We start from the raw sequence: 72,089 nt of genomic DNA on the forward strand, positions 1-72,089 counted from the left end.
TGGTAGCATTCTTGAAAATCCGGAAAGTCTAAACCTTGTCTATGGTATTTCGAGTAGGATTCTGGGATTGAATGACTGTGACGAGCTTCAAACTCCTGAAGGCTGGGCGTGATGACAAACGCAAAAGAATCAAGGGATTCTATTCCAACTTGATTGAGAACCGACAGATGATTAGCCATGCCGTGACAGAGCATTTGGACCTTTTTCACTGAGAGGATGGGATGTAGCCATTGACAACGGTGATGCCCTACAAACAGCTTGCCATGGAAAGGAGTAAGAAGAATTGGATGAAAGCAGCAGGAAAGCAGAGATTCAAGAGGAGCACAGCATCTTCATACGCCTATCTGAAATTCCCACCATTGAATTACATAAGTATTTCTATCCTATTTTATTTATCTTTTAATTATTTAATCTCCCATAACCACATGGATAAGCCTGACTGAGATTTACAAGATGACCATAGCTTGCTTCATACCAACAATCTCCGTGGGATCGACCCTTACTCACGTAAGGTATTACTTGGACGACCCAGTGCACTTGCTGGTTAGTTGTGCGAAGTTGTGAACCATGGCATTGACACCAAGTTTTTGGAGCCATTACCTGGGATTGTTGAAGTGAAAAGAATGAATCACAATTTCGTCCACCACCCCTTAACACTTTTCCCAAAGATACAGAGTTGAATCCAAGAGAAGAGTGTCTAGCCCTCATTAGTACTAATGAGGCTGAGCCTAAGATGGTACACACTGTTGAGGAACTAAATGAAGAAGAGACTCAAGAAGAGGTTGGAAGCATATTGTTGCACGCTGCTCTTAGGGAAGAAAGCCTGAAGTACCACACCCTCAGAAGACCCAAAAGAAGACCAAAGGACAAGCACTACTCACAGTCCTTGGAAGGCTCTAAGAAGCTGTGAATTAATATTCCTTTTGCTGAGGTTTTGGAGCAATGGTCTCTATCTACTGGAAGAAACCTCTCTGATGCTGAGAGAGGCAAATTGGTGATGAGGTTACAGAAGGATTACATGATTATCAAGGTCCTTAAACCTCCACTACCCCCTGACAAATGAGGTACTTCTACGCATAGTACAATACTGAAGCCTCCTCCCTTGGTGAAAAATCATATAGTTTTCCTAGACATCAAACTTAAGTTTGGTGTTAGGCAGTTACCACCTACCAAGGAGGAAGGTCCCAAGAGGAAGATGCATAGGGGATGGAGAAACAATACAACCCCTACCCTAACAAGCAAGGAGAATCAAGCTGATCACACTAAAAAAAAGCTTGTTAAGAGGAATTCAAATCTGAGGGACTCATCTCCTCCTCTTCTCCAATGGAGTCAATTTTGTGCACCAAGTTTTTGGCATTAAACGCCCAAGAAGAGCAGCATTGCTGGCGTTGATCGCCAGCCAGGGAGCAGAGGCTGGGCGTTCAATGTCCAAAAGGAGGCAGTAACCTGGTGTTGAACGCCAGAGAAGAGGACTTCATGGGCGTTCAACATCCTGAATGGGGTAAGAAGCTGGCGTTGAACGCCCACAAGTTGACAAGAAATTCAAATTTCCTAGCTTAGTGGGTCCCATAAAATCTCTACATACCCCATCTACCTCACCCTCTATCTCTCTGGTGGACGAAATTGTGATCCATGTTCTAATTATTTTGAGATGAAGGCTTCTAAGGGGCACCAGTTGAATTCACAACTCCGTTCAACTAACCAGCAAGTGTACTGGGTCGTCCAAGTAATACCTTACGTGAGTAAGGGTCGAATCCACAGAGATTGTTGGTATGAAGCAAGCTATGGTCACCTTGTAAATCTCAGTTAGGCAGATTAAAAAGTTATGGGTTTCGAAAATTAATAATAAAAGAAAATAATAAAAGGGATAGAATACTTATGTAGATTCATTGGTAGGAATTTCAGATAAGTGAATGGAGATGCTGTATGACTCAAGGACGCCTGCTTTCCTACTGCTTCTATTCAATCCTTCTTACTCCTTTCCATGGCAAGCTGTATGTAGGGCATCACCGTTGTCAGTGGCTACATCCCATCCTCTCAGTGAAAATGTTCCTCTGCGGCTGTCACTCGCATGGCTAATCATCTGTCGGTTCTCAATCAGGTTGGAATAGAATCCATTGATTCTTTTGCGCTTGTCATCACGCCCAGCCTTCAGGAGTTTGAAGCTCGTCACAGTCATTCAATCCCAGAATCCTACTCGGAATACCATAGACAAGGTTTAGACTTTCCGGATTCTCATGAATGCCGCCATCTATCTAACTTATACCACGAAGATTCTGTTGGGGAATCTAAGAGATACACATTCAAGCTCTGTTGCATGTAGAACGTAAGTGGTTGTCAATCACGCACGTTCATAAGTGAGAATGATAATGAGGGTTATCTAACTCATCACATTCATCATGTTCTTGGGTACGAATGAATATCTTGGAATAAGAATAAAAGAGGAATTGAATAAAAGAAAATAGAACTTCATTAATACTTGAGGTACAGCAGAGCTCCACACCCTTAATCTATGGTGTGCAGAAACTCCACCGTTGAAAATACATAAGTAAAAGAGGTTCAGGCATGGCCGAATGGCCAGCCCTCTCCATGATCAAGTGACCGAATGAATAATGACTTAAAGTGGTCAAAAGATGTCTAATACAATAGATAAATGTCCTATATATACTAGACTAGCTACTAGGGTTTACATGAGTAAGTAATTGATGCATAAATCCACTTCCGGGGCCCACTTGGTGTATGTTTGGGCTGAGCTTGATCAATCCACGAGCTGAGGCTTCTCTTGGAGTTGAACTTCGAGTTATGACGTGTTTTGGGCGTTCAACTCCGGATCATGACGTTTTTCTGGCGTTTAACTCCAGACAGCAGCATGTACTTGGCGTTCAACGCCAAGTTACGTCGTCATTCTTCGAATAAAGTATGGATTATTATATTTTGCTGGAAAGCCCTGGATGTCTACTTTCCAACGCCGTTGAGAGCGCGCCAATTGGAGTTCTGTAGCTCCAGAAAATCCATTTCGAGTGCAGGGAGGTCAGATTCCAACAGCATCAGCAGTCCTTTTGTCAGCCTTCTTCAGAGTTTTGCTCAAATCCCTCAATTTCAGTCAAAATTTACCTGAAATCACAGAAAAACACATAAACTCATAGCAAAGTCCAGAAATGTGAATTTAACATAAAAACTAGTGAAAACATTCCTAAAAGTAGCTTGAACTTACTAAAAACTATCTAAAAACAATGCCAAAAAGCGTATAAATTATCCGCTCATCACAACACCAAACTTAAATTGTTGCTTGTCCCCAAGCAACTGAAAATTAAATAGGATAAAAAGAAGAGAATATACTATAAATTCAGAAATATCAATGAATATTAATTATAATTAAATGAGCGGGACTTGTAGCTTTTTGCTTCTGAACAGTTTTGGCATCTCACTTTTTCCTTTGAAGTTTAGAGGGATTGGCGTCTCTAGGAACTTAGAATTTCGGATAGTGTTATTGACTTTCCTAGTTAAGCATGTTGATTCTTGAACACAGCTACTTATGAGTCTTGGCCGTGGCCCTAAGCACTTTGTTTTCCAGTATTACCACCGGATACATAAATGCCACAGACACATAACTGGGTGAACCTTTTCAGATTGTGACTCAGCTTTGCTAGAGTCCCCAGTTAGTGGTGTCCAGAGCTCTTAAGCACACTCTTTTGCCTTGGATCACGACTTTAACCACTCAGTCTCAAGCTTTTCACTTGGACCTTCATGACACAAGCACATGGTTAGGGACAGCTTGATTTAGCCGCTTAGGCCTGGATTTTATTTCCTTGGGCCCTCCTATCCATTGATGCTCAAAGCCTTGGATCCTTTTTTCCCTTGCCTTTTGGTTTTAAGGGCTATTGACTTTTTCTACTGCTCCTTTTTTTTTTCACTGCTTTTTCTTGCTTCAAGAATCAATTTCATGATTTTTCAGATCATCAATAACATTTCTCTTTGTTCATCATTCTTTCAAGAGCCAACAATTTTAACACTCATAAACAACAATATCAAAAGACATATGCACTGTTCAAGCATTCATTCAGAAAACAAAAAGTATTGTCACCACATCAATATAATTAAATTAAATTCAAGGATAAATTCGAAATTCATGTACTTCTTGTTCTTTTGAATTAAAACATTTTTCTTTTAAGAGAGGTGAAGGATTAATGGATTTTATTCATAGCTTTAAGGCATGGTTACATACTAATGATCATGAAATAAAGACACAAAACATAGATAAACACAATAATTAAAAACCGAAAACAGAAAGAAATAAAGAACAAGGAATGAATCCACCTTTAGTGGCGTCTTCTTCTTGAAGGACCAATGATGTTCTTAAGCTCTTCTATGTCCCTTCCTTGCCTTTGTTGCTCCTCCCTCATTGCTCTTTGATCTTCTCTTATTTCTTGGAGAATGATGGAGTGTTCATGATGTTCCACCCTTAGTTGTTGGTGCGCGAAATTGTGATCACTACAACTTCGCACAACTAACCAGCAAGTGCACTGGGTCGTCCAAGTAATACCTTACGTGAGTAAGGGTCGATCCCACGGAGATTGTTGGTATGAAGCAAGCTATGGTCACCTTGTAAATCTCAGTCAGGCAGACTCAAATGTATAATGGTGATGAACGAAAATAACATAAAGATAAAGATAGTGATACTTATGTATATCATTGGTGTAAGAGCTTCAGACAAGCGTATGAAGATGCCTTCCCTTCCGTCTCTCTGCTTTCCTACTGCCTTCATCCAATCCTTCTTACTCCTTTCCATGGCAAGCTCGTGTAGGGTTTCACTGTTGTCAGCAGCTACCTCCCATCCTCTCATTGGAAACGATTGCATATGCTCTGGTCACAGCATAGCGGAATCCATCTGTCGGTTCTCAATCAGATCGGAATAGAATCCATTGATTCTTTTGGCGTCTGTCACTAACGCCCCACCCTCAGGAGTTTGAAGCACGTCACAGTCATTCAGTCATTGAATCCTACTCAGAATACCACAGACAAGGTTTAGACCTTCCGGATTCTCTTGAATGCTGCCATCAGGTCCTGCCTATACCACGAGGATTCCGATTAAAGAATCCAAGAGATATTCACTAAGCCTCAGATGCTTGTAGAACAAGAATGGTTGTCAGTCACCTTGTTCATGAGTGAGAATGGTGATGGGCGTCAATCATCACCTTCATCATGTTGAAGAACAAGTGATATCTTGGATAAAGAACAAGCGGAATTGAATGGAAGAACAATAGTAATTGCATTAATACTCGAGGTACAGCAGAGCTCCACACCTTAATCTATGGTGTGTAGAAACTCCACCGTTGAAAATACATAAGCACAAGGTCTAGGCATGGCCGAATGGCCAGCCCCCAAAATGATCTAAGAACTAGATGTCCAAAGATGATCAAAGGATCAAAAACAATCCAAAGATGATAAATACAATAGTAAAAGGTCCTACTTATAGAAAACTAGTAACCTAGGGTGTACAGAGGTGAGTAAATGACATAAAAATCCACTTCCGGGCCCACTTGGTGTGTGCTTGGGCTGAGCAATGAAGCATTTTTCGTGTAGAGACTCTTCTTGGCGTTTAACTCCAGCTTTTATGCCAGTTTGGGCGTTTAACTCCCATTTAGGTGCCAGTTCCGGCGTTTAACGCTGGGAATTCTGAGGGTGACTTTGAACGCCGGTTTGGGCCATCAAATCTTGGGCAAAGTATGGACTATCATATATTGCTGGAAAGCCCAGGATGTCTACTTTCCAACGCCGTTGAGAGCGCGCCAATTGGGCTTCTGTAGCTCCAGAAAATCCACTTCGAGTGCAGGGAGGTCAGAATCCAACAGCATCTGCAGTCCTTTTCAGTCTCTAAATCAGATTTTTGCTCAGAACCTTCAATTTCAGCCAGAAAATACCTGAAATCACAGAAAAACACACAAACTCATAGTAAAGTCCAGAAAAGTGAATTTTAATTAAAAACTAATAAAAATATACTAAGAACTCAACTAAAACTACCAAAAACATACTAAAAACAATGCCAAAAAGCATACAAATTATCCGCTCATCACAACACCAAACTTAAATTGTTGCTTGTCCCCAAGCAACTAAAAATCAAATAAGATAAAAAGAAGAGAATATACTATAGACTCCAAATTATCAATGAAACTAAGCTCCAAATTAGATGAGCGGGACTAGTAGCTTTTTGCCTCCAAACAGTTTTGGCATCTCACTTTATCCTCTGAGGTTCAGAATGATTGGCTTCTTTAGGAACTTAGAATCCAGATAGTGTTATTGATTCTCCTAGTTAAGTATGATGATTCTTGAACACAGCTACTTATTGAGTCTTGGCTGTGGCCCAAAGCACTCTGTCTTCCAGTATTACACCGGATACATACATGCCACAGACACATAATTGGGTGAACCTTTTCAGATTGTGACTCAGCTTTGCTAAAGTCCCCAATTAGAGGTGTCCAGGGTTCTTAAGCACACTCTTTTTGCCTTGGATCACAACTTTATTTCTTTCTTTTTCTTTTCTTTTTCTTTCTCCCCTTTTTTTTCGTTTTTCTGCTTCTCTTTTTTTTTTTTGTATTCACTGCTTTTTCTTGCTTCAAGAATCATTTTTATGATTTTTCAGATCCTCAGTAACATGTCTCCTTTTTCATCATTCTTTCAAGAGCCAACAATTTTAACATTCATGAACCACAAATTCAAAAGACATATGCACTGTTTAAGCATACATTCAGAAAACAAAAAGTATATATTGTCACCACATCAAACTAATTAAGCTAGTTTTAAAGATGAATTTGAAATCCTGTACTTCTTGTTCTTTTGTGATAAAAACAGTTTTCATTTAAGAAAGGTGATGGATTCATATTCATAGCTTTAAGGCATAGACACTAAGACACTAATGATCATAAGACACAAACATGGATAAACATAAGCATGAAAATTCGAAAAACAGAAAAATAAAGAACAAGGAGATTAAAGAACGGGTCCACCTTAGTGATGGCGGCTCTTTCTTCTTCTTGAAGATCCTATGGAGTGCTTGAGCTCCTCAATGTCTCTTCCTTGTCTTTGTTGCTCCTCTCTCATGATTCTTTGATCTTCTTTAATTTCATGGAGGATGATGGAGTGTTCTTGGTGCTCCACCCTTAGTTGTCCCATGTTGGAACTTAGTTCTCCTAGGGAGGTGTTAATTTGCTCCCAGTAGTCTTGTGGATGAAAGTGCATCCCTTGAGGTATCTCAGGGATCTCTTGATGAGAGGGGTCTCTTGTTTGCTCCATCTTCTTCTTAGTGATGGGCTTGAGGTCATGCCTTCTCAGTTGAACCGGCTTTGGATGCCATAATTGGTTATGGAAAAACAAAGAGCAATGCTTTTACCACACCAAACTTAAAAGGTTTGCTCGTCCTCGAGCAAAAGAAGAAAGAAGAGAGTAGAAGAAGAAGAGATGGAGGAGATGGAGGTGGTGAAGAGGTATTGAGGTGAATGGTGAATGGGTGAAGAAGAAGAAAGAGTGGTGGGGTTGGTGGGGATCCTGTGGGGTCCACAGATCCTTAGGTGTCAAGGAAAAGTCATCCTTGCACCAAATGGCATCAAAATCCACGTTTTGAGCCATTTCTGGCGTTAAACGCCGGGCTGGTGCCCATTCCTGGCGTTTAACGCCAGGTTCTAGCCCTTTTCTGGCGTTTAACGCCAGTCTGGTGCCCCTTTCTGGCGTTAAACGCCCAGAATGGTGCCAGACTGGGCGTTAAACGCCCATCTGCTAGGCTTACTGGCGTTTAAACGCCAGCAGCATCTTCCTCCAGGGTGTGCTGTTTTTCTTCCTGTTTTTCATTCTGTTTTTGCTTTTTCAATGGATTTTGTGACTTCTTATGATCATCAACCTACAAAAGAGATAAAATAACAAAAGGAAATATATAAAATATAATCATTGGGTTGCCTCCCAACAAGCGCTTCTTTAATGTCAGTAGCTTGACAGATGGCTCTCATGGAGCCTCACAAATGATCAGAGCAATGTTGGAACCTCCCAACACCAAACTTAGAGTTTGAATGTGGGGGTTCAACACCAAACTTAGAGTTTGGTTGTGGCCTCCCAACACCAAACTTAGAGTTTGACTGTGGGGGCTCTATTTGTCTCTGATTTGAGAGAAGCTCTTCATGCTTCTTCTCCATGGTGACAGAGGGATATCCTTGAGCCTTAAACACCAAGGATTCTTCATTCACTTGAATGATCAGTTCACCTCCATCAACATCAATCACAGCCTTTGCTGTGGCTAGGAAGGGTCTGCCAAGGATGATGTTTTCATCCATGCACTTCCCAGTCTCTAGGACTATGAAATCAGTAGGGATGTAATGGCCTTCAACTTTTACCAGAACATTCTCTACAAGTCCATGAGCTTGTTTTCTTGAGTTGTCTGCCATCTCTAGTGAGATTCTTGCAGCTTGTACCTCAAAGATCCCTAGCTTCTCCATTACAGAGAGAGGCATGAGGTTCACACTTGACCCTAAGTCACACAGAGCCTTCTTGAAAGTCATGGTGCCTATGGTACAAGGTAGGAAAAAACTTCCCAGGATCTTGTCTCTTTTGAGGTAATTTCTGCCTAGACAAGTCATCCAGTTCTTTGGTGAGCAAGGGAGATTCATCTTCCCAAGTCTCATTTCCAAATAACTTGTCATTTAGCTTCATGATTGCTCCAAGATATTTAGCAACTTGATCTTCAGTGACATACTCATCCTCTTCAGAGGAAGAATACTCATCAGAGCTCATGAAAGGCAGAAGTAAGTCCAATGGAATCTCTATGGTCTCATTTTGAGCCTCAGATTCCCATGGTTCCTCATTTGGGAACTCATTGGAGGTCAGTAACTTTCTTACTCAGCTGACCCACTTGTCCTTCCAAATTCCTAATGGAGGACCTTGTTTCATTCATGAAACTTTGAGTGGTCTTTATTAGATCAGAGACCATTGTTGCTAAGTCAGAAGTACTCTGCTTAGAACTCTCTGTCTGTTGCTGAGAAGATGATGGAAAAAGGCTTGCTATTGCTAAACCTGTTTCTTCCACCATTATTATTGTTGAAACCTTGTTGAGGTTTCTCTTGATTCTTCCATGAGAAATTTGGGTGATTTTTCCATGAAGAATTGTAGGTGTTTCCATAGGGCTCTCCTAGGTAATTCACCTCTTCCATTGAAGGGTTCTCAGGATCATAAGCTTCTTCCTCAGATGAAGCTCCCTTAGTACTGCCAGGTGCATTTTGCATTCCAGACAGACTTTGAGAAATCAAATTGACTTGTTGAGTCAATATTTTATTCTGAGCCAGTATGGCATTCAGAGTGTCAATCTCAAGAACTCCTTTCTTCTGACTAGTCCCATTGTTCACAGGATTCCTTTCAGAAGTGTACATGAATTGGTTATTTGCAACCATTTCAATTAGCTCTTGAGCCTCTGTAGGTGTCTTCTTCAGATGAAGAGATCCTCCAGCAGAGCTATCCAAAGACATCTTGGACAGTTCAGAGAGACCATCATAGAAAATACCTATGATGCTCCCTTCAGAAAGCATGTCAGAAGGACACTTTCTGATTAATTGTTTGTATCTTTCCCAAGCTTCATAGAGGGATTCTCCATCCTTCTGTCTGAAGGTTTGGACTTCCACTCTAAGCTTACTCCATCTTTGTGGTGGAAAAAACTTTGCCAAGAAGGCATTGACTAGCTTTTCCCAAGAGTCCAGGCTTTCTTTAGGTTGAGAGTCCAACCATATTCTAGCTCTGTCTCTTACAGCAAAAGGGAATAGCATCAGTCTATAGACCTCAGGGTCTACCCCATTAGTCTTGACAGTGTCACAGATTTGCAAGAATTCAGCTAAAAACTGATGAGGATCTTCCATTGGAAGTCCATGGAACTTGCAATTCTGTTGCATTAGAGAAACTAATTGAGGCTTAAGCTCAAAGTTGTTTGCTCTAATGGCAGGGATAGTGATGCTTCTCCCATAGAAGTTGGGAGTAGGTGCAGTAAAGTCACCCAGCACCTTCCTTGCATTGTTGGCATTGTTGTTGTTTTCGGCTGCCATGGGTTCTTCTTCCTTGAAGAATTCGGTCAGGTCCTCAACAGAGAGTTGAGTCTTAGCTTCTCTTAGCTTTCGCTTCAAGGTCCTTTAGGTTCAGGGTCAGCTTCAACAAGAATGCCTTTGTCTTTGTTCCTGCTCATATGAAAGAGAAGAGAACAAGAAAATATGGAATCCTCTATGTCACAGTATAGAGATTCCTTGAGGTGTCAGAGGAAAAGAAAAATGGAAGACAGAGGTAGAAAATTCGAACTTATCAAAGAAGATGGAGTTCAAATTTTGCATTAAAGAATAATGTTAGTCCATGAATAGAAGGATGTGAGAAGAAGGGAAGTAATTTTCGAAAATTTAAGTAAAAGATTTTGAAAACATTTTGAAAAACACTTAATTGATTTTCGAAAATAAGAGTGAAAAAGAAATCAAGTGATTTTTGAAAAAGATTTTGAAATTAGAAATAAAAAAGATTTGATTGAAAACTATTTTGAAAAAGATGTGATTAAAAAGATTTGATTGAAAAGTTATGGTTCTAAAAAAATGTGATTGAGAAGATATGATTTGAAAACAATTTTAAAAAGATATGATTTGAAGATAATTTTAAAAGATATGATTTGAAAACAATTTTAAAAGATATGATTTTAAAAATTAATGACTTGCCTAACAAGAAAAGATATGATTCAAACATAAAACCTTTCTCAACAGAAAAGGCAAAAAATGTTCAATCAAATCATTAATTGTTAGTAAGTATCTTTGAAAAAGGAAAGAAATTGATTTTGAAAACATTTGATTGAAAATATATGATTTGAAAAAGATTTGATTTTGAAAAACTTTGAAAACTTAAAAAAATTTGATTCTGAAAACAAAATCTTCCCCCCTTGCCATCCTGGCGTTAAACGCCCAGGATGGTGCACATTCTGGCGTTTAACGCCCAAACCTATACCTTTTTGGGCGTTAAACGCCCAACCAGGCACCCTGGCTGGCGTTTAAACGCCAGTCTGTCTTCTTCACTGGGCATTTGTTGAATGCCCAGCTTTTTCTGTGTGGTTCCTCTGCAGTATGTTCTGAATCTTCAATTCTCTGTATCATTGACTTGAAAAGACACAAATTAAAAATATTTTTGGATTTTTAATAATCAAAATGCAACAAGAATCAAATAACAATGCATGCAAGACACCAAACTTAGCAGTTTGTATACTACTAACACTATATGAGACACATGAACACTCAAGTCAATAGAATTCAAAGATCAAAACAAAGAAGTACATGCATGGATTCGAAAATATAACAAAAACATGCATTTGACACCAAACTTAAGATGAGACACTAGACTTAAACAAGAAATATTTTTGGATTTTATGATTTTATAATTTTTTTGGATTTTTCGAAAATTAAGTGAAAAGGAAAATAAAGGTATCAAAATTCTTAATGAGAATTCCAGGAATCATGCAATGTTAGTCTAAAGCTTTAGTCTAAAGGAATTAGACATGGCCGGCTAAGCTTCAGCAGGACATTGCATTCAAGAGCTAAATTGATGATGATCAATCAGCCTTGGTGATGATAAGAACATCACCTTGAAACACTAGAATTCATTCTTAAGAATTCTGAAAAAATTAATACCTAATCTAAGCAACAAGATGAACCGTCAGTTGTCCATACACAAACAATCCCCGGCAACGGCGCCAAAAACTTGGTGCGCGAAATTGTGATCACTACAACTTCGCACAACTAACCAGCAAGTGCACTGGGTCGTCCAAGTAATACCTTACGTGAGTAAGGGTCGATCCCACGGAGATTGTTGGTATGAAGCAAGCTATGGTCACCTTGTAAATCTCAGTCAGGCAGACTCAAATGTATAATGGTGATGAACGAAAATAACATAAAGATAAAGATAGTGATACTTATGTATATCATTGGTGTAAGAGCTTCAGACAAGCGTATGAAGATGCCTTCCCTTCCGTCTCTCTGCTTTCCTACTGCCTTCATCCAATCCTTCTTACTCCTTTCCATGGCAAGCTCGTGTAGGGTTTCACTGTTGTCAGCAGCTACCTCCCATCCTCTCATTGGAAACGATTGCATATGCTCTGGTCACAGCATAGCGGAATCCATCTGTCGGTTCTCAATCAGATCGGAATAGAATCCATTGATTCTTTTGGCGTCTGTCACTAACGCCCCACCCTCAGGAGTTTGAAGCACGTCACAGTCATTCAGTCATTGAATCCTACTCAGAATACCACAGACAAGGTTTAGACCTTCCGGATTCTCTTGAATGCTGCCATCAGGTCCTGCCTATACCACGAGGATTCCGATTAAAGAATCCAAGAGATATTCACTAAGCCTCAGATGCTTGTAGAACAAGAATGGTTGTCAGTCACCTTGTTCATGAGTGAGAATGGTGATGGGCGTCAATCATCACCTTCATCATGTTGAAGAACAAGTGATATCTTGGATAAAGAACAAGCGGAATTGAATGGAAGAACAATAGTAATTGCATTAATACTCGAGGTACAGCAGAGCTCCACACCTTAATCTATGGTGTGTAGAAACTCCACCTTTGAAAATACATAAGCACAAGGTCTAGGCATGGCCGAATGGCCAGCCCCCAAAATGATCTAAGAACTAGATGTCCAAAGATGATCAAAGGATCAAAAACAATCCAAAGATGATAAATACAATAGTAAAAGGTCCTACTTATAGAAAACTAGTAACCTAGGGTGTACAGAGGTGAGTAAATGACATAAAAATCCACTTCCGGGCCCACTTGGTGTGTGCTTGGGCTGAGCAATGAAGTATTTTTCGTGTAGAGACTCTTCTTGGCGTTTAACTCCAGCTTTTATGCCAGTTTGGGCGTTTAACTCCCATTTAGGTGCCAGTTCCGGCGTTTAACGCTGGGAATTCTGAGGGTGACTTTGAACGCCGGTTTGGGCCATCAAATCTTGGGCAAAGTATGGACTATCATATATTGCTGGAAAGCCCAGGATGTCTACTTTCCAACGCCGTTGAGAGCGCGTCAATTGGGCTTCTGTAGCTCCAGAAAATCCACTTCGAGTGCAGGGAGGTCAGAATCCAACAGCATCTGCAGTCCTTTTCAGTCTCTAAATCAGATTTTTGCTCAGAACCTTCAATTTCAGCCAGAAAATACCTGAAATCACAGAAAAACACACAAACTCATAGTAAAGTCCAGAAAAGTGAATTTTAATTAAAAACTAATAAAAATATACTAAGAACTCAACTAAAACTACCAAAAACATACTAAAAACAATGCCAAAAAGCATACAAATTATCCGCTCATCAGTTGTTCAACATTATGGCTCAAATCTTCTAAGGAGGTGTTGAGTTGCTCCCAATAGTTGTTGGGAGGAAAGTGCATTCCTTGAGGCATTTGTTGATGATGAACTTCCTCATGTTCTTCTTGAGGGCCGTGAGGAACTTCTCTTGTTTGCTCCATCCTTTTCTTGGTGATGGGCTTGTCTTCTTCAATGGAGACATCTCCATCTATGATGACTCCAGCTGAGTAACATAGATGGCATATGAGGTGGGGGAAGGCTAGCCGTGCCATGTGTGAAGGCTTGTCAGCTATTTTGTAGAGTTCATTGGAGATGACTTCATGAACTTCTACTTCCTCTCCAATCATGATGCTATGAATCATGATGGCCCGATCCACAGTAACTTCAGATCGGTTGCTTGTAGGGATGATGGATCTTTGGATGAACTCCAACCATCCTCTAGCTACAGGCTTGAGGTCCAGTCTTCTTAGTTGGACTGGCTTGCCTTTGGAGTCTATTCTCCATTGGGCGCCTTCCACACAAATGTCCATTAGGACTTGGTCCAACCTTTGATTAAAGTTGACCCTTCTTGTGTAGGGGCGTTCATCACCTTGCATCATGGGTAAGTGAAACGCCAATCTCACATTTTCCGGACTGAAATCTAAGTATTTCCCTCGAACCATTGTGAGATAGTTCTTTGGATTCGGGTTCATACTTTGATCATGGTTCCTAGTGATCCATGCATTAGCATAGAACTCTTAAACCATTAATATTCCAACTTGTTGCATGGGGTTGGTTAAGACTTCCCAACCTCTTCTTTGAACTTCATGTCGGATTTCCAGATACTCATTCTTTTTGAGCTTGAAAGGGACCTCAGGGATCACCTTCTTCTTTGCCACAACATCATAGAAGTGGTCTTGATGGCTCTTGGAGATGAATCTCTCCATCTCCCATGACTCGGAGGTGGAAGCTTTTGCTTTCCCTTTCCCTTTTCTTGAGGAAACTCCGGCCTTAGGTGCCATTGGTAATGGAAAAACAGAAAAAAGCTTATGCTTTTACCACACCAAACTTAAAATTTGCTCGTCCTCGAGCAAGAAAGAAAAGAATAGTAGAAGAAGAAGAAGAGAATATGGTAGAGAGGGAGAGAGTAGGTTCGGCTATATGGGAGAAGAAGGGGTTTGTGTTGTGTGAAAATGAAGAAGAATGGGAGGTTATTTAAAGGGAGAGGGAGGGTGGGAGTTCGGCCATTTTGGGTGGGAAGGGGTGGGAAATTGAATTTGAATTTTATGAGGGTAGGTGGGGTTTATGGGGAAGGGGAGGTTGATGTGAATGGTGAAGGTTTTTGGGAAGTGTGATATGGGGAAGAGTGAAATGAGATTTGGATTAGAAGAGTGTGATTAGGATTAAAAGGTGGGGTGGGAATATGGTAGGTGGGGATCCTGTGGGGTCCACAGATCCTGAGGTGAGGATCCTGTGGGGTCCACAGATCCTGAGGTGAAAACAAATACCATTCCTTCACCATATAGGCATGTAAAATGCCTTCATGCATCATTCTGGCGTTCAAACGCCCATTGATACATGTTCTGGGCGTTCAACGCCCATGTAATGCATGTTTCTGGCGTTGAACGCCAGTTTCATGCTTGTTCCTGGCGTTCAGCGCCAGTTTGTCCTCTCTGTGCACCATCCTGGCGTTTAACGCCAGGTTGTTGCTTGTTTTGGGCGTTCAGCGCCAGAATGGTGCTCTGTTCTGGCGTTGAACGCCGGCCAGATGCACCTTACTGGCGTTGAACGCCAGTCTGCGCTACCTCCAGGGTGAAAAATTTTTTTCTTCTGTTTTTGACTCTGTTTTTAATTTTTTTGATTTTTTCCGTGACTCCTCATGATCATGTACCTAATAAGACACAAAAATAAACAAGAAACAAAATAAAATAAAATTAGATAAATAAAATTGGGTTGCCTCCCAACAAGCGCTTCTTTAATGTCAATAGCTTGACAGTGGCTCTCATAGAGCCACATGATGATCAGGTCAATTTAGTGTGTAGTCCCAACACCAAACTTAGAGTTTGGATATGGGGTTTGAACACCAAACTTAGAGTTTGGTTGTGGCCTCACAACACCAAACTTAGAGTTTGACTGTGTGGGCTCTTCTTGACTCTGAACTGAGAGAAGCTCTTCATGCTTACTCTCTTTTGTCACAGAGGGATGGCCATGTGCCTGAAACACAAGGTAGTCCCCATTCAATTGAAGGACTAACTCACCTCTGTTGACATCTATCACAGCTCCTGCTGTGGCTAGGAAATGTCTTCCTAGGATGATGCATTCATCATCTTCCTTCCTAGTGTCTAGGATTACGAAATCAGTAGGAATGTAAAGGCCTTCAATCCTTACTAGCACGTCCTCCACTATTCCATAAGCCTGTCTTATGGACTTATCTGCCAATTGTAATGAGAATAAGGCAGGTTGTACCTCAATGATTCCTAGCTTCTCCATTACAGAGAGTGGCATAAGATTTATCCCTGACCCCAGATCACATAGAGCTTTTTCAAAGCTCATGGTGCCTATGGTGCAAGGTATTGAGAACTTGCCAGGATCTTGCTTCTTTTGAGGTAGAGTTCTCTGAATCCAAGTATCCAGTTCACTAATGAGCAAGGGAGGTTCACTTTCCCAAGTCTCATTACCAAACAGCTTGGCATTCAGTTTCATGATAGCTCCTAAGTATTGAGCAACTTGCTCTCCAGTCACATCTTCATTCTCTTCAGAGGATGAATATTCTTCAGAGCTCATGAATGGCAGAAGGAGATTTAAAGGAATCTCTATGGTCTCTAGATGAGCCTCAGATTCCTCAGAATCCTTAATAGGAAACTCCTTCTTGCTTGAGGAACGTCCCAGGAGGTCTTCCTCACTAGGATTTTCATCCTCCTCCTCCTTTGTGCATTCGGCCATATTGACTATGTCAATGGCCTTGCACTCTCCTTTTGGATTTTCTTCTGTATTGCTTGGGAGAATACTGGGAGGAGTTTCAATAACTTTCTTACTCAGCTGGCCCACTTGTGCCTCCAGATTTCTAATGGAGGATCTTGTTTCATTCATGAAACTGAAAGTGGCCTTTGACAGATCAGAGACTATATTGGCTAAATTAGAAGTGTTTTGTTCAGAATTCTCTGTCTGTTGCTGAGAAGATGATGGATATGGCTTGCTATTGCTCAGCCTATTGCGTCCACCATTGTTAAAACCTTGTTGAGGTTTTTGTTGATCCTTCCATGAGAAATTTGGATGATTTCTCCATGATGAGTTATAGGTGTTTCCATAAGGTTCACCCATGTAATTAACCTCTGCCATGGCAGGGTTCTCAGGATCATAAGCTTCTTCAGAAGCTGCCTCTCTAGTACTGTTGGATGCATGTTGCAATCCATTCAGATTTTGAGAGATTATGTTGACCTGTTGAGTCAACATTTTGTTCTGAGCCAATATGGCATTCAGAGCATCAATTTCAAGAACTCCTTTCTTCTGAGGTACCCCATTGTTCACAGAATTCCTCTCAGAAGTGTACATGAACTGGTTATTTGCAACCATGTCAATGAGTTCTTGAGCCTCTTCAGGCGTTTTCTTCAGGTGAATAGATCCACCTGCAGAATGGTCCAATGACATTTTCGAAAATTCAGAGAGACCATAATAGAATATGTCTAATATGGTCCATTCTGAAAACATGTCAGATGGACATCTCTTGGTCAGCTGCTTGTATCTTTCCCAAGTTTCATAGAAGGATTCACCATCTTTTTGTTTGAAGGTTTGAACATCCACTCTCAGCTTGCTCAACTTTTGAGGAGGAAAGAATTTATCTAAGAAGGCAGTGACCAGCTTATCCCAGGAGTCCAGGCTATCCTTAGGTTGTGAATCCAACCATACTCTAGCTCTGTCTCTCACAGCAAAAGGGAAAAGCATGAGTCTGTAGACTTCAGGATCAACTCCATTCGTCTTTACAGTCTCACAGATCTGCAAGAACTCAGTTAAAAACTGGTAAGGATCTTCAGATGGAAGTCCATAAAACTTACAGTTTTGTTGCATTAAAGCAACTAGTTGAGGCTTAAGCTCAAAGTTATTGGCTCCAATGGCAGGAATGGAGATGCTTCTTCCATCAAATTTGGACGTTGGTTTAGTGAAGTCACCAAGCATTCTCCTTGCATTATTATTATTATTTTCAGCCGCCATCTCTTTCTCTTGTTCGAAAATTTCTAGAAGGTTTCTTCTTGATTGTTGTAATTTAGCTTCTCTTAATTTTCTCTTCAGAGTCCTTTCAGGTTCTGGATCTATTTCAACAAGAGTGCCCTTTTCCTTGTTCCTGCTCATATGAAAGAGAAGAAAACAAGAAAAGAAAGAGGAATCCTCTATGTCACAGTATAGAGATTCCTTTATGTTAGTAGAAAAAGAAGGGAGTAGAGGAATGAAGAAGAGGGTTCGGATTTTAGATGAAGAGAGGTGGAGAGAAGTGTTAGTAATTAATTAATTAAATAGAAGAAAAAAAGAGGAGGGAGAATTCGAAAATAATTTTGAAAAAGAGTTAGTGATTTTCGAAAATTAGAGATAAATGTAATTGAAATTAAAATTTGAAACAATTAGTTAATTAAAAAGAATTTTTGAAAAAGAGAGAGATATTTTCGAAAATAGATGAGAGAGAGGTAGTTAGGTGGTTTTGAAAAAGATAAGAAACAACAAAAAGTTAGTTAGTTGATTGAAAAAGATTTGAAATCAAAATTTAAAAAGATAAGAAGTTAGATAAGATATTTTGAAATCAAATTTTGAAAAAGATAAAGTTTTTGAAAAAGATAAGATAAAAAGATAAAAAGATTTTTAAGAAAAAGATATTTTGAAAAAGATTTAATTTTTAAAATTACTTAACTAACAAGAAACTACAAGATAAGATTCTAGAACTTAAAGATTGAACTTTTCTTAACAAGAAAGTAACAAACTTCAAATTTTTGAACCAATCACATTAATTGTTAGCTAATTTTCGAAAATTAGATGTAAAGATAAGAAAAAGATTTTGAAAATATTTTGAAAAAGATTTTTAAAATTTTCGAAATTTATAAAGAAAATGAAAAAGATATGATTTTTGAAAAAGATTTTACAAAGATAAGATTTTTTAAAATTGAAATTTTGACTTGACTTGTAAGAAACAACTAATTTTAAAAATTTTTGACTTGGTCAACTCAAATTTTCGAAAATTTGGAGAAAAATAAGGAAAAGATATTTTTTATTTTTATTTTTTTTTATTTTTGAATTTTTAATGATGAGAGAGAAAAACACAAAAAATGACCCAAAACATGAAAATTTTGGATCAAAATACAAGATGCATGCAAGAACACTATGAATGTCAAGATGAACACCAAGAACACTTTGAGGATCATGATGAACATCAAGAACACAATTTTGAAAAAAATTTTTATGCAAAGAAAACATGCAAGACACCAAACTTAGAAATCTTTAATGTATGGACTCTAACAAACGAAAAATGCATATGAAAAACAACAAACAACACAAAACAAGAAAACATCAAGATCAAACAAGAGGACTTATCAAGAACAACTTGAAGATCATGAAGAACACTATGAATGCATGGGATTTTCGAAAAAATGCAAGAAAAATTTTTAAAGCATGCAATTGACACCAAACTTAAAAATTGACTCAAGACTCAAACAAGAAACACAAAATATTTTTTATTTTTATGATTTTATGAAATTTTTTGAATTTTTATTAATTTTTTCGAAAATAAAGTTTAGAAAAACGAAAAATAAAAGAAAAATTTTGAAAAAGATTTTTGAAAAGAAAATTACCTAATCTGAGCAACAAGATGAACCGTCAGTTGTCCATACTCGAACAATCCCCGGCAACGGCGCCAAAAACTTGGTGTTGTTGCCGGATTAAAACTTGGCACCATTGTGGTCTGGAAACAATTGTGAAATTGTTGTTCGAAATTGATTGTTCCCCGGCAACGGCGCCAAAAACTTGGTGGACGAAATTGTGATCCATGTTCTAATTATTTTGAGATGAAGGCTTCTAAGGGGCACCAGTTGAATTCACAACTCCGTTCAACTAACCAGCAAGTGTACTGGGTCGTCCAAGTAATACCTTACGTGAGTAAGGGTCGAATCCACAGAGATTGTTGGTATGAAGCAAGCTATGGTCACCTTGTAAATCTCAGTTAGGCAGATTAAAAAGTTATGGGTTTCGAAAATTAATAATAAAATAAAATAATAAAAGGGATAGAATACTTATGTAGATTCATTGGTAGGAATTTCAGATAAGTGAATGGAGATGCTGTATGACTCAAGGACGCCTGCTTTCCTACTGCTTCTATTCAATCCTTCTTACTCCTTTCCATGGCAAGCTGTATGTAGGGCATCACCGTTGTCAGTGGCTACATCCCATCCTCTCAGTGAAAATGTTCCTCTGCGGCTGTCACTCGCATGGCTAATCATCTGTCGGTTCTCAATCAGGTTGGAATAGAATCCATTGATTCTTTTGCGCTTGTCATCACGCCCAGCCTTCAGGAGTTTGAAGCTCGTCACAGTCATTCAATCCCAGAATCCTACTCGGAATACCATAGACAAGGTTTAGACTTTTCGGATTCTCATGAATGCCGCCATCTATCTAACTTATACCACGAAGATTCTGTTGGGGAATCTAAGAGATACACATTCAAGCTCTGTTGCATGTAGAACGTAAGTGGTTGTCAATCGCGCGTTCATAAGTGAGAATGATAATGAGGGTTATCTAACTCATCACATTCATCATGTTCTTGGGTACGAATGAATATCTTGGAATAAGAATAAAAGAGGAATTGAATAAAAGAAAATAGAACTTCATTAATACTTGAGGTACAGCAGAGCTCCACACCCTTAATCTATGGTGTGCAGAAACTCCACCGTTGAAAATACATAAGTAAAAGAGGTTCAGGCATGGCCGAATGGCCAGCCCTCTCCATGATCAAGTGACCGAATGAATAATGACTTAAAGTGGTCAAAAGATGTCTAATACAATAGATAAATGTCCTATATATACTAGACTAGCTACTAGGGTTTACATGAGTAAGTAATTGATGCATAAATCCACTTCCGGGGCCCACTTGGTGTATGTTTGGGCTGAGCTTGATCAATCCACGAGCTGAGGCTTCTCTTGGAGTTGAACTTCGAGTTATGACGTGTTTTGGGCGTTCAACTCCGGATCATGACGTTTTTCTGGCGTTTAACTCCAGACAGCAGCATGTACTTGGCGTTCAACGCCAAGTTACATCGTCATTCTTCGAATAAAGTATGGACTATTATATATTGCTGGAAAGCCCTGGATGTCTACTTTCCAACGCCGTTGAGAGCGCGCCAATTGGAGTTCTGTAGCTCCAGAAAATCCATTTCGAGTGCAGGGAGGTCAGATTCCAACAGCATCAGCAGTCCTTTTGTCAGCCTTCTTCAGAGTTTTGCTCAAATCCCTCAATTTCAGTCAGAATTTACCTGAAATCATAGAAAAACACACAAACTCATAGTAAAGTCCAGAAATGTGAATTTAACATAAAAACTAGTGAAAACATTCCTAAAAGTAGCTTGAACTTACTAAAAACTATCTAAAAACAATGCCAAAAAGCGTATAAATTATCCGCTCATCACTCTCCCTCTTTCTTCTTCTTCTACTCTATTCTTCCCTTTTTGTTCTTATTTGGTCAAGGACTAGCAAAGTTCTTAAGTTTGGTATTGTAAAAGCTTTGGCTTTGCTTTTTGACTTCTACCATCCCTAAGTACGGCACCAAAGACTGGTGAAACCTCAAGGAAGAGGAAGGGAAAGGCACTTGCCTTCACTTTCCTCACCTCATATGTCACTTATGTAATTCAACTAGAATTGTTATAGAAGGAGACATCTCCATTAAGAAGGACAAGCCTATCACAAAAAGAAAGATGGAGCATGTTAGAAAGCCTACACATGCAGCTCAATAAGAGCAACTGGATCCACCTTAACAAGAGATCCCTAAGATGTCTCAAAGGATGTACTTTCCTCCCCAAAACTATTGGGATCAACTTAACACCTTAATAGGGGAGCTAAGTTCAAATATGGAGCAACAGAGGGTGGAGCATCAAGACCGCGCCACTATCCTTCATGAAATAAGAGAAGATCAAAGAGTTATGAGGGAAGAACAACAAAGGTAAGGAAGAGACAGAGAGAAGCTTAAATGCTCCATTGAATTCACTAGAGGGAGTAGTAGTCGCCGTCACTAAGGTGGTCCCATTCCCTTAATCACCATGCCTAAGTTATTTTTTTCTATTTTCCATTAGGTGTTATATCTTATTGTCTGTTTCTACTGCATGATCATCTTTATTTATGCCTTAAAGCTATGAATTATTCCATACATCTATTACTATACTAAAAAGAAAAATTTTATTTGAAAAAGAAAAGGGAGATACTTGAATTTCGAGTTATATCATAAGAATAGTTCAATTATCTTGATGTGGTGGCATTGCTTTTACTTTTGAATGTATGAATAAACAGTGCATATTTGATGTTGGAGTTAAGAATGTTGGATCTTGAAAGAATGATAAAAAAAGGAAAAGTATTATTGGTAATCTGAAAAATCCAAAAAGATTGATTCTTGAAGCAAGAAAAAGCAGCAAAAAAGCAAAAAAATAAAGCAATTAAGGAAAATATATATATATAAATGTGAAAAAAGCAAAAGAAAAAGAAAAAGCCAATAGCTCTTTAAACCAAAAGGCAAGAGCAAGGGTCCAAGGCTTTGAGCATCAATGGTTATGGGGGCCTAAAAGAAACAAAATCTTGGCCTAAACAGATCAAATGAGCTGCTTCCCTAACTATATACTTGTGGTGTGAAGGTGTCAAGTGAAAAGCTTGAGACTGAGCAATTAAAGTCATGATCCAAAGCAAAAAAAGTGTGCTTAAGAACTTTGGATACCACTGGCTGGGGATTCTAGCAAAGCTGAATCACAATCCAAAAGGGTTCACCCAGTTAAGTATCTGTGGCGTTTATGTATCCGGTGTTAATACTGGAAAACAAAGCACTTAGGGTCACGACCAAGACTCAAAAGAAGCTATGTTCAAGAATCAAGAAGAACTAAACTAGGAGAATTAATAGTATCATTCGGATTCTGAGTTCCTAAAGATGCCAATTATTTTGAGCTTCAAAGGAAAGTGAGATGCCAAAACTATTCAGAAGCAAAAAGCTACTAGTCCCGCTCTTCTAATTGAAACTGAGCTTCATGAGAACTCTGATATTTATTGTATCCTTCTCTTCTTTTTAATTCTACTTTGTTTTTGGTTGCTTGGGGACAAGCAACAATTTAAGTTTGATGTTCTGATGAGCGGATATTTTATACGCTTTTGGCATCATTTTCATATAGTTTTTGTTATGTTTTGTTTAAGTTTCATTATGTTTTCATAGGTTTTAGTGCAAAATTCACATTTTTGGATTCTACTTTGAGTTTTTGTATTTTATGATGATTTCAGGTAAATTCTGGCTGAAATTGAGGAGCTTTGGAAAAGTCTGAGTCAGAGACAAAGAAAGGACCAGAGATGTTGTTGGATTTGACCTCCATGCACCCGAAGGAGCATTTCTGGACCTACAAAAGTTTACATGGCGCGCTCTTAACGGCATTGAAAATCTAACATCCAGGGCTTTTCAGCAATATATAATAGTCTATACTTTGCTATGAAAATGAAGGTCCAAAACTGGCGTTCAACACCAGTTCTTCACCCCCTTCCTAGCATTGAATGCCCAAAAGGGAGCAGCTGGTGCCCAACGCCCAAAAAGGAGTCTGATGAGCGGATATTTTATACGCTTTTTGGGGGGTAATTTCATGTAGATTTTAGCATGTTTTAATTAGTTTTTAGTTAAATATTATTAGTTTTTAGGCAAAAATCATATTTCTGGACTTTACTATGAGTTTGTGTGTTTTTCTGTAATTTCAGGTATTTTCTGGCTGAAATTGAGGGAGCTGAGCAAAAATCTGAGTTAGGCTGAAAAAGGACTGCTGATGCTGTTGGATCCTGACCTCCCTGCACTCGAAATGGATTTTCTGGAGCTACAGGAGTCCAATTAGCGCGCTCTCAACGGCGTTGGAAAGTAGACACCCAGGGCTTTCCAGCAATATATAATAGTCCATACTTTGCGCGAAGATAGACGACGTAATTTGGCGTTGAACGCCAAGTACATGCTGCTGTCTGGAGTTAAACGCCAGAAACACGTCATGATCCGGAGTTGAACGCCCAAAACACATTATAACTTGAAGTTCAACTCCAAGAAAAGCCTCAGCTCGTGGATAGCTTTAGTCTCAGCCCCAGCACACACCAAGTGGGCCCTAGAAGTGGATTTCTGCACCAATTATCTTAGTTTACTTATTTTCTGTAAACATAGGCTACTAGTTTACTATTTAAACAAACTTTTAAAGACTTATTTTGTACCTCATGACATTTTCAGATCTAAATTTTATACACTTTGACGGCATGAGTCTCTAAACTCCATTGTTGGGGGTGAGGAGCTCTGCAGCGTCTCGATGAATTAATACAATTCCTTTATTTTCCATTCAAACACGCTTGTTCTTATCTAAGATGTTCATTCGCGCTTAATTATGGAGAAGGTGATGATCCGTGACACTCATCACCTTCCTCAATCCATGAACGTGTGCCTGACAACCACCTCCGTTCTACATCAGATTGAATGAGTATCTCTTAGATTCATTACTCAGAATCTTCGTGGTATAAGCCGGATTGATGGCGGCATTCATGAGAATCCGAAAAGTCTAAACCTTGTCTGTGGTATTCTGTGTAGGATTCTGGGATTGAATGACTGTGACGAGCTTCAAACTCCTGAAGGCTCGGCGTTAGTAAACGCAAAAGAATCAATGGATTCTATTCCAACCTGATTGAGAACCGACAGATGATTAGCCGTGCTGTGACAGAGCATAGGAACGTTTTCACTGAGAGGATGGGAAGTAGCCATTGACAATGGTGATACCCTACATAGAGCTTGCCATGGAAGGGACTTTGCGTGTGGAAAAGGATTTCAAGGAAGAGTTGAAGTTCAGAGGACAAAGCATCTCCAAAACTCCAACATATTTCTCATTACTGCACAACAAGTAACGCTTTTATTCTCTTTTATTTTTCCAATCTAATAATTCCGACTGATAATTTTAATTAATATCCTGACCAAGAATAATAAGATAAACATAGCTTGATTCAAACCAATAATCTCCGTGGGATCGACCCTTACTCAAGTAAGGTATTACTTGGACGACCCAGTGCACTTGCTGGTTAGTTGCGCGGATCACAAATTCGTGCACCAAGTTTTTGGCGCCGTTGCCGGGGATTATTCGAGTTTGAACAACTAAAGGTTTATTTTGTTGCTTAGATTAGGAAAAATTTATCCTCTTTTCACTATAATTGCATCTTTTATTATCCCTTTTTAAAAAAAATTTTCAAAAATATTATTTTTCTTTATCAATTTTTAATTTTTTTTTCGTGAGTTTAGTGTCTTGTTCTAAGTTTGGTGTCAACTATATATTTGATTTTTTTTTCTTTAAAAAAAAAATTTCGAACTTGTGTTCTTTGTTCTTCATTGATCTTCAAGTTGTTCTTGTTTATTTTTTTTGTTTGATCTTAAGTTTTTCTTGTTTTGTGTCTTTCCTTGTTTTTCTTGTGCTTTTTCAAAACATTAACTTTCAAAAATTATTCTTTTATCCATAAAAATAATACATCTTTAAAATACGTTACATTTCTAGCTCAGTTGGTTATAGCGTGGGTTTATGTTCTTAGCAATTGGGCACCTTCTTTTTAAAATCCTTTTTCAAAACTAATTTTTCTTGATTTAATCTTGTGCCAAACTCTAAGTTTGGTGTTCTCTGGTTAATTTTAATATAATTTTCGAAAATTTATCTTGATTTTCTAAAAATTTTAAGTTTGGTGTTCTTTCTTTTGTTCTTGGTGTTCTTGTGAATCTTCAAAGTGTTCTTGAGTCTTCCTTGAGTTTTGATCTTAAAATTTTTAAGTTTGGTGCTCCTTGGTGTTTTTCCTCCAAAATTTTCGAAAATAAGGAGCATTAGATCTAAAAATTTTAAGTCTTGTGTCTTCTGTGTGTTTTTCTCTTTCATCATAAAATTCAAAATTAAAAAAAATATCTTTTCTAACTAATTTTGAACTATTTTTTTCGAATTTTTTTATAAAAAATTCAGATTTCAATTTTAAAATTTTTCAATTCTTATCTTTTTAAGTTAAAAAAAATTATTATCTTTTTTAAAAATATCCTAACCAATTTCTCTCTCCTCACTTTTTCAAAAATCTTCATAAAATATTTTCAAATTCTCATTAAATTTTTTTATTTTAATTTTCTAATTTTATCTTATTTTTATTTTGGTTTTTATTTTATTTCGAAATTTTATTTATTTATTTATTTATTTATAAACTAAAAATTTAAATGCACATTACCCCTTTGCTCCAACATGGACATAAGCGGAAATGAACAGTCCAGAAGGACTCTGTGGTCATATGCTAACCCTACTACTGCTTCATATGGGAGTAGTATATGTATACCCTCCATTGGAGTTAGTAGTTTTGAGTTGAATCCTCAACTCATTATCATGGTGCAGCAAAGTTGCCAGTATTCCGGTCTTCCACAGGAAGAACCTACAGAGTTTCTGGCACAATTTTTACAAATTGCTGACACAGTACATGATAAGGAAGTAGATCAGGATGTCTACAGATTATTACTGTTTTCATTTGCTGTAAAAGATCAAGCTAAGAGGTGGTTAAATAACCAACCTAAGAACAGCATAAAAACATGGAAACAACTGTCAGAAAAATTACTGAATCACTATTTCCCTCCAAAACGGATGACACAGCTAAGGCTAAGCATCCAAGGCTTCAAACAAGGAGATAATGAATCCCTTTATGATGCCTGGGAGAGATACAGAGAGATGCTAAGAAAATGCCCCTCTGAAATGTTTTCAGAATGGGTGCAATTAGACATCTTCTACTATGGGCTTACAGAAAAAGCTCAGATTTCTTTAGACCACTCAGCTGGTGGATCTATACATATGAGAAAAACAATTGAAGAAGCTCAAGAGCTTATTGATACAGTTGCCAGAAATCAGCATCTGTACCTAAGCAGTGAATCTTCCATGAAGGAAGAAGCTAAAACAGTAACTGCTGAACTCAGTCCGGTGGATCAGGCTAATGAATTTAATCAGCAATTAGACTTTCTAACTCAGCAGCTAGACGAATTCAAGGAAATATTACAGGAAACAAGAATGGCTAACAGGAATATGAAAGTACAATTAAAGCAGACAGAAAAGCAACTGTCAAAACAAATAGCAGAAGAATGCCAAGCAGTTCAATTAAGAAGTGGGAAAACATTAAATGCCTCACTTCAAAGCAGCAGGGAACCATGAAATGAACAAATGGCTACTCAAAATCCCTCTGAGGACAGTCAGAGCCCAGAGAGGAATAATGCTGGCGCTGAACGCCCAGACCATGCTCATTCCTGGCGTTCAACGCCAGAAACAAGCATGAATCCGGCGTTGAACGCCCAAAGGGAGCATGGTTCTGGCGTTCAAACGCCAGTAACAAATAAGGAGGTGGCGTCTAACGCCACTCCAGCTTCCACCCCTGGCATTCAAATGCCAGTGGGGGATCAGTCACATACAAGTGCTGATAACAACCCTTCTAAAAAGGTTTTCCAACCCACTTCTGTAGGTAATAAACCTGCAGCAACTAAGGTTGAGGAATACAAAGCCAAAATGCCTTATCCTCAAAAACTCCGCCAAGCGGAACAGGATAAGCAATTTGCCAGCTTTGCAGACTATCTCAGGACTCTTGAAATAAAGATTCCGTTTGCAGAAGCACTTGAGCAAATACCCTCTTATGCTAAGTTCATGAAAGAGATCTTAAGTCATAAGAAGGATTGGAGGGAAACTGAAAAAGTTTACCTCACTGAAGAATGCAGTGCAGTCATTCTGAAAAGCTTACCTGAGAAGCTTAAAGATCCTGGGAGCTTTATGATACCATGCACATTAGAGGGTACTTGTACCAAGCAAGCTCTATGTGATCTTAGGGCAAGTATCAACCTAATACCTGCATCTACTATCAGAAAGCTTGGTTTAACTGAAGAAATCAAACCAACCAGGATATGTCTTCAACTTGCTGATGGCTCCATTAAATACCCATCAGGCGTGATTGAAGACATGATTGTCAAGGTTGGGCCATTTGCCTTTCCTACTGACCTTTTTTGTGGTGCTGGAAATGGAGGAGCACAAGAGTGCAGCTCTCATTCTAGGAAGACCTTTCCTAGCAACTGGCCGAACCCTCATTGACGTCCAAAAAGGGGAAGTAACCCTGAGAGTCAATGAGGAGGAGTTCAAGTTGAATGTTGCCAAAGCCATGCAATATCCAGACACCCCAGATGACTGCATGAGTATTGATATCATTGACTCTCTGGTAAGAGAGGTCAATATGGCTGAGAGTCTCGAATCAGAGCTAGAGGACATCTTTAAAGATGTTTAGCCTGATTTGGAGGAATCAGAGAGAATAATAGAACCTCTGAAAATCCCTCAGGAAGAGGAGAAACCTCCCAAACCTGAGCTCAAACCATTACCACCATCCCTGAAATATGCATTTCTAGGAGAAGGTGATACCTTTCCTGTAATCATAAGCTCTTCCTTAGAGCCACAGGAAGAGGAAGCACTAATTCAAGTGCTAAGGACACACAAGACAGCTCTTGGGTGGTCCATCAGTGATCTTAAGGACATTAGCCCAGCCAGATGCATGCACAAGATCCTATTGGAGGGTGACGCCAAGCCAGTGGTCCAACCACAAAGGCAGCTGAATCCAGCCATGAAGGAAGTTGTGCAGAAGGAGGTCACTAAATTACTAGAGGCTAGGATTATTTATCCTATTTCTGACAGCCCCTGGGTAAGCCCTGTCCAAGTCGTCCCTAAGAAGGGAGGCATGACAGTGGTTCATAATGAAAAAAATGAACTGGTTCCTACAAGAACAGTTACAGGGTGGCGTATGTGTATTGATTATAGAAGGCTCAATACAGCCACCAGAAAGGATCATTTTCCTTTACCATTCATAGACCAGATGCTAGAAAGACTAGCAGGTCATGAATACTACTGCTTCCTGGATGGATATTCAGGTTATAATCAAATTGCAGTAGACCCCCAAGATCAAGAGAAAACGGCATTTACATGCCCATCTGGAGTATTTGCATACAGAAGGATGCCATTTGGCTTGTGCAATGCACCTGCAACCTTTCAAAGGTGCATGCTCTCTATCTTCTCTGATATGGTAGAGAAGTTTCTGGAAGTCTTCATGGATGACTTTTCAGTATTTGGAGACTCATTCAGCTCCTGCCTTAACCATTTAGCACTTGTTCTGAAAAGATGCCAAGAGACCAACCTAGTTTTAAACTGGAAAAAATGTCACTTTATGGTGACTGAAGGGATTGTCCTTGAGCATAAAATTTCAAAAAAGGGAATAGAGGTGGATCAAGCTAAAGTTGAAGTAATTGAAAAATTACCACCACCTGCCAATGTTAAGGCAATCAGAAGCTTTCTGGGGCATGCAGGATTCTATAGGAGGTTCATAAAGGATTTTTCAAAAATTACAAAACCTCTGAGCAATCTGCTAGCTGCTAACACGCCATTTGTGTTTGACACAAAGTGTCTACAGGCGTTTGAGACCCTGAAAGCTAAGCTGGTCACAGCACCAGTTATTTCTGCACCAGACTGGACATTACCCTTTGAACTAATGTGTAATGCCAGTGACCATACCATTGGTGCAGTATTAGGACAGAGGCATAACAAGCTTCTGCATGTCATTTATTATGCTAGCAGTGTTTTAAATGATGCCCAGAAAAATTACACAACCATAGAAAAAGAATTACTTGCAGTGGTTTATGCCATTGACAAGTTTAGATCCTACTTAGTAGGATCAAAAGTGATTGTGTACACTGACCATGCTGCTCTTAAATATCTACTCACAAAGCAGGATTCAAAGCCCAGGCTCATAAGATGGGTGTTGCTTCTGCAAGAGTTTGATATAAAAATAAGAGACAGAAAAGGAACAGAGAATCAAGTAGCTGATTACCTGTCCCGGATAGAACCAGTAGCAGGAGCATCCCTCCCTCCTACTGAGATCTCTGAAACCTTTCCAGATGAGCAATTGTTTGCTGTTCAGGAAGCTCTGTGGTTTGCAGACATTGCAAACTATAAGACACAAGGTTCTTCTTTTGTAACAATGGAGAGGAAGCATGAAAAGCTTCTCTCACTGCAGAGTCAACCAAGGCCCCTACAGTCCAACTCTAAGTTTGGTGTTGGGAGGCCACAACCAAACTCTAAGTTTGGCGTTGAACCCCCACTTTCAAACTCTAAGTTTGATGTTGGGAGGTCCCTACCTTGCTCTAATTATCTGTGAGACTCCAAGAGAGCTCACTGTCCAGCTAAGGACAATAAAGAAGCGCTTGCTGGGAGGCAACCCAGCCAATCACAAAATTTAATTTTATTCGTTTTGATTAATTAATTGATTTTTACAGGTATATGTCAAAGTATCTTCAAGGTAAAATAGCAATTGATTGGATTCACAGAGTTACAAGGGAATTTGGAAGCTCACTGGCGTGAAAAAGCCAGTAAGAAACATTTTGGGCGTCGAACGCCCAAAAGAAGCACCCACTGGGCGTTCAACGCCAGTAAGGGTAGCCATCTGGGCGTTGAACGCCCAGGAGAAGCAGCAATTGGGCGTTAAACGCCCAAAACATGCAGCATTTGGGCGTTTAACGCCAGGATGGTGGGGAGGAGGTAAAATTCATTTTTCTTCACAAATTTTCTAATTTTTATGTTTCAATTCATGATTTCTTGCATAAACATGTTTCCAAATATCATCCTTCAATTTCAAAAATTTTAATCCTAATTTCTAAGAACCCTAATTTCTAAAATCCCTTTTTCAAAAATATTACATGCATCTTAATCCATAAAAACAAATTGTTTTCCAATCCAATCCAATTTTTTTTTTAAGTTCTTCAACACTTAATTATGATCTAAAATCTTTTTCAAATTAAAAATTCAGATTTATTTTTAAATATCATTCATATCTTTTTAAATTATATCTTTTTCTTATCATATTTATCTTTTATAAATCATATCTTTTATCTTATATCTTTTTTTCTTCTTCTTTTTCAACTCATCATATCTTTTGAATTTCGAAATTGCCTCTCCCTCTATTCCTCTCTTATCCTTTCTTTTGCTTGAGGACAAGCAAACCTCTAAGTTTGGTGTGATTTGCCATGATCATTGAGCTAAAACTCATCAAGATCATGGCACCTAAGGAAACAGGAAGAGCAAGGATGTAACTTGAAGGAACTGAAGCGTCAGAAATTATATCTTGAAGGACCAAGCATCCCACAGACTAGAGGAACATCCACTTCCCAAAATAAAGGTCGTTGAGTTCTAATCTTTGCCTTAACTCTGTGATAACTGTTCTTATTAGAAATTTACCTTAGAAGTTATATATTAGTAGTAGTAATTAGTATCTCTACTTTGATTTTAATTCCAATTAAGTTATAATTTATTTTTCTCATCATCATCAAACATGAATAAAATAGTAGATTTTTAGAATAAAGAAGCAATATTTTTTTTCGAGTTCTTAATAAGAAAAATTCTAATTATTTATATGTGGTGGCAATACTTTTTGTCTTCTGAATGAATGCCTGAACAGTGCATATTTTTTATATTGAATTTTATGAATGTTAAAATTATTGGCTCCTGAAAGAATGATGAACAAGAGAAATGTTATTGATGATCTGAAAAATCACAAAATTGATTCTTGAAGCAAGAAAAAGCAGTGAAAAACAAGCTTGCAAAAAAAAAAAGCAAAAGAGGTAGAAAAAGCCAATAGCCCTTTAAACCAAAAGGCAAGGGTGAAAAGGATCCAAGGCTTTGAGCATCAATGGATAGGAGGGCCCAAGAAAATAAATCCAGGCCTAAGCGGCTAAATCAAGCTGTCCCTAACCATGTGCTTGTGGCATGCAAGTCCAAGTGAAAAGCTTGAGACTGATTGGTTAAAGTCGTGATCCAAAGCAAAAGAGTGTGCTTAAGAACTCTGGACACCTCTAATTGGGGACTTGAGCAAGGCTAAGTCACAATCTGAAAAGGTTCACCCAGTTATGTGTCTGTGGCATTTATGTATCCGGTGGTAATACTGGAAAACAAAGTGCTTAGGGCCACGGCCAAGACTCATAAAGTAGTTGTGTTCAAGAATCAACATACTAAACTAGGAGAATCAATAATACTATCTGAATTCTGAGTTCCTATGGATGCCAATCATTCTGAATTTCAAAGGATAAAGTGAGATGCCAAAACTGTTCAGAAGAAAAAAGCTACTAGCCCCACTCATCCAATTAGAATCTGAGCTTCACTTAAAACTCTGAGATATTATTGCTTCTTGATTTCTTTTTATCCTCTTTTATTTATCTAGTTGCTTGAGGACAAGCAACAGTTTAAGTTTGGTGTTGTGATGAGCGGATATTTTATACGCTTTTTGGGGGTAATTTCATGTAGATTTTAGCATGTTTTAATTAGTTTTTAGTTAAATATTATTAGTTTTTAGGAAAAAATCATATTTCTGGACTTTACTATGAGTTTGTGTGTTTTTCTGTAATTTCAGATATTTTCTGGCTGAAATTGAGGGAGCTGAGCAAAAATCTGAGTTAGGCTGAAAAAGGACTGCTGATGCTGTTGGATCCTGACCTCCCTGCACTCGAAATGGATTTTCTGGAGCTACAGGAGTCCAATTGGCGCGCTCTCAACGGCGTTGGAAAGTAGACATCCAGGGCTTTCCAGCAATATATAATAGTCCATACTTTGCGCGAAGATAGACGACGTAACTTGGCGTTGAACGCCAAGTACATGCTGCTGTCTGGAGTTAAACGCCAGAAACACGTCATGATCCGGAGTTGAACGCCCAAAACACGTTATAACTTGGAGTTCAACTCCAAGAAAAGCCTCAGCTCGTGGATAGCTTTAGTCTCAGCCCCAGCACACACCAAGTGGGCTCTAGAAGTGGATTTCTGCACCAATTATCTTAGTTTACTTATTTTCTGTAAACCTAGGCTACTAGTTTACTATTTAAACAAACTTTTAAAGACTTATTTTGTACCTTATGACATTTTCAGATCTAGATTTTATACACTTTGACGGCATGAGTCTCTAAACTCCATTGTTGGGGGTGAGGAGCTCTGCAGCGTCTCGATGAATTAATACAATTCCTTTATTTTCCATTCAAACACGCTTGTTCTTATCTAAGATGTTCATTCGCGCTTAATTATGGAGAAGGTGATGATCCGTGACACTCATCACCTTCCTCAATCTATGAACGTGTGCCTGAAAATCACCTCCGTTCTACATCAGATTGAATGAGTATCTCTTAGATTCATTACTCAGAATCTTCGTGGTATGAGCCGGATTGATGGCGGCATTCATGAGAATCCGGAAAGTCTAAACCTTGTCTGTGGTATTCTGAGTAGGATTCTGGGATTGAATGACTGTGACGAGCTTCAAACTCCTTAAGGCTGGGCGTTAGTGACAAACGCAAAAGAATCAATGGATTCTATTCCAACCTGATTGAGAACCGACAGATGATTAGCCGTGCTGTGACAGAGCATAGGAACGTTTTCACTGAGAGGATGGGAAGTAGCCATTGACAACGGTGACACCCTACATAGAGCTTGCCATGGAAGGGACTTTGCGTGTGGAAAAGGATTTCAAGGAAGAGTTGAAGTTCAGAGGACAAAGCATCTCCAAAACTCCAACATATTTCTCATTACTGCACAACAAGTAACGCTTTTATTCTCTTTTATTTTTCCAATCTAATAATTCCGACTGATAATTTTAATTAATATCCTGACTAAGAATAATAAGATAAACATAGCTTGATTCAAACCAATAATCTCCGTGGGATCGACCCTTACTCAAGTAAGGTATTACTTGGACGACCCAGTGCACTTGCTGGTTAGTTGTGCGGATCACAAATTCGTGCACCAGAGTCCAAAGCTAGATTATTAGATTAGTATATATAGACAAAAGTTCACCCTTGTTATGAGCTCTTAGCCACTCTACACATTTTACATTACTTTTCTGTAAGCTATGAGCAACTAAACCTCCTAGGTTAAGGTTACGAGCTCTGTTGACTTTTATGAATTAATAATATCATTATTCTATTTCAATCTTCTAATGATTCTATTCTAAGATGTATCTTCGTTCTTCATCCTAATGAATTGGGAGTGTAACTTGACTGTCATCCCTACTCACATGGGTTCTTGCGAGTCCTTGACGGCATAGTATTGAACCACAACTTTGATTATACATCTTTTAGACGGCTAATTCATGACTTTGTTAGGTACTTGGAGACATAAGTGCAGCCGAGGTATGGGGCGATTAGGGCCTTTGTGGTATAGGCTAGAATCAACTAAGCAGCATTCTCTAATTTGGAAGATCCGACCTTGTCTGTGGCGTTTTGAGTAGGATCACCAAGGGAATGGACTGCTAGAGCTTCACCCCTATTCAGATTGGATGACCATTAATCTGGCGTTTGATCTGAAGTAGAGGAGACTAATGATCGTTAACCTGGCATTAGTCATTTACAGCCTGCCATGGAATGAATCATCAGAAGTTGGAGTAGACAGTGAGAAAAGTTGATCCAGAAAGAGGAAGCATCTTCGAAGCCTCAACCATTCTCTCATCACTGATTTCACATCTATCTAGTAACATTTTATTTATTTATTCTGTTTTATGCGTTTTTCACGACAACAATCATCTTTTCTATCTGCCTGGCTAAGATCTACAAGGTATCCATTGCTTGTTTAAACCAACAATCTCAATGGAATCGACTCTCACTCACCTGAGGTATTACTTGGACGACCCGGTACACTTGCTGGTCTATCTGTGCGAATATTGCGGAGTCAATTTTGTGCACCACTCCTACAGCTCCTTTTCTACCCCCCTGAAGAGCGGCCACCTCGGCCTGAAGGGACTCCAGAGAAAGTTGAGTGGCATTCAGAGGAGTCCTATCCAGCTCTTTCAGGAGAGAAGTGCAAACCCCGACAGTCCTTATCCCTCCTTGGATTAAGACCTGGAGATGATTTCGGATCGAAGCGTCATCCATAGAAATAGAACTGTGGGGGCAAAATGTGCTTCTCACAGAATTTCACTCCGTCAAATGCAGCGTCGCCAATATTGGAAACACCAGGCTCTGAGGTCTTTCTCTTCTTGGAAATTGGCTCAGAGAAGGGAGGGACAGGTGGGGTAACAACTAAAAAAGGAGGAGAAGGAGGAGGAGGAGGAAGAGGATTTATCGACTTACCTAAGAAAGAGGAAAAAGTCATCGAATCCGACTTCTGTGGGGGAAGGTGTCATCGACGTTCCGCTCTGTTGCGATTGAGCAGCTCGGGCACGAGCGTTCCTCTTTGCTTCCTGGACTTTAAGGTATGCCTTAGATCCACTCTTCATTTTTTCTGAGAAAGAAACTTGAGGGCGTTAGTAGACATGTCAGAAAGTCAGATAGGTCGGAAAAGCAAAAAAATCTATAAATAAAAAGTAAACTGCTATCTAGCTCGGTACGAATATAACTTGGAGTTCTGAGAAGGAACCTTTTGTGTTGAGGTTTGGAGCCCACCCCAAGCCTCTCGGAGGAATTCGACTACAGCCTCTTCGATCTCATCCAAATCGACCAAATTGTATTTTTCAACAGAGGTTGCCTCTATCCAGTATAATGGAAAGTGAGGCTTATTATTCTCATTTAGAAAAAAGGGATGGTGACCCTATACGGCTCGGACTTTGAAGAAAAAATTCTTGAAATCTTGGAAGGATTCGTCAAAAATAGAAAAGACTTTTTGACCTTGAATGACTCGGAAGGAAACCCATTGCTGTTTGTTTTTATTAGAAATGGCGCTAAAGGGTTTGGTATGATAAAACAGAAAGAAGAATATCTTTAAAGAGATCGGAAAACTAAGCTTGCAACTGACAAGCTGGTAGATTTTCATGAAACCCCAAAAATTTGGGTGCTGTTGGGAAGGGGCAACTCTGCAATAAGACAGGACTTCCGTTTCAAAATCAGAAAAAGGAAAAGTCACCCCAAGTCGGGTGAAAAGACAATCATACATATTTAGGATATAGATCCTTGCAGAGTAGTTAAAATGACGTGTGTGGTTTGCTGTGTTTCTTCAATGTTCATGTTGTTAAGGTCTGTGTTTTTTCAGTGTTGGTATCATTGGTTTTAGTGAAATTTTTGGGAGATGATGCAGATTTCTGAATCTCATCGCCATCATGAAGAGCCGGATCTTCAGCGAGTGAAGCATTGTTCAAGTCTCCCTAACACACCAGTCCAGTTTATGTCATTTTCTCAAGAACCAAACAAAAAGAAAGAAAAAACAAAAATGGTATTAAAAAAAGGCAACACTCACTTGAGGCTGAGGTGGAGGCCGAGGTGGAGAGATTGAATGGAGGGTAGGAACGACAGCAAAACCGTCATTGTTGTTGGGTTTGAGCAGCGCCTTCAAGGAAATGACCTGCTGAATTGCCTACGATTTGCACAAAATTAAAGGGAAGGCAAAAATAAAAATAGGGGTAAAGGACAAAATGGAGAGAAAGGAGACATTTTCTTTGAGGAATCTGCGACAGTCTTCACAAGTGAGTTGTGAAATGTCATCTTCTGTAAGCTAGTGAAGAGGCTTGTCGAGGATGGACCTGAAAGTGGCGGTGTCGGTGGCTGTGGCGGTGAACCCTATACTGTTCAATGCTTGCCGCTCCTTCTCTTCCTCCACCTCTTTATCGTACAAATTAATTGACAACTGATTTCTCTTGTTGTGTTTTTGAGTAGTAATAAATAATTAAGAAGAAAATGGGGAAAGAATGAGTGGGTGGTTCATGAGTAGTGGGTATAACAGTAGGGGAGAGAGAATGAGTGGGTATGGGTATAGCTATTGACACGTCAACACCCATCCGGTTGCAGTGGTCGTGATGGGTATTTTTCATAGAGGTTGAGGTCTACTTTATTAATTTCAATTCGTGGGGGTGCACTTAGTCCTTCGTCCAAATGGTTAAGGATCGGAACGAGTATTTACTGTTTTTTTTAATTGATAATTAAAAATTATTAAAATATGTTAACTTATCTATTATTATTAACTATTAATTTTAGATAAAAACAATTACACGTAAGTATTTACCTAAAAATAAATAAAACATTAAAGTAGTTCAACTCAAAGATTTACTTCGCCATGTTAAATATTTGTCTACTAAATTCTTTAACTCAAAAAGATATAAATATATAATATGATGAAGAGATTTCTATAGCCTAGCATACAAGAACAGAAAAAAAAATGAATACGATGCAAAGAAAGAAGAAAATTGAAATGTTTACTCATTGAATGAATGATTTGACTTACAATCGTCTTAGCTAATTACATCAATAGGAACTCATCTTTATATAGACTTGAGACACAATAACAAACTCAATTAATATCCTAACAACCTACTTAACAAATTCAGCATCATGTATTTTAGGTTATTACTTTACCCTTTGACTCTTTCATTTCGACTCTTATTACACCCTCTCAAACTCATAATAACTTTGGAAGTTACTTTAAGTTTGTGTCTAAAATGTTCAAAAGCATCTTGAAAAAAAAGTTTTGTATATATATATATATATATATATATATATATATATATTAGCTATTTGATCACTAGCCCCAATATGCACAATCATAAATTATTTTTGATTCGCTCTTTTACAGACAAAGTGAAGATCATGTTCAATATTATCAAAGTATAAGATTGGCAGCAAGTATGCAGGCACTAATATTATCAAAGTAAAGAATTGGAGCAGAGTAGCTGGCGGGATATTTAATTCTGTCAACATATTGTGTACCTAAACAACTTTAGAATCAGCAACAGTTAATCTTTTATATTTTGCTTCAGTGCTTGATCTGCTGATTGAGAATTGTTTCTTGTTTGACCATGTAATCAGATTTGAACCTAAATAAACACAATTACCTCATGTAGAGAGCCTATCATTCAGGTCAGATCCCTAATTTGAGTCTAAAAAAGCAAACAATCTCCAATCAGTACAAGGATGAAAAATCAGTCCATTAGTTATCGAACCAGCTAGGTATCCTAAGATTCTTTTAACACATTTTCAGTGTATAACTAATGGAGCTTGCATATATTAACACACTTTATTTACAGCATATGAAATTTTTAGTCTAGTTAGTATAGCATACTGTAATGAGCCAACCACTAACCTATAAAGGAAAGGGTTATCAAACACCTCAACCTCCTAATCTAGATAGTTTAATAGTAGATACCATTGGTGTTGTAAACTCTCACTATTTGAATGTCACGCTTTCGGCAGCGCTACTTTAATAGCGAGAATATTACGAGGACCTCCATATATTTAATATTAAGATATAAGTCTTTAACTCGAAACCATATCGCTGTTTTTTTTTTAAAAAACCGGAAATACTTTTTATTTCAATCAAACATACATATAAAATCCATTTCGAATCACAATTTCATAAGATGTATACATATACATACAAAACTTCTTATACAAGTAGTTTATAAATATACATATATACATATCATTATAACTCCTATCCCTCTTACAAATATAATAATAAAGACGAGGAAAAACTATAACTATACATACAATAACATAGAATACAATCAGATACTCGAAAGAAACTCCTTAGTGTGTGTTTGGATCATCGTTTGCAAACAGAGGTTTGTATAAAATTGATTTTGTAGAAGTGATTTTGATCAAAAGTGAGTTAGTATTAACGTGGTTTATGTTTGGTAATTTTTATTCAAAATGGATTAGAGTAAACTAAATATTGTTTGGATTATATTATTCAAAATCACTTTTAGATAAAAAATTATAGAAAAAGACATGAATTTAAATGATTATTTAATGTTATCTTATAATTTTATTTTAAATATTTAAATAAATTTTAATATTTTTTTAGTATTCTCAATATTCTTTAATACTCTAACAGGATTAATAGAATCATAATACAAAGTAAAAAAATATTCCATACAAAAAAAAATAACAATAACAGCAAAAGAACTCATATAAAAAAATAAAAATTTTATAAAAAATAATATGCATAAGAAAATATTAAAAAGATATATTAGAAAAAAGAAAACAATAATTATATGAATAATAAAGGATATAATTGGTATATAGAAAATAAAGTTGAATCCAACGTAAAAAGATGAACGGAAAAGCTAGAATTTTTAGTTTTTGGTAAACGTGGGTTGAAGACAAAAATCACTTCTACGTTTACAGAATAAAAATATTGCCAAACATAAAGATGAAGCGTTCAAGGAGTTCAAACGAGCTTTTCTCTTCTCCAATGCAAATTCAAACACACTCTTAAACTCTTTGTCCGTCCTAATTCTTCGCGGTAGATTCTTCATTGAGGTATCAATTTTGGCAGCTGATTCTAATGATCCCTGTGATATTCTAGGTATTTATCTCAGTTTAATGATCAACATAGAATGTCTCAATTTGCTAACTTAACATCAGTCATTCAGCAGTTCCATTGTAAAGTTATTTTAATGGGTGATTTCAATGCTATTTCTAATCAATTAGAGAAAGAAGGTGGGGGTAAAATCTCCCACTTTTATTGAGACTTTCAATAATTTTATTGATGATAATTTTTTAATTGATATTGGTATGATTGGAAGACCATTCACTTGGTCGAATAGATGGAGTGGTGATGAGTTAATATAGGAGAGACTAGATCGATTTCTGCTAGGAGTTAATTGGTAGCAACTATATGTCAATGCATTGGTTTTTAGATTCTCAGGATCAGGGTCAGATCATTCTCCTCTTCTCTTAGACTTTAACCCGAGAACTGAGAGATCTAAGCGGCGATTCAAATTTCAAGAAAGATGGTGTTCCAATGATGAAATAAGGCAAATTATTAGAAAAATTTGGCACGAACATATTAATGGTCTAGCCATGTATATCTTAGCTAAAAAAATAAAGCAATGTTGGCATAAGATTGTCAAATGGTAGCAAAAAAAAAACAAATCGAATTCGAAGGTGGAGATTAATTCATTACAATTTGAATTAGGAAAATTCCGTTTAGCAGAATTCATAGTGGTAAAATCACTTCAGAACTAAAGGACAAGTTTGAGAAAGCATTGCAAAATGAAAAATCTTATTAGAAAGATAAATCTAAAATCAAATAGCTCAAATATGGTGATCAGAACACAACTTTTTTCCATCAGAAATTCAAAAATTAATCTAAAGGAACAATTTAGCAATTAAATGACAGCAATGGTGAAATGGCTACTTCTAATACTGGAGTTGCTTCTGTGGCTAAATCATATTTCAAAGACATCTTTTTTTCTGGTTGTCATGAGAACCCTGAATCTTTATTTACTGATTTTGAATCTACGGTTACAACTCACATGAACCGTAGGTTTCAAAGACCAATGACCATGGAAGAAATGAAACATGCTACATTTAGCATTCATCCCAAAATGTTCTAAAAGATGATGGAATACAACAATGGAGATGCTTAACTCGTTGAAGAATGCTAATTAAAATTCTCAATTGTTTGTCATTATTTGTTGGCACTGTTGGAAAGTTCACAACTAGTTAGTTTTTAAAGGTTTTACTTCAATGTAAATTGCTCCATAAAATCTAAATGAATTAACTTGCCGTCTCCATGAGAAAAATTTTTAGTTTTATTCAATTTGACTTATTATTTTTTTTTTAGATTTTTTTTTTAGTTTTGAAACATGCACGGTTGGATGTATATTTTTAGTGTATTATTTTGAGAGATTCTCACTTTTTATTATATTATTCACCTTTAAATATTTTGTATTTTATTTTTTAATAATTAGTAAAATATAATATATTACCTTTAAAAAAATACCAAATATGAATGAAGGGAGGAGCATGTGATGAGCTGAAGCAACCTGTGTCATTTACGTGATTAATTAGTTATTTAGTTATATAATATTTATAGTTATATATTTATTATTCTAAAATTAGTTGATAGTTTCGTTTAGTCTGGAAACTTCTAGACATTTCTAAAATCGAGACCAATCGGTTTCGGTTGACCCGACCCAATAAGTTAGCCCGTATTGTCCAAGTCAGGTTGGTGGCATGGCAGAACCTTTTACGGTTTGCTTTCTTGGAAACAGTAATAACTTGATACCACTTTTCTTCACCCATTTATCTTCCAACTCTTGTTCTTTTCTTCAGCTCCACAACAATATTATAATACATGCTGTAGCTTCTGCCCTGCGGCAAAACCCATTCCCCGGTTCGGTGTTTTCTTTGGAATCCCAATCACCCATTTTACCGTTTACTCACATGCTTCAACAGGTTCATTTCTCATTTATTTATTTGTTTATAATTTTTTATATTGTTCTTGTTATCATGGTACAATTGTAAAGTTCACATTGGGAATTTGATTTTTTTTAGTTTTTTTTTTAACATTTGGTCCTTAATTCCGGGCGGACATTAAAAATCGAAAATGAAAAATTATGCTGCTTGTTGATGCTAAATGATATGGATTCAAACTTATCTAATAGATGTTGGTTCAAATTCAATTTTTGTAGAATGAATGGTGTAGTTTGGTATCACGACTCAAGGCTTAACTATCAATTAGGTGAATTGGAAAGTGGATACTAATGCCACCTCTATGAAATTCCAGACTTGTTGGAATTGTTCTTGGAACATGCATGAATAGTTACTAGTTTAATTTTGTATATATTTGTGTCTGACATGTATAATTGAGATAAGTAGAACCTATATTTAGGTTTGAATGATTTCTTAAACCTATAGAGTAGATGGTGGCATAAATCAAGAGTCACATAATCACTTGCCTAATATGTATTCAAAGTTGATTGTATGCTGTTTTGAATTTCTGATATAGTTGTTGGTTTGTACATAATTTTAAAGTAAATGATATATTAGTTTGGTCTGTCAATGTGGGTTAGGCTAAGTGCCAGGGAAGGGGGGATATAATGAATTCACATTTCCGTTTTTTTTTTAAGAAACTCTATTTATTTTTGGAAAGGAAGCTTGCTGTTTTTGAACACTTAGAATTTGAGCCTTCTAGATGTTCAGATTGTTTCATTTCTTTCTGTTTTGAAACCTCATGGTTGCATTAGTGTTATCTTTTTCATTCCGGTAGTAAGATCATGAACTTCTAAGTTATTCTCCATTTGTCCCGGATTGATTAGTTGCTGCATATTAATATCAAAATTTTGAAAAACAGTCAACATAGATATGGATGCCTACAGAATGCTGTTGTTAAAAGTTAAAACATGGTACTTTATCGAATGTGGTTTTAACTAGCCATCTGTTGGCTATAGCATTTGTTGTGTTGATGTTTCTAAGTTAAATAGATTATTTGGCAGCAACTATCTTGCACCAGTTTGAGATTTTTATTCCAGAAGAAATTGATAAATAATAACAATTATGCTGATGTAACCAACTAACATATTAACTCTACTACTAATTTCAAAATGATATGAAATGTATATATCCATGATCAACAATTCAAAACTTCAAAATCTAGTGAATGGGTTTTCTGGATAATTCAGGTAGCCACTGGCATATAAATTTTATGGAGAGATTATTGTAAATTGTGAATATGCATATCCCTATTAATCTCATTCTTGATGTTTTCTAATGAATATACTTTTAATTCAGGCAATGTAAACATGAGTGTTTGCTTTCCTTTTAGTCAGTCTTCAATAAGTGCTGTTGTCGTGAAGGGTCGTACTCACCTGTTGATGAGCAGTAACATCTGTGGTCTTTGGTCCCAAGGAAAATCCAGTTTATATTCTTCCAGTTTGTGCCCTTCGCAGTTGCAGATAAATCATGTTGGTCTTTCTTGTTGCGCAAGATCTTCTATGGGCCAAACAATAAGAGGTTACATTGGATCATGCTGCTCCAAGCAAAGGGGCAACCTTCAAATTTGTAGTTCTATAGCACCTCGGAAGAGACATCATGAAATTTCATTGGCATGCCAAAGTTTGAATATGAGGCTTTTGGTACCTAACCAAAAGAAGCTTCCCAAAGTTAAGTGTAATGTGGGACCAGTATCTTGGCCACGTGGATGTGCATCAGTTGGCTTGATACTTGGATTACTTGTATGCAATTTAAGCTCTGAACCTGTATATGCTGACACAGATCCTGAAAATGGAAAGAGAAATGACCAAAATGTGTGCGAATCAAATGTAGCGATGTCGCATGGGAAGAAAGTCTACACTGACTATTCTGTGACTGGTGAGCTGCGCATTCTGCCAATACTCTATACACATTTACACACTTACTTTCAGTGTTTCACATTAATATTTTGAACTACACATATATAAGGACCTAGGGGTTTTTGTTTAATTCCACTGCACTGGTACTGAAACTTACCATGCTGAGCAGGAATACCTGGGGATGGAAGATGTTTATTTCGCTCGGTTGCTCATGGGGCTTGCTTGAGGTCTGGAAAACCTCCTCCTAGTGAAAGCCATCAGAGACAATTGGCAGATGAATTACGCTCCAAAGTATGTTTTAAGTATCACTACACTTCATCCCATTAAGTTTATTAGTTTAGATCCCTCCTACTTCCACAAAAATAAAAAGGAAAAATGCAAAACAGAAGAAAATTGGACAAAATATTTGTTGATACAGTTCTAATTGGCTGCTTAATTTATATTGACTAATGTTACTTTCTTCATTTAAAATTATTCTTATGGTAACTTGCAAATTAAGGTGTTTATAGTCATATATGGTGACTTCATCTCTACTATGTGTAGTCGTTGATGTTTTTTTATTTTTGTCTATTCTATTTTCTCAGGTTGCTGATGAGTTTATCAAAAGAAGGGAAGAGACAGAGTGGTGAGTCTTCAACTCTTCATCTTGGAATGTTTTTGGGAATCTGGTACTGCATCACAAAAATATCATTGTCTTGAAATCATAGATTCTTGTTTCAATCTCTATATTTTTTTGTCATGTATACAAAACTTCTGTATGTAAGGTGCAAAACAGAGAAACAGAGAAACTAGAGAATGATCTTCCCCCTGTAAACATTCCTATAAGACTAACCCCTCAAGCACTGATGCATTTTATTTGAATAAATTTAAGAGCATAATTGCCTTTTTTTTTTTCCACCTCATAAGATCTCTCTTAGTGATTTTGGCTATAAACTATCTTAAATACGAAAGCTAATAAAAAACAAGCTAATCCAGCAAACATGAGTTGGAGACCTTCTTAAGAATTGTTTCACTGAATTTGTCATTTTCACTTCTTTTAGAAATTAAGTACAATTGTTGTAATATGATTTATTCAATAAAATCTGTCACATATCATGAGTGTCAGCTTCCTCTTATCGAATAAAAGTGATAGAATTAACAAATGGTCTACAGATCTTAAATAAAATACAATAAAGCTGCAAAGATAGCTCTATCTCCATTCCTCTGTTCATTTGCAATGAATTATTGTCTTTTGCTAATAAAGATGTTTGTCTAATGATATGATCAGGTTTATTGAAGGTGATTTTGATACTTATATTTCACAAATAAGGAAGCCTCATGTTTGGGGAGGTGAGCCTGAATTGTTCATTGCTTCACATGTATTGAAGTAAGTCCCTCCCTTTTGGCCAGTTAAATTCACCATCCTTGTGCATTTTATGCACTATGCACACTTGGTTTTTTTATCTCACAGGAGTCATGTTATGCAGGATGCCAATCACAGTGTACATGTATGATAGGGATGCTGGTGGCTTGATATCAATTGCTGAGTATGGCCAGGAGTATGGCAAGGAGAATCCAATTAGAGTTCTCTACCATGGATTTGGTCATTATGATGCACTGGAGATCCCTAGAAGGAAGGGTCCTAAACCAAGGCTGTAAGATTTTATATGAGATGTAAAAGAGATTATACCCAATATTCGTTTCCTTTAGTAACATTATAATGACGGATAAATGGTATAAACGGCCCCAGTGAAATGCAATATGCACTTTATGCTGAATGCACATAGCGGTTTATGTTCTTAAGCTTTTGTGTTGATTTGGGAAAAATAAAATGGGTCAAATGAGTTTTTGTTCTCTGTTAGAAATATAATCCTTATGTGTCTTTTCCTATCAGTTTAAGTTTTTAGGAGAAGTGATTTCAAAACATGGTATAGAGTTTTTCTGACTGAAAAATCTAAAGTTTGATCCTTGTTATATGAAAAAAAATATTAGCATAAGGTAAATAAAAAGAAAAGCAAGCTTATGCAAAAAATTCAAACGAGTCTAAGAGTTTATTGTTTGAGAGGCTAGTCAGTTATGTATTTCTTTTTTATCAGCTTAAACTTTTGTAAAAAGTGATTTCATAATACTCCCTATAAAATTATCAAATTTTATGGTTTTGATCTCCGTAATTTTTTAAATGGTTTTGGTCTAAAAATTTTCGTAAGTGAAAGCGGTGCTTGTGGAAGTCTGGAAGAGGATTATGAATGGGTATTACGCTTGATCAATCTGAATGTTGAATGATAGTAGAATGAATTTTACTTCTGTAATTTTTGGACCAAAACTATAAGAAAATTCTTGCATGGAGCAAATCGTAAATTACTTTTTGCAAGGGACTCAACTTATTTTATCATAAAATAAAGTAGGAATGCCTTTAACCTCATGTGGACCTTAAAAGGGTTTGACTTAGCTACTTTAAGCTCTTTTTCTGTGAGTGGTAGATATAGTGGTCTCCCCCTTCTCATGCTCCACCACTTAGGTGGTTTGCATGCTTCTTGCATCCATTGAGAAGAAAAGCATGTAGTATCTGTCAAAGTTAAAGTTTTGGAACTAAGTTATGCTGCAGAATCAGAATATTGTTTTTCACTTCGTCTTATGCAAGCTTGGAATAGGATGAGATTGCCATCTCCAAATGTTGAAAAGTTTCCATGGTTGCAGGAATAAGGCTATCTACCCTTTATGCATTCTGCACCCTACACTCAGATGCTGCTTTTTATATACTTCTATGCTTTCATATTCATCCGTTAGCTTTTACAATGTCTGATCATATTATATTTGAGTATGATAGTCACCCTTGGTAAACAGAACAATGGGAAGTAGAGCCCACAAAAATAATGGCTAAAAATGACTAAAACTTTGTTAGTTTTAGAAGTCTCACATGGCTTAAGAATATCTCTAAGATAGAAACCTTGGCTACACTCTTTCCATAAGCTAGCAATTGGAATTGAGTTAAGTAATACTCAATTTTAGTGGCTAGTGCCGATTGTGATTTTAGTTTCCACTTTTCACCATTCATTTCCATTTGCTTCCTTTATCTTGTGTATCATAGTTAATCATTGTTCAATGGTGTTTATTTTACAAAGTTCAGTGGTGGAAAATTTATGCATGGAAACCCCTAAATCTTACATATCTTAATGTGAACTTGCCTTCTTGGTTTGAATGCAAGAAAACTTTCTGCATTTCAACCAAAACATACCTCGATATAATGAGTTCAAAAGATGTAGTTTCGTCTGAGAACTACTTGGCACCTGAGGTGTGCATGGCAGGAAGCAACTTCAGCAAGAAATGAGATGTGTTGTTCTTTTTGCAGTGCTGTTAGAATTTTGGGACCAGAATTTGATCATTTGATGGTAACTAGAAAGGTACAACGGAATTTTTGTGAGTAAAAAATTCGGGGAGAAGCAACTTGTTTTGAGATTGTAGATGTGGGAATAATTGTGACTTAGTTATATTCAAAAAAGGGCTGGTTCCTGCGGCATTTTATTTCTTGAACTTTAAGGTCTTTCCTTTCTAGCTAGTGCTTGTCTATGATTGAAGGCGCTTTAGTTTTTGGTCCAGGGATGCCGTGAATATGATACTATCTTGAGATTCATGTTAAAGAATGCAAAGCAAAATAAAGCGAGATAAGTAGGAGAAAATTAAAACGATAAAATTTACTAAATGACACGTATTACAAGAATTCCACTATTAAAAGAAGTTCAAGAACTAGTTATTTTAATTTATACTGACAAACAATTTTAACTGGCAGTCTAACATCTTTTAGTCCATACATCCAGTATTATTCTTTTTATCAACATTTTTAAATAGGATTAATTAGCATTTTAATTTTTATTGTTTAGGCTGAAAATCGAAATAGTCTCTTACATTATTTTTTATTCGAAATCTTCTCTAATGTTATATTTTTTTTAGTTTTAAAATCATCATTCTCTAAATTTTTGGATAAAATTATCCTTCTCCTTCTTCCTCATCAGTATAGCAACATTCCATGTGGTTAAGGATTTCCAGCTCAGGAAAACATAGCAACATTCAAAGTAAAAAATTAGCGACAGTTACAAAACAATCACAAACTAACAAGGATTGAATTTCCTGCATCTAATGCATTTGCTATCTGAATTAAAACAAAAACACAGATAAGTTATCAATCATTAATTAAACATTAAAAGCACCGAGAACCAGCCTTCTCTTATAGAAAGGAACACGCTTAAAATACACTTAGAAAAGAGAATAAAGAAAGAGAGGAAGAAAATAAAAATAGAGAAGAAAAAAATTAATTCCTGAAAACATGGAGGAGCGAGGATTGAGCTCTTGGCGGAGGAGCGAGGCCATGAAATGTGCGGAATTTGTAGAAGCTTCGAGAGCCTCTTAGCAAAGACGTGCCTCTTGGCTCTGGGCTCACCAATCATAACCCGTTGTACATCGCGCACCGGCGTCGAACCTTACGCGTCGAGCATGGCACCAAGGACCACGCTCTCAGCGTACTCCTCCTCCTCTTCTTCATAGGTGTACTACACTACCGTAGCAGCAGATCTGAAAGCGCATTTATTTCCGGCACAAATGCTCTCGGGCGATTCGAAGAAGAAGACGAGGGATTAGGGAACTGGGAGAAATTGGGGAAGTTAGTGGGGAGAAGACCAGGGTATTCTTGTCTAAGCCTAGGAAAATGATGATTTTAAAATAAAGTTAAACGTTACTACAAAATTTTGACTGAAAAAAAAAAGAGATAATTCTAATTTTTTACCAAAATTATAAAAGTTAAAATTGTATTTAATTTAATTTTATTGGTTAACTACTAATAAAAAAATAATAAATTATGCTTAAATATTATTCTTTTACAATATAAAATGTATATTAAGAGAAGAAAAAAAGTAACAAATTATCACAATGTTTTAGCTAACTACAATAACAATTTTATTATTATTATTATTATTATTATTAGTAGTAGTAATAGTAGTAGTAGAATAAAATATATTTTTTATCTTTAATATTTTTTAAAAATTTTAAAATTATTCTTAACTTTTAATTTAATTTAATTTTATCCTTATAACTAATAAAACTTTTTTGCTATAAAAAGTATAAAAATCAAAATCTTTTTTGGCAGATAGTGTATAAAAAAAATGAAAATTTAAATTTTATTTCGGCACGATTATATATAATAGCATATAATTTTACACTGATACAATTACACATCATTATTACAATCATGTTTATTAAATGAATTATACTACATATATACTAAAATCAGTCACTAAAAATAGTTATGGTATAAAATATATATTGGAATATAAATATATATTGAAAATAAATTAAACTATACATGTATTTATACACAAATATATTAGTGGTTGATTTTAGTGGCTGATTTTGGTGTACGAATAGAATTTTTGTTATTAAATATAGGGATAACTACTCTTTTGGTCTTTATGGTTTAGATTTAAAATTAAAACCGTCCACGACAAGAAACATGCTGAATACTGTCGAATTTACCATTGGATTTAGGGTCAGACATTAGCGTTGGGTTTACCAACGGATTTATTGGCGAATTTAGTAATAAATTTGTCGGGGTAAAAAAGTTACTGTAAGATTCAGTTTTCTGACGCTAAATTCGATGGTAATAATTGGAGAAAAAGAAAGAAAAATTGGCGCGATCACTACCATCGAAATTATCGGTAAATCGGATAGTAATTTTTTCCTAAATTAGAATCACGTCCCCTCTCCCCTCATTTTGAAAGACCCACACTCTCTCGCTAAACCTCTTCTTTCTCTCTCTGCATCTCTCTCCTTCAAACCATGCCTCCGACAGCCACCTCTGTCAACGTGAACGCGACCAACAGCATCCAAAGGATCTCCTCTTCAGTCTACTCTTCACAACACTGAAACATCCCCACTCTCATTCTTCCAGTGTCGAATCTCTTACTTTCTTAGCCTCTGACAATGACAAAGCTCTTCCTTTTTCTCCACCGTCGATGCCGCCCCACAATGCCCTAACTCGCGTTTCTTTCTCCGTCCTCCTCCACGGCGCAACACATTAGCAGCTGCTGTCGTCTTCCATGTATCAATAGCTGCCGTCATTCTCTACACGCAGCAGCAGCACACTTCATACGGTATCCGATTAAGAGTTTTTTAATTCTGTTTGATTTAGAATTTTTTTAAATTCTGTTTTGATTTAAGATTTTTTTTAATTTAGGATTTTTTATGATTCTATTCTTTTGTTGTTGGATTGTTTGATTTAAGAAAAATTGTTGGATTCTGAAGCTTTTACTATTTAAGCTTTCTTTATTCTTCTACAATGGCTGCATTGGTTTTTGAAAAAATGTGGTTGCAGTTACTCAAGTGTTGAGTGATTTTAGAGAATTCTATCTAATTTGTATAAGTAAATATTGTAGAAATGATTGAATTGTATGAGGTTTTAGTCAAAATATGTTTTTATGCTAGGTTTTTTTGTCTCAATTGCATGTTGTATTGTGTTAGGTTTGTACAATTTAATTTTACAATTTGTTAAATTGGCTTGACAATTATTTCTGATTTTGCTGTGTGAAACTACACTGAGATTTCATATTCATGGTACAACTTTATGCTGTGTCTTTTACGGTCATGTATTAGTCTTTAAACAGTCATCTAAGTTTAGTTTTAATTTTGGGGTGAAATTAAAATATTTTTTGCATTACAATCTAATTTGAATAAAAAGTAAGTTGATATAGATGCTACAATCTCCTATTTTTCATGTTTTTTACTCATTTCTAAAGAAAAGCAATTGTAAGCGAAATTAGATTTCCGCTTTGGAGAAATTGTTCTAACTTTTCTATACTTGAAGTTTTATTATAGATTCCATTCAGTGATCAAATTACATTCTTATTTTATTATATATGAAACCTTTACGTATAAAGTATTTGGGTGTAACTAATTACCTTTTGCGAATAATTCAATTACCTTTATGTGGGCATGATAAAGACTTTAGTTTTTCACAAGGGTTAAGCACTTAAGGAAGATCGATTGGGTTTTGTATAAATACCGACTTCAAGATAAAGACTTTGCTAATAAGGGTGCTCCTTATGAAAATTAAGTCTATTTCTTCTTTGTTGAGACTAAAAAAAAATATATTGAAATATATGCTGCTAATTACTTTTATATGTTAGTATTTGTGTTTTTATGCTTTTTTGCTCATATGTGCTTTTCTGCCAATTACTGGCGCGGTTTATACCATTGGATTTATTCCAACGGTAAACATATTACCGGTAGTCTTTTTTGATAAATCCACCTGCAAATCTAATGGTACCCAACGAATTTTTTGTAGTGGTCCTATTTTTTTTTTGTGCTCGAAATCATCTTTAACATTAACGATAGGACAAAAATCATCCTTTTTCATTTTTGGGATCGGACCAAATCATCATTTTTCCATCAACAATCTTCCAAGCCCAAGCAAAACAAAACACAAATCACTAACACTTTTTTTCCATCAACAATCAACAACAATCCACACAAAACAAGAATATAAAAATAAAGCATCATCTTTCTTTTGTTTAACATAATGAATTAAAGAAATTAGTTTCCATGATAAAAGAATTAAAAGAAAAGGAATAATGATTAAAGAAAGGGATAGCAGTAAATAGGTGGAAGGAGATAGAATTAATGATTGAAGAGAGAAATGAGGAGAAAAATAGCACATCTCTGGCGTAGGGAAGAGTTGCTGCCTCCGCTGGACTTGCTGAGAAGAATACTAGTGCACGAAATTGTGATATCTAATAATGGCATTCAACTTGGTATGCGCGTTTATAACTCATCACTTTCTTCACAACCTCGCACAACTAACTAGCAAGTGCACTAGGTCGTCCAAGTAATAAACCTTACGTGAGTAAGGATCGATCCCACGGAGATTGTTGGTATGAAGCAAGCTATGGTCATCTTAAAATTCTCAGTTAGGCGGATAATATATGGTTATGGAGTTTTCGAATAATAATAATAAATAAACAGAAAATAAAGATAGAAATACTTATGTAAATCATTGATGGGAATTTCAGATAGGCGTATGAAGATGCTGTGTTCCTTCTGAATCTCTGCTTTCCTACTACCTTCATCCAATCCTTCTTACTCCTTTCCATGGCAAGCTGTATGTAGGGCATCACTGTTGTCAATGGCTACATCCCATCCTCTCAGTGAAAAAGGTCCAAATGCTCTGTCACAGCACGGCTAATCATCTGTCGGTTCTCGATCATGCCGGAATAGAATCCATTGATTCTTTTGCGTTTGTCATCACGCCTAACAATCGCGAGTTTGAAGCTCGTCACAGTCATTCAATTTCTGAATCCTACTCGGAATACCACAGACAAGGTTTAGACTTTTCGGACTCTCATGAATGCCGCCATCAATTCTAGCTTATACCACGAAGATTCTGATTAAGGAATCTAAGAGATATGCGTTCGATATGAGGTAGAACGGAAGTGGTTGTCAGTCACGCGTTGATAGCTGAGAATGATGATGAGTGTCACGGATCATCACATTCGTCATGGTGAAGTGCAACGAATATCTTAGAACAGGAATAAACTGAATTGAATAGAAAATAGTAGTAATTGCTTAAAACTCGAGGTACAGCAGAGCTCCACACCCTTAATCTATGGTGTGTAGAAACTCCACCGTTGAAAATACATAAGTGATGGTCCAGGCATGGCCGAATGGCCAGCCCCCAAAATATGATATGAATTCGAAAATAGGGAGAAGGACCAGATGTGTGGTCAAAAGACTGAATGGTCAAAAGACGACTAATACAATAGTAAAATGTCCTATTTATACTAGACTAGCTACTAGGGTTTACAGAAGTAAGTAATTGATGCAGAAATCCACTTCCGGGGCCCACTTGGTGTGTGCTTGGGTTGAGCTTGAGCTTTACACGTGCAGAGACTTCTTTTGGAGTTGAACACCAAGTTGTAATGTGTTTCTGGCATTCAACTCTGGTTCGTGACATTTTTCTGGCGTTTGACTCCAGAATGCAGCATGGAACTGGCGTTGAGCGCCAGTTTACGTTATCTAATCTCGAATAAAATATGGACTATTATATATTGCTGGAAATCTCTGGATGTCTACTTTCCAACGCCGTTGAGAGCGCACCATTTGGAATTCTGTAGCTCCTGAAAATTTATTTCGAGTGAAGGGAGGTCAGAATCCAACAGCATCAGCAGTCCTTTGTCAGCCTTCTTATCAGAGTTTTGCTCAGGTCCCTCAATTTCAGCCAGAAAATATCTGAAATTATAGAAAAATACACAAACTCATAGTAAAGTCCAGAAATGTGAATTTAGCATAAAAACTAATGAAAACATCCTTAAAAGTAGCTAGATCCTACTAAAAACTACCTAAAAACAATGCCAAAAAGCGTATAGATTATCCGCTCATCACAACACCAAACTTAAATTGTTGCTTGTCCCTGGTGTACGAAATTGTGATTCATTCTTTTCACAACTCAACAGTCCCCGGTAATAGCTCCAAAAACTTGGTGCTCAATACCATGGTCTAAACATAATTTCACAACTTCGCACAACTAACCAGCAAGTGCACTGGGTCGTCCAAGTAATAAACCTGACGCGAGTAAGGGTCGATCCCACGGAGATTGTTGGTATGAAGCAAGCTATGGTCACCTTGTAAATCTCAGTCAGGCAGATTCAAATGGTTATGAATGATTTATGAATAAAACATAAAACAGGGATAGAGATACTTATGTAATTCAGTGGTGAGAATTTCAGATAAGCGTATGGAGATGCTTTGTCCCTTCCGTCTCTCTGCTTTCCTACTGTCTTCATCCAATCCTTCTTACTCCTTTCCATGGCAAGCTGTATGTTGGGCATCACCGTTGTCAGTGGCTACAATCCCGTCCTCTCAGTGAAAATGTTCAACGCACCCTGTCACGGCACGGCTAATCATCTGTCGGTTTTCAATCAGGTTGGAGTAGAATCCATTGATTCTTTTGCGTCTGTCACTAACGCCCAGCCTTCAGGAGTTTGAAGCTCGTCACAGTCATTCAATCATTGAATCCTACTCAGAATACCACAGACAAGGTTTAGACCTTCCGGATTCTCTTGAATGCCGCCATCAATTCTAGCTTATACCACGAAGATTCCGATTAAGGAATCCAAGAGACAAACATTCAAGCCTTGTTTGCTTGTAGAACGGGAGTGGTTGTCAGACACGCGTTCATAAGTGAGAATGATGATGAGTCACATAATCATCACATTCATCAAGTTCTTGAGTGCGAATGAATATCTTGGAATAAGAACAAGCTGAATTGAATAGAAGAACAATAGTAATTGCATTAATACTCGAGGTACAGCAGAGCTCCACACCTTAATCTATGGTGTGTAGAAACTCCACCGTTGAAAATATATAAGAACACGGTCTAGGCATGGTCGTGAGGCCAGCCCCCAATGATCTAAGAACTAGACGTCCAAAGATGATCCTAAGATCGAAAAATGATCCAAAGATTCAAGGATCTAAAGATAAAAATACAATAGCAAAAGGTCCTATTTGTAGAGAACTAGTAGCCTAGGGTTTACAGAAATGAGTAAATGACATAAAAATCCACTTCCGGGCCCAGTTGGTGTGTGCTTGGGCTGAGCATTGAAGCATTTTCGTGTAGAGATTTTTCTTGGAGTTAAACGCCAGCTTTTGTGCCAGTTTGGGCGTTTAACTCCCATTCTTGTGCCAGTTCCGGCGTTTAACGCGGGGCATTCTTGAGCTGATTTGGAATGCCGGTTTGGGCCATCAAATCTCGGACAAAGTATGGACTATTATACATTGCTGGAAAGCCCAGGATGTCTACTTTCCAACGCCGTTGAGAGGGCACCAATTGAGATTCTGTAGCTCCAGAAAATCTACTTCGAGTGCAGGGAGGTCAGAATCCAACAGCATCTGAAGTCCTTTTCAGCCTCTGAATCAGATTTTTGCTCAGGTCTCTCAATTTCAGCCAGAAAATACCTGAAATCATAGAAAAACACACAAACTCATAGTAAAATCCAGAAAAGTGAATTTTAACTAAAAACTAATAAAAATATAATAAAAACTAACTAAAACATACTAAAAGCATACTAAAAACAATGCCAAAAAGCGTATAAATTATCCGCTCATCACAACACCAAACTTAAATTGTTGCTTGTCCCCAAGCAACTGAAAATCAAATAAGATAAAGAGAAGAGAATATGCAATGAATTCCAAAAACATCTATGAAGATCAGTATTAATTAGATGAGCGGGGCTTTTAGCTTTTTGCCTCTGAACAGTTTTGGCATCTCACTCTATCCTTTGAAATTCAGAATGATTGGCTTCTATAGGAACTTAGAATCCAGATAGTGTTATTGATTCTCCTAGTTAAGTATGATGATTCTTGAACACAGCTACTTTATGAGTCTTGGCCGTGGCCCAAAGTACTCTGTCTTCCAGTATTACCACCGGATACATACATGCCACAGACACATAATTGGGTGAACCTTTTCAGATTGTGACTCAGCTTTGCTAGAGTCCCCAATTAGAGGTGTCCAGGGTTCTTAAGCACACTCTTTTTGCCTTGGATCACAACTTTATATTTTTTTTCGTTTTTTTTTTCGTTTTTTTTCTTTTTTTTCTTTTTCTCTCTTTTTTTTTTGTATTCACTGCTTTTTCTTGCTTCAATAATCATTTTTATGATTTTTCAGATCCTCAGTAACATGTCTCCTTTTTCATCATTCTTTCAAGAGCCAACATTCATGAACAACAAATTCAAAAGACATATGCACTGCTCAAGCATACATTCAGAAAACAAAAGTATTGCCACCACATCAAAATAATTAATCTGTTATAAAATTCAAAATTCATGCAATTCTTCTCTTTTTCAATTAAGAACATTTTTCATTCAAGAAAGGTGATGGATTCATAGGATATTCATAACTTTAAGGCATAGACACTAAGACACTAATGATCATAAGACACAAACATAGGTAAACATAAGCATGATTTTTCGAAAAACAGAAAAATAAAGAACAAGGAAATTAAAGAACGGGTCCACCTTAGTGATGGCGGCTTGTTCTTCCTCTTGAAGATCTTATGGAGTGCTTGAGCTCCTCAATGTCTCTTCCTTGTCTTTGTTGCTCATCTCTCATGATTCTTTGATCTTCTCTAATTTCATGGAGGAGGATGGAATGTTCTTGGTGCTCCACCCTTAGTTGTCCCATGTTGGAACTCAATTCTCCTAGGGAGGTGTTGATTTGCTCCCAATAGTTTTGTGGAGGAAAGTGCATCCCTTGAGGCATCTCAGGGATTTCATGATGAGTGGGATCTCTTGTTTGCTCCATCCTTTTCTTAGTGATGGGCTTGTCCTCATCAATGGGGATGTCTCCCTCTATGTCAATTCCAACTGAATAACAGAGGTGACAAATGAGATGAGGAAAGGCTAACCTTGCCAAGGTAGAGGACTTGTCTGCCACCTTATAAAGTTCTTGGGCTATAACCTCATGAACTTCTACTTCCTCTCCAATCATGATGCTATGAATCATGATGGCCCAGTATAGAGTAACTTCAGACCGGTTGCTAGTGGGAATGATTGAGCGTTGGATAAACTCCAACCATCCCCTAGCCACGGGCTTGAGGTCATGCCTTCTCAGTTGAACCAGCTTCCCTCTTGAATCTCTCTTCCATTGGGCGCCCTCTTCACAGATGTCTATGAGGACTTGGTCCAACCTTTGATCAAAGTTGACCCTTCTAGTGTAAGGGTGTTCATCTCCTTGCATCATGGGCAAGTTGAATGCCAACCTTACATTTTCCGGACTAAAATCTAAGTATTTCCCCCGAACCATTGTAAGCCAATTCTTTGGGTCCGGGTTCACACTTTGATCATGGTTCTTGGTGATCCATGCATTGGCATAGAACTCTTGAACCATCAAGATTCTGACTTGTTGAATAGGGTTGGTAAGAACTTCCCAACCTCTTCTTCGGATCTCATGTCGAATCTCCGGGTATTTACTCTTTTTGAGTTTGAAAGGGACCTCGGGGATCACCTTCTTCAAGGCCACAACTTCATAGAAGTGGTCTTGATGTACTCTTGAGATGAATCTCTCCATCTTCCATGACTCGGAGGTGGAAGCTTTTGCCTTCCCTTTCCTCTTTCTAGAGGTTTTTCCGGCCTTAGATGCCATAAATGGTTATGGAAAAACAAAAAGCAATGCTTTTACCACACCAAACTTAAAAGTTTTGCTCGTCCTCAAGCAAAAGAAGAAAGAAGAGAGTAGAAGAAGAAGAAATAGAGGAGATGGAGATGGCTTTGTGGTTCAGCCAAAGGGGGAGAAGTACTGTTTAGGGTGTGTGAAAATGAAGGAGTGAAGATGGGTTTATATAGGGGTGGAGAGAGGGGTAGGGTTCGGCTATGGGAGGGTGGGTTTGGGAGGGAAAGTGGTTTGAATTTGAATGGTGAGGTAGGTGGGGTTTTATGAAGGATGGATGTGAGTGGTGAAGATAAAGATAGGATTTGATAGGTGAAGGGTTTTTGGGGAAGAGGTGTTGAGGTGATTGGTGAATGTGTGAAGAAGAGAGAGAGTGGTGGGGTAGGTGGGGATCCTGTGGGGTCCACAGATCCTGAGGTGTCAAGAAAAAGTCATCCCTGCACCAAGTGGCGAGCAAAATTGCTCTCTGTGCCAATTCTGGCGTTAAACGCCGGGCTGGTGCCCATTTCTGGCGTTTAACGCCAACTTGCCCTTTCCTGGCGTTTAACGCCAGTCTGGTGCCCCTTTCTAGCGTTAAACGCGCAGAATGGTGCCAGACTGGGCGTTAAACACCCATTTACTAGCTTCACTGGCGTTTAAACGCCAGCAAGTTCTCCTCCAGAGTTTGCTATTTTTCTTTCTGTTTTTGCTTTTTCAATTGATTTTGTGACTTCCCATGATCATCAACCTATAGAAAACATAAAATAACAAAGGAAAATAGATTAAATATAACATTGGGTTGCCTCCCAACAAGCGCTTCTTTAATGTCAGTAGCTTGACAGTGGGCTCTCATGGAGCCTCAAAGATACTCAGAGCAATGTTGGAACCTCCCAACACCAAACTTAGAGTTTGAATGTGGGGGTTCAACACCAAACTTAGAATTTGGTTGTGGCCTTCCAACATCAAACTTAGAGTTTGACTGTGGGGTTTCTGTTTGACTCTGTTTTGAGAGAAGCTCTTTATGCTTCCTCTCCATGGTGACAGAGGAATATCCTTGAGCCTTAAACACAAAGGATTCTTCATTCACTTGAATGATTAATTCTCCTCTGTCCACATCAATCACAGCCTTTGCTGTGGCTAGGAAGGGTCTGCCAAGGATGATGGATTCATCCATGCACTTCCCAGTCTCTAGGACTATGAAATTAGCAGGGATGTAATGGTCTTCAATCTTTACCAGAACATCCTCTACGAGTCCATAAGCTTGTTTTCTTGAATTGTCTGCCATCTCTAGTGAGATTCTTGCAGCTTGTACCTCAAAGATCCCTAGCTTCTCCATTACAGAGAGAGGCATGAGGTTTACACTTGACCCTAGGTCACACAGAGCCTTCTTAAAGGTCATGGTGCCTATGGTACAAGGTATTGAAAACTTTCCAAGATCTTGTCTCTTTTGAGGTAATCTCTGCCTAGACAAGTCATCCAGTTCTTTGGTGAGCAAAGGAGGTTCGTTCTCCCAAGTCTCATTACCAAATAACTTGTCATTTAGCTTCATGATTGCTCCAAGGTGTTTAGCAACTTGCTCTTCAGTGACATAATCATCCTCTTCAGAGGAAGAATACTCATCAGAGCTCATGAATGGTAGAAGTAAATCCATTGGAATCTCTATGGTTTCAGTGTGAGCCTCAGATTCCCATGGTTCCTCATTAGGGAACTCATAGCTTCTTCTTCAGAAGATGCTTCTTTAGTACTATTGGATGCATTTTGCCATCCATTCAGACTTTGAGAAATCATGTTGACTTGCTGAGTCAACATTTTGTTCTGAGCCGATATGGCATTCAGAGCATCAATTTCAAGAACTCCCCTCTTCTGAGGCGTCTCATTACTCACAGGATTCCTCTCAGAGGTGTACATGAATTGGTTATTTGCAACCATGTCAATGAGTTCTTAAGCTTCTGTAGGCATTTTCTTTAGGTAAATGGATCCACCTGCAGAATGGTCCAGTGACATCTTAGAGAACTCAGATAGACCATAATAGAATATATCCAAAATGGTCCACTCTGAAAGCATGTCAGAAGGACAACTTTTGGTCATCTGCTTGTATCTTTTCCAAGCTTCATAGAGGGATTCACCATCTTTTTGTTTGAAGGTCTAAACATCCACTCTAAGCTTTCTCAGCTTTTGAGGAGGAAAGAACTTAGCCAAGAAGGCCGTGACCAGCTTATCCCAAGAGTCCAGGCTATCTTTAGGTTGAGAGTCCAACCATGTTCTAACCCTGTCTCTTACAGCAAAAGGGAAAAGCATGAGCCTGTAGACTTCAGGATCTACTCTATTAGTCTTAACAATCTCACAGATCTGCAAGAATTCAGTTAAAAACTGATAGGGATCTTCTGATAGAAGTCTATGGAACTTGCAGTTCTGTTGCATTAGAGCAACTAATTGAGGTTTCAGCTCAAAATTGTTTGCTCCAATGGCAGGGATTGAGATGCTTCTTCCATCAAACTTGGAAGTGGGTGTAGTATAGTCATAAAGCATCCTCCTTGCATTATTATTTTCGGCTGCCATCTCCTCTTCCTTTTCAAAAATTTCTGTAAGGTTGTCTCTGGATTGTTGTAATTTAGCTTCTCTTAGTTTCCTCTTCAGAGTCCTTTCAGGTTCAGGATCTGCTTCAACAAGAATGTCCTTGTCTTTGCTCATGCTCATATGAAAAAGAAGGGAACAGAAAATAATAATAGGGATCCTCTTTACCACAGTAGAGAGATTCCTTTATGTTAGTAGAAGAAGAAAAGAATAGAAGAAGGAAAAGAGGAAAATTCAAACTCAGAGAGGAAGAGGGGGTTCGAATTTTAAGATGAAGAGAAGTGTTAGTAAATGAATAAATAAATAGAAAGAGATGAGAGAGGGAGAAATTCAAAAATAAGTTTTGAAAAAGGGTTAGTGATTTTCGAAAATTAAGAGAAGAGAAACAATTAAAATTAAAATTTGAAACAATTAGTTAATTAAATGAACTTTGAAAAAGAAGGAGGTAATTTTCGAAAATTAGAGAGAGGAAAGTAGTTAGGTGGTTTTGAAAAAGATAAGAAATAGTAAAGCAAACAAAAAGTCAACTAGTTAGTTGAAAAAGATTTGAAATTCAATTTTGAAAAGATAAGAAGTTAGAAAAGATATTTTGAAATCAGATTTTTGAAAAAGATATGATTTGAAAAAAATATTTTAAAAAGATATGATTGAAAATATATTTTGAAAAAGATTTGATTTTTAAAATTAAAATTGATTACTTGACTAACAAGAAACTAAAAGATATGATTCTAGAATTTAAAGATTGAACCTTTCTTAACAAAAAAGTAACAAACTTCAAATTTTTTGAATCAATCACATTAATTGTTAGTAAAGTTTTCGAAACTTTGAAATAAAGATAAGAAAAAGATTTTGAAAAATAATTTTAAATATTCGAAAATCATAAAAGAAAAATGAAAAAGATTTGATTTTTGAAAAAGATTTTGAAAAGATAGTGATCATACCCTGGGTCGAGCTGTCCGACCCGGGATGTTCTACAGACAAAGCGACCGACCTCTTCAGGTCAGGACAACCCGACCTCTTCTCAAAAGAGCTCGGACAAGTCACAGAAAAACCCAAACAAAGGGCCCAAGTAGAGGAACACGTCCCAAATCCTAAGGCGGCCCAAAGCCTACAGAAAGAAGGGCGGTTCCCTTAAAGATAAAGATGATCTCACTTAAAGATAAAAGATAAAGATAAGATAACTAACTTATCTTATCCACAGAAGGCCACATCTCACCAATATAAATACACTGGAGCACCCAGGTATAACTCATACTCTGATTCTACTCAATACCTGCTTAATACCCTTGCTAACTTAAGCATCGGAGTCCCTTGCAGGTACCCCTACCCTCCGGGGACGAAGGATCAGCACCGTCACCAAGTCCAACAAGTCGGACTCACCAGCTTTGGCCGCTACACATCGGCCGGACACGTCGGCTCCGACCAGCACAGAAGATCTCGTCCGAGATCGACCTACAGTTTCAGGTAACCCTCGGAACATTGGCGCCGTTGTCGGGGAACCTGGAAGTCATCCCATTAACATGGCGGATGACCATGACAACGACCACGATTCAGGTTTGGAAAACAAAACGCCGCATAAAAACGCGGACACAATACTCAAAGATACTCCAGAAACCAATGTAGACAAAAATTCATCAAATCCAGGAATAATAGAAGCACTTCAAAATCGATTGGAGCAACTCGAGAAAGAAGCCCAACACCAACGTGAAAAGGAAGAAGATCTGCGCCGGGAGATAAGGCGGCGCAGAGAACTAGAAGATAAGCTTGTAAAACTTGAAGCCGATCTTAAAACTAAAGCTACTCGATCATCTGCAGAAGATAGCTCTCAGAAAGATCAAGACCCATTCACCAGAGAAATTATGAAGACCAAAATTCCAAAAGATTTCAAGCTTCCGGATATGACTCTATATGACGGCACCTCGGACCCCAACCATCATCTCAGCAACTTCAGAAGTAGAATGTACCTCACAGATGCCTCAGATGTAGTCTGCTGCAAAGCCTTTCCAATAACTCTAACCAAGACAGCCATTAAATGGTTTGACAACCTGCCTCCAAAATCCATCTCGAGTTTCGACGATCTGGCTAAGAAGTTCATGGCCCGATTTTCCATACAAAAGGACAAAGCCAAACACGCACCTAGCCTCCTAGGGATCAAACAAGGAGATCGGGAGAGCCTTTGCAACTACATGGAAAGATTCAACAAAACATGCATGGACATACAAAGTCTACCAACAGAGGCTGCCATTATGGGCCTTATAAATGGCCTACGAGAAGGGCCATTTAGCCAATCTATATCAAAGAGATATCCTACATCCTTAGAGGAAGTACAAGAACGGGCACAAAAATACATCAACATGGAGGAAAACTCTCGACTTGTCGAAGCCTCAAGGTTCGGCTCTACCTACCGAGATAAAGAATCCAAGAAAAAGGAAGATCGCTCCGGAGAGAAAATCAAAAAATATCATAACTATACTCCTCTTAGGGTATCCTTGGTAGATGTTTACAAAGAAGTCTGCCATACAGAGAAAATCCCTCCAGATCGGCCACTTAAAGGCAAAAGAGGAGGAGGAAATCGGAATGAATACTGTGAGTATCACCGACTTCGAGGGCATTCCACCAACGAATGCTTCGACTTGAAAAACGTCATAGAAAAACTAGTAAGGGAAGGAAAGCTAGATCAATTTTTGGCCAATCGGGATGACGAACCAAGAAAAAGAAGAAGGGATGAGGATGTTAGACGATCTGAACGATCACCTCGCACACCGGAAAGACATGTTCACGTAATACATGGCGGATTTGTCGGAGGAGGAATCTCCAAATCATCCCGAAAGCGACACCTCAAAGAAGTATACCACTGTCGAAGGAAAAAAGGAAGTCCCGGACATCCCAGCAATCACGTTTACCAAGGAAGACGCATCCGGAATCATCTCGGGACACGACGACCCCATGGTCATTACGATCATATTGGCAAACGCCAACCTTCACCGTACATTAATTGACCAGGGAAGCTCTGCAGACATCTTGTTCAAAACTGCCTTCGACAAACTCGGTCTAGACGAAAAAGAACTAAGAGCATACCCAAACAGTCTGTTCGGACTAGGAGATGCCCCAGTTCAACCGCTGGGATACGTATCGCTGCATACAACCTTCGGAAAGGGGAACCAGTCCCGAACACTCAAGATAGATTACATCGTGGTCGACGTAAGCTCAGCCTACAATGCCTTAATAGGTCGAACAACGTTAAATCAACTCGGCGCAATAATTTCAACCCCACATCTATGTATGAAATTCCCAACTGCGGAAGGGATAGCTACGATAAAGGCAAATCAAAAAATGGCACGTCGCTGCTACAACGAAAGCCTAAACCTCCGAGGTGAAGGAGGAGAGTTCCACACAATTGAGCTCGGTGGAGTTCAGAGGCGAGAAGAATTCCGACCACAACCCGAAGGAGAAATAGAAAGAATCCAGATCGGAGACACCTCAGATAAAACAACTAATATTGGCACGATCCTGAAAGAAGACGTAAAGGAATCGCTAATACGGTTCCTACAAGATAATGTTGATCTCTTCGCATGGAAAGCTGCCGACATGCCAGGTATTGATCCCGAACTAATGAGCCACAAATTGGCAGTCTATCCGGGATCCCGGCCGGTACAACAAAGACGAAGAAAACTTGGACTAGAACGAGCTCAGGCTGTAGAAGAACAAGTACAAGTGCTACTTGAGGCCGGGTTCATAAGGGAAGTCAAATATCTAATATGGCTAGCAAACGTCGTCTTAGTGAAAAAGTCAAATGGGAAGTGGCGAATGTGCCCAAAAGACCCCTATCCACTCCTAAGCATCGACGCTCTAGTGGATGCTTCATCAGGATATAAGTATCTCTCATTTATGGACGCATATTCAGGATACAACCAAATTCCCATGTATCCACCAGATCAAGAAAAAACCTCGTTCCTAACACCGAAAGCAAACTACTGTTACATCGTGATGCCTTTTGGTCTCAAGAACGCCGGAGCTACTTATCAAAGACTAATGAATAAAGTTTTCTCAGATCACATCGGAAAAATCATGGAAGTTTATGTAGACGATATGTTGATAAAGACACAAAGCGAAGATACATTGTTACCCAACCTGACTCAAGTGTTTTCTACTATCAGGAAACACAACATGCGGCTCAATCCCGTAAAATGCACCTTCGCAGTAGAAGCCGGCAAATTCTTGGGCTTCATGCTCACACAAAGGGGGATTGAAGCAAATCCAGACAAGTGTCGAGCCATACTCAACATGAAAAGCCCAACCTGTATCAAAGAAGTACAACAACTCAACAGAAGGTTGGCCGCTCTATCCCGATTCTTAGCAGGAGCTGCGAAAAGATCTCTTCCCTTCTATGCTACTTTAAGAAAGGGAAAATAGTTTGAATGGACAACAGAATGTGAGCAAGCCTTCCTAGACTTCAAGGAGTTCTTAGGACGGCCTCCTATCCTATCTCGGCCGCGAGAAGGAGAGCCGCTCATAATATATCTCGCAATAGGGAGCCGGGCAATAGCCTCAGCACTAGTCAGAGAAGACGAACATGGGCAAAAACCCGTCTACTTCATTAGCAAAGCACTACAGGGATCCGAGCTGAACTACCAGAAAATAGAAAAGTTTGCCTACTGATGAGCGGATAATTTGTACGCTTTTTGGCATTGTTTTCAGTATGTTTTTAGTAGTTTTAGTTGAGTTCTTAGTATATTTTTATTAGTTTTTAGTTAAAATTCACTTTTCTGGACTTTACTATGAGTTTGTGTGTTTTTCTGTGATTTCAGGTATTTTCTGGCTGAAATTGAGGGATCTGAGCAGAAATCTGATTCAGAGACTCAAAAGGACTGCAGATGCTGTTGGATTCTGACCTCCCTGCACTCGAAGTAGATTTTCTGGAGCTACAGAAGCCCAATTGGCGCGCTCTCAACGGCGTTGGAAAGTAGACATCCTGGGCTTTCCAGCAATATATGATAGTCCATACTTTGCCCAAGATTTGATGGCCCAAACCGGCGTTCAAAGTCACCTCAAGAAATTCCAGCGTTAAACGCCGGAACTGGCACCTAAATGGGAGTTAAACGCCCAAACTGGCATAAAAGCTGGCGTTTAACTCCAAGAAGAGTCTCTACACGAAAATGCTTCATTGCTCAGCCCAAGCACACACCAAGTGGGCCCGGAAGTGGATTTTTATGTCATTTACTCATCTCTGTACACCCTAGGCTACTAAGTTCTCTATATATAGGACCTTTTACTATTGTATTTATCATCTTCGGACATCTAGTTCTTAGATCATTTGAGGGCTGGCCTCACGGCCATACCTGGACCTTGTTCTTATGTATTTTCAACGGTGGAGTTTCTACACACCATAGATTAAGGTGTGGAGCTCTGCTGTACCTTGAGTATTAATGCAATTACTATTGTTCTTCTATTCAAATCCGCTTGTTCTTTGTCCAAGATATCACTTGTTCTTCAACTTGATGAATGTGATGATCCGTGACACTCATCATCATTCTCACTTATGAACAAAGTGACTGACAACCACTTCTGTTCTACAAGCAACCAAGGCTCTAGTGTTTATCTCTTGGATTCTTTAACCGGAATCCTCGTGGTATAGGCGAGAACTGATGGCGGCATTCAAGAGAATCCGGAAGGTCTAACCTTGTCTGTGGTATTCTGAGTAGGATTCAATGATTGAATGACTGTGACGTGCTTCAAACTCCTGAGGGCGGGGCGTTAGTGACAGACGCAAAAGAATCACTGGATTCTATTCCGGCCTGATTGAGAACCGACAGATGGATAGCCGTGCCGTGACAGGGTGCGTTGAACATTTCCAATGAGAGGATGGGAGGTAGCCACTGACAACGGTGAAACCCTTGCATAAGCTTGCCATGGAAAGGAGTAAGAAGGATTGGATGAAGACTGTAGGAAAGCAGAGAGACGGAAGGGAAAACATCTTCATACGCTTGTCTGAAGCTCTCACCAATGATATACATAAGTATCTCTATCTTTATCTTTATGCTTTAGTCGTTTATCACTATACCCATTTGAGTCTGCCTGACTGAGATTTACAAGGTGACCATAGCTTGCTTCATACCAACAATCTCCGTGGGATCGACCCTTACTCACGTAAGGTATTACTTGGACGACCCAGTGCACTTGCTGGTTAGTTGTGCGAAGTTGTAGTGATCACAATTTCGTGCACCACCTACGCTCTGATCCTCACATCCCGGCGGCTTCGCCCATATTTCCAAGCGCATACCATTAAAGTTCGAACCAACCAACCCATAAAAGGGATATTGCAGAAAATAGATCTAGCAGTTAGAATCCTACAATGGGCAATCAAGTTGTCCGAATTCGACCTCCAATACAAGGCGCGTACAGCGATCAAATCGCAACACCTGGCCGACTTCATCGCAGAATTTACAGACATCCTGGAAATCCCCATAGAATGGAACATATACGTAGACGGATCCTCGAATAAAACAGGAAGCGGTGCGGGTGTGATAATTGAGAGCAACCAAGGAACTCAACTTGAGCTCTTCCTTAAATTCAGATTCACGGCCTCAAACAACCAGGCAGAATACGAAGCACTATTAGCTGGTCTAAAGCTGGCTAGGGAGGTTGGAGCTCAGAAACTCAACATCTACAGCGACTCACAAGTCATCACCTCACAAATAACAGGAAACTACCAAGCCAAAGATCCGATCATGAAAAAATATTTGGATAAAACCAAAGATCAGCTCGGACAACTCGGGGAATATAGGATCCACCATATACCTCGTGAGCAAAATGCCCGAGCTGACGCCCTTTCAAAATTAGCTAGCACCAAACCAGGGGGCAACAACAGAAGCCTCATCCAGGAGGTATTACAGAACCCGTCAATAGCGGAAGAAGAAAGAATCCTAGCCATAATAGGTTGGGATCAAGGATGGATGACCCCCATAATAAACTACCTCAAAACAGAAGAACTCCCTACAGATGAAAAGTAGGCAAAGAGGCTGAAAAGGGAGGCACAGTACTACACTATCATAAACAACACGCTGTACAAAAGAGGGATATCAACACCTTTACTAAAATGCGTACCAACTTCCAATACAAAGGAAGTCTTGGAGGAAGTACACAGTGGCATTTGTGGAAATCATCTCGGAGCACAAGCTCTCACCAAAAAGGTACTCCGGGCGGGATTCTATTGGCCAACTCTATAAAAGGAGGCTACAGAATTTGTAAGGACATGTCCACCATGCCAGAAGCATGCCAACTTTCACATTGCCCCACCAGAAAAGCTCATCAGCGTGACCTCACCCTGGCCATTTGCGAAATGGGGACTCGACCTACTTGGACCCTTCCCACAGGGATCGGGACAAGTAAAATTCCTCATAGTAGGAGTATACTATTTCAAAAAATGGATCGAGGCAGAACCCCTGGCCAACGTCACCGCTCAAAGAAGTCGAAAATTCCTATATAAGAACATTATTACGAGATTCGGGGTACCATACTCCATCACCACGGACAACGGTACCCAATTTACAGAGGCAGGCTTCAGAAAACTGGTGGTCGACTTGAACATAAAACAGCAGTTCACCTCTGTCGAACATCCCCAAGCCAATGGACAAGCCGAAGCGGCCAACAAAGTCATATTAGCCGGATTAAAGCGGAGGTTACAAGAAGCAAAAGGAGCTTGGGCCGAGGAACTACCACAAGTCCTACGGGCATATCGAACAACACCCCATTCTACTACAAACGAATCACCATTCCGACTAGCATACGGAGTGGAGGAAATAATTCCAATAAAAATCGAAGAAGGATCTCCCCGAGTAGTCCACTACAATGAACAAGCAAACTCCCAACTTCAGAGAGAAGAGCTCAACTTGTTACCCGAAATCCAAGAAAGAGCTCGGATCAGGGAAGAAGCTCTAAAGCGACGAATGGCCTCCAGATATAATCAAAAGGTAGTACCGAGAAGTTTCATAGAGAATGATCTCATCCTAATCAGAAATGACATTGGAACAACTCGACCCGGAGAAGAAAAGCTGGCAGCAAATTGGAAAGGACCTTACCGAGTCATTGAAGTACTGGGGAAGGGCTACTACAGACTGTCCGAGCTTGATGGACGGGAGCTTCCTCGATCATGGCACGCCTGCAACCTAAGAAGGTACTACAGTTAGAAAAAGTAAAGGATCTCACTAAATGGATGCGCTCTTTTTCCTGAAAAGGTTTTTTAATGAGGCACCATGTCGAGACCTAGGAACAAGGGAATTCTCACATGTATATATTTGAATTTTTTCTTTTGAATAAAGTTTATTTAGATATTCTACAAGATTCCAAGACGCATTAATCTGAAGTATTCATTGTCCGATTATAAAGCAACAGGTCGGCAGAAAGTGAAAAACAAATTCACTGCGCGACCACGATAAAGACAATCGTCCGATAAAGGTGAAAACGTGATTCACCCAAAGGACGATCTAAAGACGCCAACCATTTTCTACAAATCGGCAAAGATGAACACAGAATAATGTAAGAAGTTATCGAAAGCAATCCAAAAAAAAAAAGAACCTGACGAGGTCTTACGGATAGCTAATATAATAACTTAAAGATTGGCCGACGTTCAGAAGTCGGACCAAGTCAACCCAAGTAAACCCTGGAAAGAGGTCTGGCCAACCCTATTAAAGAGGATTACTTTAACTTAGAAGGGCCTGACATAACAAAGTCAGCCCAAAACTAAAAAGTTATACAAGTAGTCCCTGAAAGAGATCTGACAAAGATCCAAGAAAGAGGACTACAAAAAATAACTTAAAGGAGACCGACATAACGAAGTCGGACTCCTGCTACTGAAAAGTTACACAAGTAATCCCTGAAAGAGATCTGATAAAGATCCAAGAAAGAGGATTACACTTAAAGGAGACCGACATAACGAAGTCGGACTCCTGCTACTGAAAAGTTACACAAGTAATCCCTGAAAGAGATCTGATAAAGATTCAAGAAAGAGGATTACACTTAAAGGAGATCGACATAACGAAGTCGGACTCCTTCTACTGAAAAGTTACACAAGTAATCCCTGAAAGAGATTTGATAAAGATCCAAGAAAGAGGATTACACTTAAAGGAGATCGACATAACGAAGTCGGACTCCTGCTACTGAAAAGTTACACAAGTAATCCCTGAAAGAGATCTGATAAAGATCCAAGAAAGAGGATTACGCTATAACTTAAAGGAGACCGACATAACGAAGTCGGACTCCTGCTACTAAAAAGATATAACTCAGAAGAGACCGACCTAAATGAAGTTGGACTCCTACAAACAAAAGTAATCCCTGAAAGAAACCTAACGAAGGTCCAGGAAAGAGGATTACAGAAATAAAGGGAATCAACACAAAGAAATCAGTTGGGGAAACATAAAAAATACCTACAAAAAATGTAGAAACAAGTCGGATCCACACAAATACAGAGGATTCAAGCTACAAAGCACGAGGCAATCCAAAAAGGTCAAATTACAAGGACCAACATTCTCAGAAAACAGAAGAAAATATCTTGATATGATCTACAAAGTTTTAAAGCCTCGGAGGCCATCAAAAAAGGATAACGAGCTACTTTTGTTTTTCAAAAAGGTTGCCAAGACAAAACAACCAGAAAACGTCAGCAAATAAATAAAAAGTTTTAAAGAGCCCACAAGCCGGGCCAACTAACATGAGAATCCAGAAAAAGATCAGCAAACAACAGGAGCATCATCAGGACAAGGAGAAGGAGGACAAGTCTTAATAGGTATGGCATCTACAGTTCCATCCTCCCGGTTCAGAACTTGGCAATCCGAATCAGGTGCAACCGGAGGAGCAGAGGTAGTCGACACTTTGGCGGAGGACACAGGAGGAGGATCAGCGTCGTCATCACCCTCGTCATCAGGGACAATCTTGCCATCTCTGACAACATTATCTAAACTGAAAAGGGTGAGATCGGCCTCGGGAGCAATGACCCGAACTTGCTCCTTCAAGTTCTCGTAAGCAGCAGTCACGCTGCCGACGAGATGACCTTGGAGCTCAGAATAATCCTCCCGAGCACTGTCCAACTCCTCCCTCAGACGCATCACCTCCCGATAAGTTGTAACATAACTATCTTTATGCATCAGAGCTGTGTCCTCAGCCAACCTCAAAGAAGCCGCCAATGAAAGGGAACTCTCCTTCTCATTCTCTAGATCCTTCTCTAACTTGGTCACCTTTAATTCGAGCTCCTCCTTCAGCCCCTTCATCCGGTCAAACTCTTGCTTTGCCTCCTCCATAAATGCCTTGGTGGCATGAAGAGGGAGACTTTGAGCAGTCCGGTGTATAGCGGCCGCCATAAACGCCATCTGCACGTGATTCCAGGCCATAAATTCCAAATGATGGAGGATGGACACATCGTCCATCGAAAGGGTACCATAGGGCCCAATTTGTTGATCTATGAACTCGATGGCATTGAAGTCAGGGGCATTAAGGTCGAAGGGCTCAACCGTCTTTTGTTTTTTACTTGGAGGGGCAGTAGATGGAACGGCAGAAGCAGGATGAGGATCCACCAAGCGGACCCGAGGTGTCGGAATCGCTTTCTTCACTATGGGGGAACTCGACACTGGTGGCTTCTCGCGCACTTGGGAGGACCCCTCCCCAGCCGCCTTGGCGGCAATATTCCTGGTAGCAGTCGCCTTCTGCGCCCTCTTAAAAGCCTTCATGGATTCATTATTTTTCATTGCCTCTGCAAAATAAAACAGAAGTCAAGCTACAAATCGAACAAAGTCGGAAATACAGCTACAAATAAACATAAACAGATAGCAAAGAAAACACAAAGATACCCAGTTCAGTTCGAAGAAGAGAAGGATTGGTTAGAAATTTCTTTGTATCAAGATGGGGAGGCTGACCCCAGTGCTCTTCCAAAACAGTCACAAAAGCCCGCTCAGCCTCATCCAACATGTCCTAAGAGTACCTGGAGACCCTCACATCCTATTGCCATTCCAGGGGAAAGGCAGGCTCATCATTTTCGTCCAGAAAAAAGGGCCGAGCTCCTTCAATAGCTCGGACCTTGAAAAAGTAGTTTTTAAAATCACGGAATGACTCGTCAAACATGGAAAAGACCTTCTTTCCTTGGGTAGAGCGAAAGGAGACCCAAGCTGCCTTCTTTTTTACCACTCCGGGCTTAGTCAAAACAAACAGATAGAAAAAGAGAGATTGGGAAGCAGGGATACCAAAACCATTGCACAACAATTGAAAAATCTTTATAAAACCCCAGGAATTAGGGTGAAGTTGAGAAGGGACAATATTACAAGACCATAACAGGTCGGTTTCAAATTGTGTAAAAGGAAGAGTAATACCCAGCGGACCAAAGAAAAAGTCATAAACATAAAAGAAGGGGCGGCCATCAACAACCCGAGTTGAAAAACAGACTCTCTCTTCAGAAGAAAGAGGGACAAGTTCATAGTTCTTCTCATCACCAGAATTGCTACAGACACTATGAAACTGCCTAAGCTGAGCACAAAACTCAGAATCAGCCAGCGAGACACACAGGAGAACCATGGAGTCCACCCAATCGGCCATACCCGCAGGAACCTGGGAAGGCATCTCTACAACGTTATTTTGGGAAGACATGAGGCCAACTAAATCCTACAAAAAGAAAAGAAGAGTGGATTACTTAAAAACATCTCGGACACGGGTCAAAACATCTCAAACGGACAGATTAACCAAAAAGGGAAAAACCCCAAGACTCAAGAGAAGAAGTCTCAGAGTATCCCTTGGAGGCAGTAAACAAGAAGGGTCCTCAAAATCATTTCTACAATCTACGGCACTCATCAGAATAAAGTCCAGAAAAGAAAGCAAAGGAAGAAAAAACGCAGAAAATCCACCCTTCCACAGTTTCATCAGGAAAAGCATTGCTCCTACAGTTTACCAACACTACTGCTACAGTTCATCAGAACACCAAAAAGACCAAAGGAAAAACAGCAAAAGCACAAGCTTTTCAAAATCAAAGCAAAAAACATCATCCAAGGCACAAACAGAAACAGCGGCAACATGCAAAAGAAAAAGATTCAAGCAAAACAAAAAGATTCGCACCGAAAAAGAAAAAAACCATAGCATGCAACAAGTCAAGCACGGTAAAAACAGAAAGATCCAAACTTTCTCCAAAAGGAAGATCAAAAGGAAAACTCCATCGCAAAATCAGAAATAAACAAGGAAACACAAAATGAGGACTAACCTGGAGAATAGAAGAAAACCTCGAAGAAGAACAGAAGCAACAAAGCCACTCCCTCGAAGTGGAAGAATGCAAAGACAGAAGAAGAAAATGTGGAATCAGCCCTCTTCCGAAAAAACGCAGTAGCAGAACAAACGTCAACAAAAAGGGAAACTACAAACTCTGGGCAAGAAATAGAAAATGAGAAAGTAAAGGGAGGAGTTACGGAGAGGAAATGAAAGAAGAGAAACCGCTTTTTGATTGAGAGATTCAAAAATAAAAGCCAGGAGAAAACGAGGCAATTAATACCAATTAATGAAGGTACTAAACCCTTTCCCGTTCCCAAAGCAAAACGTTGATATAAAAACGCGCGCCTTTAGAGGAAAACGTTCTACATTCAAAAGATTCTACAAAAAGAAGAAATCGACAAAATGCTTGAGTTCGGCTTCATCATGAAAGGACCGAAGTCAAAAAATTCGACCTCAACAAAAAAACCGAGCTCAAGCAGGGGCACTGTTCATACCCTGGGTCGAGCTGTCCGACCCGGGATGTTCTACAGACAAAGTGACCGACCTCTTCAGGTCAGGACAACCCGACCTCTTCTCAAAAGAGTTCGGACAAGTCACAGAAAAGCCCAAACAAAGGGCCTAAGTAGAGGAACACGTCCCAAATCCTAAGGCGGCCCAAAGCCTACAGAAAGAAGGGCGGTTCCCTTAAAGATAAAGATGACCTCACTTAAAGATAAAAGATAAAGATAAGATAACTAACTTATCTTATCCACAGAAGGCCACATCTCACCAATATAAATACACTGGAGCACCCAGGTATAACTCATACTCTGATTCTACTCAATACCTGCTTAATACCCTTGCTAACTTAAGCATCGGAGTCCCTTGCAGGTACCCCCTACCCTCCGGGGACGAAGGATCAGCACCGTCACCAAGTCCAACAAGTCGGACTCACTAGCTCTGGCCGCTATACACCGGCCGGACACGTCGGCTCCAACCAGCACAGAAGATCTCGTCCGAGATCGACCTACAGTTTCAGGTAACCCTCGGAACAGATAGGATTTTTTAAAATTGAAAATTTGACTTGACTTATAAGAAATAGCTAAGTTTTAAAATTTTTTGACTAAGTCAACTCAAATTTTCGAAATTTATGAGAGAAAAAAGGAGAAGATATATTTTTTTATTTTTGAATTTTTAATGATGAGAGAGAAAAACACAAAAATGACCCAAAACATGAAAATTTTGGATCAAAACACATGATGCATGCAAGAACACATTAAATGTCAAGATGAACACCAAGAACACTTTGAAGATCAAGATGAACATTAAGACTTATTTTTGAAAATTTTCAAGAAAAGAAAAACATGCAAGACACCAAACTTAGAAATTTTTCATGTTTAGACACTATGAATGCAAAAATGCATATGAAAACAACAAAAAACACAAAACAAGAAAATTTAAAGATCAAACAAGAAGACTT

General features: G+C 38.5%; 1 protein-coding gene, 1 long non-coding RNA gene and 2 other non-coding genes across 8 annotated transcripts; 3 read left to right on the forward strand and 1 right to left on the reverse strand.

Moving 5' to 3' along the window:
- The first annotated feature begins 9,557 nt into the window (after positions 1-9,557).
- LOC130963802 (small nucleolar RNA R71) lies at positions 9,558-9,665 on the forward strand. Its single transcript, XR_009079921.1, has one exon. It is a non-coding gene; the product is annotated as a small nucleolar RNA R71 (small nucleolar RNA).
- A 9,495-nt stretch (positions 9,666-19,160) lies between these two features.
- LOC130961114 (uncharacterized) lies at positions 19,161-36,341 on the reverse strand. Of its 4 annotated transcripts, XR_009079361.1 has the most exons (5): positions 36,015-36,341; positions 35,823-35,927; positions 35,010-35,730; positions 34,724-34,874; positions 19,161-20,829 (listed from the first exon to the last, which is right to left on the reverse strand). It is a non-coding gene; the product is annotated as an uncharacterized LOC130961114 (long non-coding RNA). The 4 variants fall into 4 exon arrangements; XR_009079358.1 differs by lacking the exon at positions 19,161-20,829 and having other exon boundaries at positions 31,251-34,874; XR_009079359.1 differs by lacking the exon at positions 19,161-20,829 and having other exon boundaries at positions 31,251-34,874; positions 35,823-35,939.
- Positions 36,342-40,522: 4,181 nt separating this feature from the next.
- Positions 40,523-44,475, forward strand: LOC130960606 (OVARIAN TUMOR DOMAIN-containing deubiquitinating enzyme 4-like). 2 transcript variants are annotated; one of them, XM_057886049.1, is made up of 6 exons: positions 40,523-40,762; positions 42,098-42,676; positions 42,827-42,948; positions 43,242-43,282; positions 43,925-44,023; positions 44,124-44,475. In XM_057886049.1, exons 2-6 carry the CDS (start codon positions 42,109-42,111, stop codon positions 44,293-44,295), a joined length of 1,002 nt encoding a protein of 333 aa, XP_057742032.1. In that variant the 5' UTR covers positions 40,523-40,762; positions 42,098-42,108; the 3' UTR covers positions 44,296-44,475. The 2 variants fall into 2 exon arrangements, with proteins under 2 accessions (XP_057742032.1, XP_057742030.1); XM_057886047.1 differs by having other exon boundaries at positions 40,561-40,762; positions 42,256-42,676.
- Positions 44,476-57,880: 13,405 nt separating this feature from the next.
- On the forward strand, positions 57,881-57,988 carry LOC130965042 (small nucleolar RNA R71). The gene has a single exon (XR_009081100.1). It is a non-coding gene; the product is annotated as a small nucleolar RNA R71 (small nucleolar RNA).
- The last annotated feature ends 14,101 nt before the right edge of the window (positions 57,989-72,089 follow it).

The sequence above is a fragment of the Arachis stenosperma genome, chromosome 2 (genome assembly GCF_014773155.1).
Source record: "Arachis stenosperma cultivar V10309 chromosome 2, arast.V10309.gnm1.PFL2, whole genome shotgun sequence".
NCBI lineage: Eukaryota > Viridiplantae > Streptophyta > Magnoliopsida > Fabales > Fabaceae > Arachis > Arachis stenosperma.

Coding starts and splice junctions, on each gene's coding strand:
- LOC130960606 (XM_057886049.1), top strand. CDS start 42,109: ATGAGTGTTTGCTTTCCTTTTAGTCAGTCTTCAATAAGTGCTGTTGTC. Junction 42,677..42,826: donor CACTGACTATTCTGTGACTG/GTGAGCTGCGCA, acceptor CATGCTGAGCAG/GAATACCTGGGGATGGAAGA. Junction 43,283..43,924: donor AGAAGGGAAGAGACAGAGTG/GTGAGTCTTCAA, acceptor TGATATGATCAG/GTTTATTGAAGGTGATTTTG.